The sequence below is a fragment of the Hibiscus syriacus genome, unplaced genomic scaffold (assembly GCF_006381635.1).
Source record: "Hibiscus syriacus cultivar Baekdansim isolate YM2019G1 unplaced genomic scaffold, ASM638163v2 tig00111708_pilon, whole genome shotgun sequence".
Taxonomy (NCBI): domain Eukaryota; kingdom Viridiplantae; phylum Streptophyta; class Magnoliopsida; order Malvales; family Malvaceae; genus Hibiscus; species Hibiscus syriacus.
Genome location: NW_024063159.1, coordinates 3,043,323 through 3,115,411, shown reverse-complemented (window position 1 = coordinate 3,115,411; position 72,089 = coordinate 3,043,323). Strand labels below are relative to the sequence as shown.

Here is a 72,089-nt window from a genome sequence, read left to right as displayed (position 1 = left end):
AACATGTCCAGTCAGAGTAAAGGGACGTTGTTCGTCTTCTCGCTCAGATTAACGCTTGCCATGGAGATCTTGGGGGTCTTGCGTAAGATTCTTTTCGTCCCTGTTGTGGATTCAAATATATAGAGTGAGAGCTTCGTATGTAGATAGTCGTGCTAATACGCGAGAACCTGACTTCGATCTGAGAAATAGTTTTCTGAACCCACCAACTCTACCCAATTCCAGACAGCGCTCTAACAGTGATTCTGATGACGCCTTAGTATCTTATTACTCTCCTCTTTTTGAAGACTGTCGAGCAGTAAAAGTCCATTTCAGGTATAACCCTTATTCCTCCTCTTGTTATTTAAAAGCCAAAAAAAAAAAACTTGATTGTTCTCTATCTTTTTCTTTTCCTTTTTATAGGGTCATAATGGAAGAGTTAGTAGACATTAATCTTCTGGTACTGAAAGTTCGCCTGTTGGGACAATTTCTGGCTAATCATGTAAGCATCTTATTTTCCCTTTCGAGTTTAGGTTGACATTGTCACTTGTTTGAACTATGCTTTACTTCTTTCTTTTAACAGCCTAAACTTCATTCTGCAATTGATTCTATAGCTCTTACGGATAGCTCAAGTCAGTAACATGCCTTTTTTTTTACTTCTATATAGAATTATATTTTGATGTTAATAATACTACCGTGAAGTCATTTCATTGTTTGAAGTTGTCGTGCAATCTTTTTCTGCAAGGAATATTTATGTCTTTTCTTGTCGAGGCAGTGTTCCAAGTATGAAGATTGGCACACTGTTTGTTAAAATCTTTCTGCTTATTCGGTTCGAGTGTTGAATGTTCTTCATATTATCTCTCTTGATTGTCAGTCTGAAAACATAATTACATTTTATTAACCAAAACAATGTAAAAGAAATATTAAAGATTCTGGTGAATTTCCGATAAGAATTCACTTGTTCCTGCCATTTATTTAAAAAATTGCCTTTTGAGTATTAATATTAATCTGACTAGATTTTCTTCCAACTATCATCAGCGTCAAGTTTGTCTGGTAATAGGATGGAGTGTGCTTCACCATTCCTCTAAACAATCAGTTCCTTTTATCCTCTTTGTATTGTTTATTCATGCAGTTCCTAATCTTTGTACTTTCTCTCTGTTCTGAACTTGTACCAGCTTGTTTGAAGAAATCATCTTTCTAAACATTATGGGTTATCATAAATTACATCATACCGTAGCAGAAAGAGTAAATTTTTTGCCTGTTTTCCTTACTGTTATGACAGCTAGTTGAATAAGCTTTCCAGGGTTTTTTCTTTCTTGAGTTCTTGGATGAAAATGTTGATTGAGGGAAAGAGTTCTTCATACCGTAATAGGTAATTATGAGCTAAAGGCCTAAACCCTTATATAACCTAAAGCGTAATGTTTGAAAGCTTAGCACAACGTGACTAGTATAAAGTACCCTAAGATTCTAAAAGCCCAAACCTATATGAAAACTGTGATTATGCTTATAAAATATTACAGGGAGAAAACAAATATCCAAATACTTAACTCTCTCAAAGCAGATGCTTTCCGCTTTGCACCTTCGTAAATGATGTTAAGCCTAAGCTATTTAAACAAAAACTGCATACAATATAAAAAAAAAAAACAGAAGCATAACGACTATTGCTTAACAAATAAGCAAAACAGTAATTATTTTAAAAGTTCAGAAAGAATATAAACGTCTAATTTGTTTACTATCCCATAATGCCTTAATTTGTATATTTCTATCCCAATGGAAACCAAATAAATAAGAATCAAAAGCTTAGAACCTGTCAAATATTTCTTCATTCCTATTGAAGATTGAAAAGGAATTGAATTTTCATGAGTGAACCAAGTTAATTAAATGTTAAAAGAACTAGTTCTTATAAGTTCATACTTTTGCTGCCTTTCTTGTCTTTTTTCTGCATGGATTTGGCAATACAACTTGCAGTATCTACTTCTCTAATGTTTAGTTAATTTTGTTGTCTATTGCTTTGATGATCCTTAACGCTGCCTCTTCATCTACTTGGATCTATAAGCTTTTTAATTTAGTGGTTCATGGCATAGTTCATCAATTGATCTTTCTTTGCTAAGCATAATACATTAATTTGGTTCTTTTTATTTTAAATTGTTGAACATTGCACAACAGTATGTGATGCAGGTTTGCTGTACTAATTATTGTTTACAATATTTTCCTTGCTGCCATTCTACCACTTGTTTGGCGCCTTCTAACCCAAACTCAATAATTGCAGGTGGAGAATGCTGCGAAAGTGCCCGACTCTTTGAATTCAACCACTTCTGTAAAAAATCAGCTTAGTATTACTGATTTTAGTTGTGAAGCTTCTTAAATTTTTCCGGCACGATATTTTGGTGGGAGTTGGAATGGGAATTGTCGACTCCGTCATTCGTTTTTTCCCAAGATGTGGCTCTGCAGCTGTTAGAGTTAGAAAAGACAGATGCTCAGTTTATCTTGTAAGAAATAAACCGAGAAGGGATCATGAGATTTGTTCATTTATAGTTGGCCATTGTTACATAGCCATGGTAACGGCTCTTGAACATGCTTTGCACCGACTTGTTGCTTGGGTTTAACATTGAGATTTTTGATGCCATATGTTGGATTTGTGGGTTTCTTCTTCTTTATTATTTAGGAAACAAAAACATTTGGTCGACTGGTTAAATTATTCATTTTTATTTTCTCATATTATATTAATTATATGTGATTGATTTTAAAATATTATTAATTATATTAATAATATGTTAAAGGACCGAAAGGTAAAACTTAGATAGAAATTTATGAACTTTCCATTTTAATTTTTCTTTGAATTTAATATTGGAAGTTTAAATCATTAAAAATATATTATAAGTTAATAAAATATGCTTCTACTTAAATAAAGAGATATTATATTTTAAAAATAAATACCGAAATTCGAAGATACAATACGTTCCACCTAATAAATAATTTTTATGTTTTTAATTTTTTATGATAATCATATTTCAAAAATTCTTTTATATTCAATAAACCAAATATCCGCAAGTTATTACAACTGTTATAATGTAATGCATATCACAACTTTACATATTTTATTTTAAATTTCTTAATGAATAGATATTTTCAAAAGTTAACATATTTAAATTAATAATCTTTTCAAAAAAAATTTTATCTAAATTGATTTGACCTGCGAAACAAACTTAATAATTTTTTTTATAATAACTAGGTAAAGAAATCCACTCCAGATATTTTAGACAATTACTAATTAATTAAGCAAAAGGGTAATTGGGTAAAAAAAAATTCTGCTTTGGACTCAATCAAACCCCCCCCCCCCCCACATTTCTTCTTGTGCTTGCTTCTTCAACTTTTAGTTTCTTTGCTGTTCTTGCTGTAATTAAAGGTAAGAAGGAAAAAGCTCAAAAACTTCTCTTTTTATGTTTGTGTCTGAAATCTTTTTTTTCTTTTTTTAATTATTGCACTGATTTGCTTTTCCCCCATAATTATTGGAAGAAATTCATGTTTTGGTTTGGAATTTGAAACCTGCTGCTTCCAGAATCGCAGATCCTTCTACTCTGTTGTTTGATTTTGCTGAAAAAAGTAATCTTTGAGAAATTGTTTACTGTTGAAATCTAGTCTTCTTTGGGAAGACTTTGAATTCTGGGATATTTTAGTTTGGGATTCTTTTCTTTTATATGGAAATTTTGTTCAGCAAATTATTAATTTAGATCTGCTAAATCATTCCCAAATAAGTCGATTTTTGATGGCAGATTTGCTTTCCATTTTACCTTACTGTAACTGGTTTTGATGATGCTAATTTGTTGCTCTTGCTTGTGATAGAACCCTAAAGAGATAGTTAAAAGAGGAGAAAGGATTTGTTCTGAGAAAAGGCGTGGAGGATAATGGAGGAAGCAATGGCCGCAACCTACTGGTGCCATCAGTGCTCTCAAGTGGTTACACCGATCATGGAAGTCGAGATTAAATGCTCCTTATGTCATGGAGGTTTTATCGAAGAAATGAGCAGTGGTACAAGAGACGGTGCTCAAGACATGGATTCTGATTTCCAATCCGATCGATCGCTTTCTCTGTGGGCACCCATCTTGTTAGGTATGATGGGTAATCCTCGCCGCAGAAGACTTAGACGTTTCGAGTATGATGAAGAGAATTCTGATGGTGAAGCTCGCCATGGAGGTGATACGGACTTGGACCGTGAACTCGAATCCATCATGAGGAGTAGAAGAAGAAGCTCTGCTACGATTTTGCAGTTGCTTCAAGGTATTAGAGATGGAATGGCATCTGAAACTGAGAATTCTGATAATGATAGGGATAGGAATCGGGACAGGGAACGAGAGCATGTGATTTTGGTCAACCCTTTCAATCAAACTATCGTCCTCCAGGGTGGTCAAAACCAAAACTCCAATCATATAGGGTCTATAGGAGATTATTTCAGTGGTCCTGGCTTAGATTTATTGTTGCAGCATTTGGCGGAAATCGACCCCAACAGATACGGAACTCCTCCAGCACAAAAAGAGGCGATCGAGGCCATGCCAACCGTCAAAATCGAGGAGAATTTGCAATGTTCAGTGTGCTTAGATGATTTCGAGGCTGGTAGTGAAGCGAAGGAAATGCCATGTAAGCATAAGTTCCACAGTGGGTGTATATTGCCATGGCTGGAGCTTCATAGTTCGTGTCCAGTTTGCAGATATCAAATTTCCTCCGATGAATCCAAACTCGACTCCGATAGGCAGAGGAGTAGTAGGAACCGAAGAGAAAGAGAAAGTGAAAGCAATGTTCAGGGACATGGGAGTGTTGGGGAAGAAGAAGGTGAAGGGGACGGGAGAAGTGGGAGAAGGTTCTCATTTCCGTGGCCGTTCAACGGTTTGTTCACATCGGGATCTCCATCCAGCAGAGGGAATTCATCGTCCTCGTCGTCCGGAAATGCTTCTCAAACAGACGAGAACTGAGTTTATATGGTTTGAGCATCATACTTGTTCAATATTCTATTATGCCTTGCGTGATATGTGCAATAGTTGTTTCAATCTTTCAAAAAATGTGTTGTAGATTTTGAGCTTTGGAGCATCTTTTTCACAAAGTTATGAATTCTGAAATATTATGTAATCTTCTTTCTGCTGGCATTTACAGAAAATAATAAATTTTAAAAAAATTATATCAAAATAATAAAGATATACATTTTTATTACCAATAACAGTTTGGGATGGGAAAGGGTAACCTTTGATTGGTACTTTTAAGGAAAATTCTAGAGAGTTCGACGATCAATGAGTATTATTAATTTATTTTTTATCGATTATGTTATTAATTTAATTTATAAAAATTTAAAATTTTAAGGGACTGGAAAGTTTAATTATAAATTTAAAGATAAATTATTTAAAATAAAAAGTAAGTTATATTAGTATCATCTAATTATAGTCTATTTTTATTTTTGCCATCATTTTTGAAATTTTATCAATTAGGTACTCAACTATTTAAATGTATTCAATTAAGTCACTTGTCGTTAATATTTAACGGAGAAGCTGTTGTAGCAGTTAAAATATTCGATATAATTATATATTTGATCACTGCTATTTATATTTTCTATTAATTTGGTGTTAATTTTAATAAATTAAAATAAAATTAACTCTCAAATAAAATGATGCCATGTGTCACTAGTACCAAGTGTAATGACATGTGTCACTATACGATTAAACATTAAATTTTGGGCACTCAAATGATATCCAAGGGAATCAAATATGGGGTTTCGGGATTGAAGAAACAAGGCTCAACCATTGAGCCAAAATAGTTATTTGGTTCAAACTTGACTACATATGTTATTTATGATGTATATTAATGTATAAATTCTTAATATTTTATATATCTCAACTTAAATTCACATATTAAATTTACATTAATATACAACATAAATAACCTATACAGTCAAATTTGAATCAATTAACTACTTTAGCTTAATGGTCGAGCCTTGCTTCTTTAACCCAAGAACCCCATGTTCGATTTCCCCTGGGTATTATTTAAGCACCCAAAGTTTTCTTTCCTCTAAAGAGTGACACATGACACCCTCTGATTGGTGAGAAAAATATATTAAATAAATTATAAATTAAAATAAATTTAATCATCCAATCGGACGGTTACACATGTCATTACGCTTGGCACCAGTGACACATGATACCATTTGATTTGAGGGTTAAATTTATTTCAATATATTAAAATTAGGACCTAATTGATAGAATATATAAGTAACAGTGACCAAATATATAATTATGTCAAATATTTTAACTGCTACATTAGTTTCTACGTTAAATATTAAGGCAGATGGTTTAATTAAATGCATTTAAATAGTCGAGTAACCTGATTATAAAATTTCAAAAATGATGGTCAAAATGAAAAGGAACAATAATTAAGTGGTTTATAATATAATTTATCTTTTATTTTAAATAATTTACCTTTAAAAATTTTAACTAATTTATATTTATATATTAAATAATTTAAAATTAAATTAATAATTCTTATCGTTAATCATTGATACTCGTCGACTGTGAGTGAACTAATTTGTCCGTGGTTATTTGTTGCGCTATGTTGTCCGACATGGATGGTTTTGTTTATTTAGTATATTATTATTCAAAAAATTTGAATTAGTGATTTCAACATTTGATCGGATCTTATAGTAAATGTTTATAATTGAAAAAAATTATATAAAAATTTATTTAATAAATAATTATATCTTCTTTGGTTCAATTTCCTGCCATTGATTCATGACTGTTTCGTTGAATGGGGAACCAGCGGAGTGGAGAAAGCTTTTTGGGGCTTCGGAGGAACAATCCCTAAAGTATTTTCCTCCTCTGGATCGGGCGAACTCGATTTCAGTTAAACCTCCTCATGAGGTTTTTGCTGATGGTATCACAGAATGGAGATATTCTCTGGTTGGACAGTTCGTTGGATTTGCTCCTAACTTTGGTGTGATGCAAAAACTCGTTGATCTCCTTTGGGGAAAACTTCGCCGGTGAAGGTAAGCTTGGTTAGATCCAATCTATTCCTTTTTTTCGTTTGTGAATGCAACCGCTAGAGATTGGATTTTAGAAAGTGAGCCTTGGCATTTCTAGAACAAGCTGATTTTTATTTTAGGAAATGGGAACATAACCTTAAGAAATCAAATTTTAATCTTGCTAGGATGTCGATTTGGGTTCACCTCAATAATGCCCCATTGAAATTGTTTTCCAAGTGTGGTCTCAGTTACATTGCTAGTGCTTTAGGCACTCCTTTGCACATGGATTCTATTACAGCGTGGAGACGGAAGCCTGAATTCGCAAAAATTTGCATAAAATTTCTATAGGTTCAAAGATACCAAGTGAAATTAAAGTCATTTTATGAGATTGCTCCACTGTGTCAATGATGTTCCTTGGTTTTCCCTTTGTTGCTCGAATTGTAACATCTATGGGCACTCTGATAAATATTGCCCAGAGCAGAAGAAGTCCAAATAGGTTACGTTTGGAAGGTAAAGGCTCCGGGTGATAGTGAGACTAGGTCTTCTGGTGGGGATGCTCTTAAAAATAAGGAAATTATGGACTCTGGTGGGAATGTGAATAAGGGAAATGTTGATGTTACTCCCAGGGTTGGTTCCTCTAAAGGCGCTACAAATGTTGCAGTTGAGGTGCCTCCTAGTGGCCCTGTTGGGGAGTTTAGTGCAGGAATTTCTGCAAAGAGGAATAAAGCGAAGGGAAAGGTGAGTTTTGCTAGTTCTAGTAACAAGTTTGTTGTATTGGCCACTGTTGAGGATGATACTGTAGTTCAGGAAGTTCAATCGAAAACTCGTGCTGTTTTTATGGGTGTTGCACAACTATTGAAAGATATGAAAGTGAAAAAGGACGACCACTTGAATAAAGCTAGGAGTAGTGGTGAGATTGTTGGTGGGACAGCTAGAGGTTATTCTCTTAGCAACTTACAACGATTAAATTGCTTTTGGAATATGAGGGGTTTTAACACCCCTCAAAAGCAAGGTAGGGTCTACAGAACCTAAATAAATTGCAGGTGGAAGTAGTCTGCTTGTTGAAACCAGAGTTAAGGAATCTAATTTGTTTAATATTTGCTTATGAGGCTTTGAAAGATTGAAATGTTTGCTCAATTATTGTGCTATTACTAACGGATGAGTCTGAGTCTGAGTCTGTTGGAGAAAGGGGATAGTCTTAACTGCGTGCTTCATTTATAGTTAGGTGATCATTATGAAAGGAAAATTTAGAGATGCTAATTTGTTTGTGTTTGCTACTGTTAGGCTCGATCGATCAACCGAAAATGTGCCAAGAGGGGGTGAATCGGCCAAATAAAAAATTTGGGAGTATGGAGAAAAAGGATAGGAAACTTGCACAACGATTTATAGTAGTTCGACTTTTCAACTAAGTCTACATTCACTATCTTAGCTTCACACTAAGGATTTTTTAACAAATTCACTAATTTGTTATTTCTTTTTCTAGGCTCAAGAGTAACATTTTACAACTCTCTAGTTTTAAATTGCTATATTAGAACCAAACCCCTTTTACAAAAGGATAAAAAGAATGTAAATAAGAAACCTCTCAAGGAATATGTTTACACAATTTAGCTCACTAAAACACTATGTATAAGAGAAAAAGAAAAATAAGATTGAAAGATGTTTTCTCTTGATGTGGATTTCTTGGATAGGTGTTGTAACATTCTCAAGCGTCTTCAATTTTTTTTATATGTTGAAATGAGTTACTCGCTGTTGGAGATGAATTTTGGCCGTTGGAAGATGAAAAAATTGCAATTCTGTATAGGGGTTTCGAAACTTACATTTGAAAATTTTGACCGTTGGGCAAGAGGGTTTCAAAACCTTTAGGGGGTTTCAAAAACCTTATGGCAATTTTTGCTACTGCCTTAGGGGTTTCGAAACCAGACCTAAAATTGCCTGATTTCACCTTTTAAAAACTTGAATTTTTTTTGCAATGTTTGAATGAATTTAATTAAATCCAAAAACATTTTTACCCTTATTTTTTTATATCAAAATATTGGTTCTACAATCTCTTTTTTTTATATGGCAAAACCTTTGAAAATTAGTTTTTGACAAAACCACCCTCTTAATAAAACATTTAATGAAAAAGAGAGATATTTTGGAAAAATTTAAAACTCTCTCTTTTTTCATTTTTGAAATTGAGTTTTTCAAACCTATACTTCTCTCCTTTTTGTTATATAAAAAATAATTCAAACATTCAGGATAAAAAATAACAATGGAGAGTAAAGGTCTGTTTGTTTGGTCCCGTGCTCGTTTCACGTAATTCGTTTTCCGAAAAATGTTTTCCAGGGTTTGGTTGGAGAAAAATTGGTTGGTCAACGTAAAACATTTTCCTACTCAATAGAATTTCCTTTGTATTTTCTAGAAAATGACTTACGGTCTGATTTTCCGTAAGTCATTTTCCGAACTTTTCACTTCAAAGAATAAATACTCAAAATTATTTTATTTTATGAATTTAATATTAATAAAATATTTTAATATCATTTTAATCAAAATATTAATTATTAAAATATTTAAAATATATTTATTAATATTTATAATAATATAATATTATATTTTTATTTTAATAATATATAATAAATTATTAATACAATTTATATTATTTATTAATTTCATAGAAATAATATTATTAAATTATTAATAATGAATAATATTATTTATATATTTAAAATTAATCTAATAATATTTTAAAAAAGATATTTAAAATATACTAATTAATATTTTTAAAATATAATATAACACTATTACTTTAAATATTAATATATTTATCATATTTTTATTTCAATAAAATATACCAATATTAATATTTTTATTAATAGAATTATAAAAATAATATTTAATAATAAATTATTTTAATATTTTAAAATAATAATATTAAGTTTTATAATAAATAATATTATTTATTGTATTTAATATTTGTAATAAATAATTTTTAAAAAACTCATCAACTAGTGGAAAAAAATGTTTAAATAACATCGTAAAACGTTTTCCAGATGTTTTTCAGAAAAATGTAATTCATTTTACGGAAAACATTTTCTGGAAAACGTTTTCCAGAAATATAATTCATTTTCCATAATTCAAATTCTAGTAATTCATTTTCCAGAATTCAATTTCCAGAAAATCAATTACAGCCAATCAAACAAACCCTAAGTAGAAATTTTAACATAAAAGTCATTTGAAAAATCAAAGATCCCCTCAACAAATGCATTCCAAAAACAAATTTTACTTCAAAAACTTGTATCAATAAGATAAATGTTATGTATTTGAAAAATTTATATCAATTGTTAGAGATATATCATTTGCAATAAAATCACATGCATAAACATTCAAATTTAAGGTCAAAAAATAAGAAAATTTTGTTTAAAGCAACATGAGAAAAAATTTGACCAATAATCATTATGATGAAAACATTTATGAAAAATCATTAAAACTTTAAAATGCCCATCATAACATATTTTAAACATTCATGAGATAAATAACAACATGTAATCATTTATGCTTAATACTCATGCATGCATAAAACCAAATAGGCAATCAATTAATTAAATTAAAAACATTTTAGTGTAGAGGTTATTCCTTATAAAGTGTAGCTAAAGCATTTGAATATCTTTTTTTTTTCACCATTGCTCCTACACACCTACAAGAGACATTTATTTGGATTTTGGTATCCAAATTGCTTTGGATCATTGATTGTTAGTGCTAATGTCCCTTGTTCCTTTAGGAACCCAAACTTGTCTAATTTTAAAATGTTTTTTAAGCTTTAATGGAAAAGTAAGTTCCATATGACCATGAAAATGACAAGGTGAACATTTTGTCATTTTTAAACATGATGAATTGTTTTGAGAAATTAATTCCTTTTCTTTTGTTAAGCTTTCAAGCTTAACTTTCAAATCAAAATTCTTTTTCTAAATCAATGATTTTGATTTTTGAAAGCTCATAATCATTCTTCAAAACTTCATTTTGTTTTTCAAAATCAAATCATTTTCAACTTTAAAATTTTGAAATTGATTTATTATATTTGGAATTCATGGTCTTAAATTCTAAGTACAACTCATCATAGGCATCTTGTAACTCTTTGAATGAATAAGAATTTAAATCATAAGAGTTAGAAGTTACCATTGAATCTTCTTTGATGGCCACGAGGCATAGATTGGATACCTCATCATCATCAGAGTTTTCTTCATCACTCTAAGCGCCTCAAATGCCTTCTTTTTGCTTAACCCTTTTTCTTTAAGAGAGGACATTCATACTTAACATGTCTCATCCTTTGGCAATCAAAGCACAGCGGGGGACATTTCTTCTTGCTCGATTCATGCTTCTTATCTTCTTTGGATGTCATTAATTGTTTGAATTTCTTCAAGAGCTTGGTCATCTCATCCTCTTATTCATTTGAGGTGCTTTTATTTTGAGTAGAGGATTTCAAGGCAACATAATTTTCTTTCTTTCTTATTTCTTCTCTTTCTCTTTTTTTGTTCTTTCTCTATTTACATCATCTCATGAGTGAGAAGGGAGCCAATAAGTTCATCAAGCGATAAAGACTTTAAGTTCTTCGCTTCAATGATCGTCGTCTTCTTCGATTGCCAAGATTTTGGAAGAGAATATATCATCTTCCTAACAAGCTTCTCGTTAGGGATGATCTCTCCATATCCCTTGAGACCATTAACAATCACGAAAAATCTATCCATCATAGCTTTGATGTGTTCATCTAATTTCATCTTGAAATTCCCGTAGCTATGGTTGAGAAGATCGATTTTTTGTTTCCCTTAGTTCATCGGTTTCTTCATAAGTGACTTGAAGCTTGTCCCAAATCTCCTTGGCATTTGAACAAGATGATACTCTTCCATATTCATCAAGACCTAATGCACAAAACAAAATATGCATGGCCTTAACATTGGGTTGGAACTCTTTCTTCTATATTTCACTCCATTATGCCATAGATCTAGTTGGAGTAGAATAACCCATTAGGATAAAGTTCCAAGCATCTATATCGGTGGCTTGAATGAAGAGCATCATCTTATTCTTCTAATATGCATAATTTGCTCCATTGAAATAGGGTGGCTTGTTGATCGGTTGAGAATCTTCTATGTAGTAAGCACCAGAGGAAAAAGTCATCTTCTCGGTTGAGTTGGAAATTGATACAGCTCTTTAAGGATCTTCACAAGGTTGTTAAACCGTCTATTGTGACCCAATCTAATACTAATTGTTAGGCTCGATTGATCAACTGAAAATGTGCCAAAAGAGGGTGAATCAGCCAAATAAAAATTCTAAGAGTATAGAGAAAAAGGATAGAAAATTTGCACAATGATTTATAGTAGTTCGACTTTTCAACTAAGTCTATATCTACTATCTTAGCTCTACACTAAGGATTTTCTATCAAATTCACTAATTTGTTCTTTCTTTTTCTAGGATCAAGAGTAACCTTTTACAAATCCTTAGTTTTCAATGTCTAAACTAGAACCAACCCCCTTTTAGAAAAAGATAAAGAGAATGTAACAAAAAACCTCTCAAATGAAGGTGTTTACACAATTTAGCTCACTAAAACACTATGTGTTAGAGAAAAAGAAAAAGAAGTTTGAAAGAAGTTTTCTCTTGATGTGGATTGCTTGGATAGGTGTTGTAACCTTCTGATACATGCACCAGAGTCCATAATACATGCTTCTTTGGACTAATGTTTCTACTCGAACCTATTAGAAGAACAAAGTATCGAAGATTCAAAGCATATCTATTCGGTAAGCATAATGTGAATGAATTATTAAACTATTCTAATTTTGCTCCCTTTAATGTTTCAGATTCGAGGTCGAATCTTTTTTAAGAAAGGGAGGATGATACATGCATCACAAGGCTCACATCAAAGGAAGAAGTAATAACTCTTCTAAATGATCCACTCGTCCAAGCTTTGGAAAAGAAGATAAGAACAGTAGCAGACTTGAGACGACTTTTTGAATGGGATCCTGATCTTATTTGGTCAACATATCTTCTGGAGATTCAACCGTCTGTCTCTTATCTTTCCAACGGTTCTTGAATCGTATCAATCCGATATCGGGAACTCAAGATATGATCATTTTACTGAAGACGGTGCATGCAGAAAATCCTATACGGGATTAATACGGGATTTTGTAAATATTACGAATTTTCAATATTTTTATTGATTATTTGTAATATAACTTAATGTATGATGATGCATTATCTTTTAGGATTAGATTTATTATTTTATTAGGAATTAAGGTTGGGTTAAAATATTATCTTTAGTTATTATTATTTTATTAGGAATTAGAGTTAAGACATGTTTAGTTTATTATTTTTATTCATTAGTTTAGGACCTTTAGAACTCAGCCCCTATATAAAGGAGGCTTCATTCTACTTTGTAAATAAGATTTCTTTGATTAATAATACAACGAGAGTTCGTTTTTGCAAGTGCTGATTGCCTTGTGCCTTCGAAGCTTCTTCTCCTGGAGTTCTTTCAAGTTCTTGTGAGGAAGATTAATCTTCACACTCCAATTTGCCTTTTCATCGCGACTAGGAGGGTTGGTTAGAGCCATTTATCGTGTTTGCCTTTTCATTGCGACTAGGAGGGCTCGATAGGACACTTATCCATCTATTTTTCAACAAATCCATCCGCACCATCAATCATCTTTACCGTTCACCTTCATAAGGGAGATCTTTTGATTTCTTTATTATCTTATTTCATCTTTCATTTATTTATCTTTTGTTTATTTTATTCTAATCATGTTGTCTTGATTCCAGCACATAAAAGAAACCCTAAACAATCCTAGCGACTGCCACCACCTTCCCATATTCATCACCTTTGTTCTTCATCGAGTTTAGAGCTTTCTAGGTTTGATAATTCAACAAGAGCAACGTTCATTAACCCGCCACCGCTTCCCTATCAATTGGTATCAGATTTGGGCCGACTTCTGGAAAGAAGCAAGCAATCTTGCTTGTTCTTGCACACAAAACCGTCAAGGTACCCCAACAGAGCTAGTCAGAAGATTCATCGTTTCAGGTTATTCTATTTTAATTTAGATTCAAATCCTTCTTGTTAGTTTGCTATTTTTTCCAAAAAAAAAACAAAAAAAAAAGGCAAAAAACAAAAAAAACAAAAAAGCCAAAATTTCAAAAAAATTGCAAACGAAGGTATTTAGGTCTGATTTTCTTCAGATATCATACTCATCTTAAGTGTAATCTCCAGTCCAAAATTCACTTCAATCAGAGTTCATTAGAGCCTTCAAATACATCATTCAAGTTTTATCGGCAGATTCGGTCTAGAATATTATCGAATTTATTGAAAATTCTACAGGAGGAATTTTGTGCTGAAAATTTCCATATTGAAACTTCATATATTGGAGATCATTAAAACAAAAAATCAGAAATTTTGGAGATCAAGAACAACTTCGAAAAAAGCGATCAAGAAAAACAGATTGTTTGAGGACTCGCCGTTCAACAGAGTCTACTGGATACTACTGAAGGTATTTGGTTCTGAAATTTTACAGGTGGTTGCTTGACGCATCGAAAGTCATTCAAGAATTTTTCAAAAATTTTTGGACACCGGTAACCTCCTCAAAAACGTTGCTCAAGTTGATCCAGCGTTTTCTAGGTTTTCTGGTTTAGTCCCTTTTTCTTTGACTCTTAGTGCTTTAGGTTCTTTTGTTTTCCCTTGTTATTGTTCTTTTGCATTATCTAACACATTATCTTCCTTGTGTTAGTAGGACTAAAGAGTTTGCATACTTCTTCCTTCTTTGCATTCTCGTTCTCTTTGAGTCTAACCTTTGTTTGGCCTCTTAGAGCTTTTAGGTTTTTCTTATCGCCTTTGCTAGTAATCAAACTCCGATACGAACTGTGAAAGACTACTTGGTAAAGTGAGTTTTAAAGAGTACAAGATTTGGTTACTTGCCTCTCGTTGTGTTACTTTCTTGGAGTGACTTATGAGGTTTCTTGCTTTGTTGAATTTTCTTTATTTTATTTTTATTTTACTTTTAATTTTTTTTTCCGAGTGTTATGATTTCAGGATGGGCGACAATAACAAAAATACACTTACGGCTATCTTAGCCGCACTTGCACGACTCACGACTCAAGTTGAAAGATTTGATGAACTTACCAATACCGTGAGAGAACGACAAGAACCACAACTGGATCTACCAAACCAGAATCCAAGACCAAACAATATTGAACTTTTGGTACCCAGGCGAGAACAACCACGTTTCCAAGCACCCGAACTCTTTGCAAAACCAAAGTTCATGATCCCTTCTTTCAAAGGAGACAATGATCCGGAAAGGTACATCGATTGGGAAGAAAAAGTTGATCTCATCTTCGCATACCATGACTACCCCCAAGCTAAACAAGTTCCCCTCATCACCATGCAATCCGAAGGATATGCTCAAACTTGGTGGATGCAAACAAGGAAAAAGATCCAGAACTTCCAAATTCCAACAATCACTTCTTGGACCGACCTCAAACAAACCATGAGGAAACGATTTCTACCGACACATTATACACGAGAAGTTAAACTACGACTACACCGACTTCGACAAGGTAGAAGTTCAGTTGAAGACTACTACAAGGAGATGCAGTCCTTACTCAATAGTGCTAACATAACCTGAAAAAGAAGAGGTCACCCTGTCAAGATTCGTCGTCGGCTTGAACTCAAACATCACTGATCTTCTTGACCTCCATGGGTACGAAAACCTTGAAGATACACTAAAGAAAGCAATGACAATCGAAGCACAAATCCAGAGGAGATTTCGAGAACATTACCAAGGTACTTCTCCTCTTACCAAGGTAATCATTCAAATCATTCCTCATCTTCTGCTCCATCTTCTCTGAAAAAACCAAGAGATGACAAACCTGACAATGAGAAAGAACGACCAGCAAAGAATGACACACTTCCAGCCCCTAAAGATCAAATTTGTGAGGAGATAGGGAAATCAAAAAAAAAAAAAGTTGAGAAAGAGGTAAAAGAAAAAGAGGTCACTAGTTACAAAAGCCAAAAGCATAATGACCCATGGGAGGTGAGTGAACCTAATTGTGAGAAGAAAAGAGTGACTCAAAATCTACGTGTGAGCACAAAAGAATTGAGAGAGAACCTTCTTTACAAACAGCCTTTCATCCTTGTTCGCTTTAGAGAATCAATTGTTTCGATTTCTAACATTAACAAGGATTTGCCTAGTGTGTTTTCATCTTTGTTACAGGATTTTCGAGAAGTGTTAGGTGATCCACCTGACGGATTACCACTGGAAAAAGGAAAACAACACCAAACCAATCTAATTCAAGGTTCCATCATACCTCGTCAAACATACAATCTCGAAGAAACCAAAGAGTTAGATTTGTTACAAAAAGGATACATCCATGAAAGCCTTAGTCGTAACGTCATCTTAATGACGAAACATGACTTGAACAACTCCACATGCTTTATAGTTCGTGCACAGGGAATCCATGTAAATGATGAGAAAGTAAAAGCAACACGAGACTGGCCCACACCATCTTCCATCGCCAAGAGTTGTCGAATAGTGCTAGGTGACCCTCCTGACGGGTTACCAATTGAAAGTCCTAATCACTATGTCATATTAATGAAGAGTCACGATTTACGAGAGTCCAAATGTAAGTATTTTATTACTCATTTTAATGACATTGTAACGTACTTCTTCTCCTTCTTACAAGGTAAGGCTCGTGAAGTTGTCATCCATACTAAACACAACTCCTTTAAGTGCGTAACATACCGAGGTAAGCAAAACATAGTAGACGATACACTACCACGAAGGTATACTCTTACCTATCAAACTCATATTACTATTCCGAGAATTGAACATATCAAAGATGTATATCACAATAACTCGGATATTTCTGATATTTCTACCCATACTTTTAAAAGTACTTTTAATGAGCTTTATCTTGTATATGAGTTTCCTTGCCAACTAAACAGGTTCTACATTCTACAAATATCCTCCTGGGAATCATTAATTCATGAACCACACTTAGAAGACTTAAGGGATTACTTTAACAAACCTGTTGACATGGTTTTTAAACACTCATTCTCACCACACACGAATAAAACCATGGAGAAATTATCTGAAATAATCATACAGAAAGCCAACAGTGGCCGGCGTCATGTTGAATTTCAACCAAAACATCATATTGCAAGACTTGTATGGAAAAGAGGATTTCAAGACTACAAGAAATCAGTTCCTACAAAGAAGAAACCTCGACTAAAACGCATAAAGACACATCACATAGATCCTGGTAAATGTTTCACAAGTTTTTCTTTCAACACATCTAAATCTCTTTCTTTTGGATTTTCAGATTCGAGGACGAATCCTTTTGAGGAGTGGGGGAATGATACATGCACCAGAGTCCATAATACATGCTTCTTTGGACTAATGTTTCTACTCGAACCTATTAGAAGAACAAAGTCTTGAAGATTCAAAGCATATCTATTCGGTAAGCATAATGTGAATGCATTATTAAACTATTCTAATTTTGCTCCCTTTAATGTTTCAGATTCGAGGTCGAATCTTTTTGAAGAAAGGGAAGATGATACATGCATCACAAGGCTCACATCAAAAGGAAGAAGTAATAACTCTTCCAAATGATCCACTCGTCCAAGCTTTGGAAAAGAAGATCAGAACAGTAGCAGACTTGAGATGACTTTTTTAATGGGATCCTGATCTTATTTGGTCAACATATCTTCTGGAGATACAACTGTCTGTCTCTTATCTTTCCAACGGTTCTTGAATCGTATCAATTCGATATCGGGAACTCAAGATATGGCCATTTTACTGAAGACGGTGCATGCAGAAAATCCTATACGGGATTTTGTAAATATTACGAATTTTCAATATTTTTATTGATTATTTCTAATATAACTTAATGTATGATGATGCATTATCTTTTAAGATTAGATTTATTATTTTATTAGGAATTAAGGTTGGGTTAAAATATTATCTTTAGTTATTATTATTTTATTAGGAATTAGAGTTAAGACATGTTTAATTTATTATTATTTTATTCATTAGTTATTTAGGACCTTTAGAACTCAACCCCTATATAAAGGAGGCTTCATTCTACTTTGTAAATAAGATTTCTTTGATTAATAATACAACGAGAGTTCGTTTTTGTAAGTGCTGATTGCCTTGTGCCTTCGAAGCTTCTTCTCCTGGAGTTCTTTCAAGTTCTTGTGAGGGAGATTAATCTTCACACTCCAATTTGCCTTTTCATCGCGACTAGGAGGGTTGGTTAGAGCCATTTATCGTGTTTGCCTTTTCATTGCGACTAGGAGGGCTCGATAGGACACTTATCCATTTATTTTTCAACAAATCCATCCGCACCATCAATCATCTTTACCGTTCACCTTCATAAGGGAGATCTTTTGATTTCTTTATTATCTTATTTCATCTTTCATTTATTTATCTTTTTTTTATTTTATTCTAATTGTGTTGTCTTGATTCCAGCACATAAAAGAAACCCTAAACAATCCTAGCGACTGCCGCCACTTTCCCATATTCATCACATTTGTTCTTCATCGAGTCTAGAGCTTTCTAGGTTTGATAATTCAACAAGAGCAACGTTCATTAACCCGCCGCCGCTTCCCTATCACCTTCTTTAAGTGTCCTAAACTTATTTTTATATGTTGGATTGAGTTACTAGTAGTTGTTGATTAATTTTAGCCATTGGAAGCTGTAAAATCTGTAATTCTGCATAGAGTTTCGAAACCTGCATTTGAAAATTTTGACTGTTGGGTAAAAGGGTTTTAAAACCTTTAGGGGGTTTCAAAACCTTATGGCAATTTTGGCTACTGCCTTAAGGGTTTTGAAACCAGGCCCAAAATAGTCTAATTTCACCTTTTAAAAACTTGAATTATTTTTCAATGTTTGAACAAATTCAATTAAGTCCTAAAACATTTTTTCCCCTTATTTGTTATATCAAAATATTGGTTCTAAATCTGCATATGGTAGTGATTCAGGGGTGGAACAAAGACTTCTTTGGGACTAGTTGAAAGCTGTGTAAAGTCTTGTTGGAGGCTCTTCATAAGTTATTGGAGGGGACTTCAACATTATAGCCAACCCTATGGAGAGTTTTGATTTCGATGGTTTGTTCCTTATTTTGGGATGGAAAATAGAGAATTTAAGGACTCTTTGGAGGAGTTACACCTATGGACCATCCCTACCATGGTCCTTAATTTATTTGGTCAAATAGGCATAAGGATAATTTTTTGGCAAGGAAATTAGATCGGGTACTTATTCATCCTCATTAGGTTAAGTTTCCTATGTCTTTTGTGGAATTCTTGCTCCGGGGGTTTCAGACCATTTTCCAATTGTGCTCTAGTTATCTAAGGATTTGTCTGTAAATAGGCCAAATCCATTTAAGTTTTTCAATTTTTGGACTCATCATTCGATTTTTTTGTCTACTGTAAGAAGTCATGGGAGGAGCCAATGTTGGGTTTCCCCATGCAAGTCTTGTTCTAAAAACTGAAATGTCTTAAGCCTAGTCTTAAGGGTTTAAATTAGATGTACTTTAGTGATATTTTGAAGAAAGTTGCCATAAAAATGGAGGATTTAGAGAAGTTGCAACTTCATAATCTTTCTTGCAGTGTTGAGTTATTGATACTCATGTTGAGTAGAATCTTTTGGCTGAGTTAATAGCCTTGGAAAAGGCATTATCTCTTTTCTATAAACAAAAGGCCAGGTTCAGTGGTTGGAGGAGGGTGATCAAGGAACCAAATTTTTTCATTCGATGGTTGCTTCCAAGCTAAAGAAGAGTACGATCAGGGTTATTCATGATGAGGATGGTAACAAGTTTGACTCTTTTGATGATATGCCTGGTGAAATTATGATTTTTTTTCTCAAAGTCGATTGGTACTACTTAACGTAAAGTGGAGAAGTGTGATCCTACCTTATTGAGATAGCTGCTTTAGTATGCTATTCCTACTGAAGTTAGGGATTTGTTGGTGTGTGAGATCACGGTGGAAGAGGTTAAGAGTGCCACTTTTTGCCATGGGAGGACAAAGCCCTTGGTCTTAATGTCTTTACTCCCATATTTTTAAGGTTGTTTGGTCAGTTGTGAGCTTTGATTTTTTAGATGTTATTTGTTCTTTGTTCACTTCTTGTTATGTGCTTCCAGCTTTTATTGCCACCTCGATGACCCTTGTTCCAAAAGAGTCGAACCCGTGCTTGGTGAAGATTTCATGTTGATTTCTTGTTATTCGGTTGTCTACAAAACTATAACAAAGATCATTGTAGAGAAAATAGATGTTGTGTTTCCAAATTTGATATTACTAAATCAAACTACCTTTGTCAAAGGTCGAAGTATCATTGATAACACACTTCTTGCTCGGGAGTTGGTGAAGGGTTATGCAATAAGAACTTAGTCCCCGAGGTGTACTTTCAAGGGGGACTTGCAGAAGGCATTTGGCACTTTGAATTGGGATTTTGTCTTAAGTATTCTGGATGCTATTGCTCTACCCTATTTGTTTAAAAAGTGGATCAAAGCTTGCTTCACTACCCCGAGATTCTTTATTTCTTTAAATGCCAGTCTAGTGGGATTCTTCAAGGGTGCAAGAGGAGTCAGGCAAAGGGATCTCCTATCCCCTTACCTTTTTTTGTGTGGCCATGAACGTTCTTTCTAATCTCTTGGACCGGGCTGTTGCATAGGGCTTATTTGGGTTTCATCCTCGGTGTAAGAAAATTGATTGACCCATTTGTGTTTTGGAGCAATTTTATAGTTGGTCTTGTCTTAAGCTCAATACTGGGAAAAGAGAGATGTTTGTTTTTGGGATTGATGATGCTCATAAGAAAGTCATAAAAGCGTTATCTAGTTTCTCGAGAAGCTCCCTGTTCGTTATCTTGGAGCTCCCCTGGTAACTAAAAATTGACTAAGAGTGATTGCTCGTTGCTTATTGAGAAGATTAAGTCTAAATTGGGACAATAGTCTATAAACTGCTTAGTTATGTTGGAAAGTTATAGCTTATTAAAGTTGTCTTGTTTAGTATTACAAATTATTGGTGTCGCCAATTGGTTTTGCCCCATGCTTAGTTATGGATTGAGTCTCTATTTGCATTATGCCATCAAACCAATACTTGAAATCAACGATGGTACAATTAAACATCATTAAAATATAATTTTATCGTATTTCAATTAGTAAGTTAACGTCCAATTCAAACGACTATCAATTGTTCAACGAAAAATAATGATTATGAATAATCGAGTGATTATTTTATAATTTTTAATAGTTGAGGGACTCAACAAATCATCCTCCTTAATTGAAGAATCATTATGTAACTTTTAATAGTGAAGAAACTCGATAACACACCCCTTATGATTGGACCATTTGTGTAATAACGATTCAAATCAACCCCTTGCTACTAAATGAATCAATATGTTGTAAGAGAACCAAATAAAAACCAATTCATGACATGATTCAAATTTACATTTAAAAGAAACATAATTAATATTTCGATTCCGAATATTATATATTGGAGTAATCAAAATCAGAACACCTGTCCTTAAAACTCAGTAGTTTAGCAAATAGAGAAAAACATTCAGCGTTTTTAGGTCCCAAATATCATACCACGACATTGTACTTTGTGAATTTAATCACCCTTTTTAGCATTCAAAATTAAAACAACAAAAACGATGAAGCATAAGAATGGCAGTGTAGGAACCCCTTGTACCAGGGATCCTTCAAAAAATGACATTAGAAATGTTTAACCGGAAATCACCGTGGCGAACTCACTTCACAGTGCGGTCAAGATCTTGATCACGGATGCAGTTCCTATACGATGCAGAGCAACGATCGAATCCCCTTTGCGGCAGAGTCCCTTTGCCTTGGCATGCTGCACGGCAAACTCCAAAGCTTCCTCGGTTGTCTCTTCATGAGAAGCTCTGGCAGATCCGGCATATAAAACCGGGATCAAACCGCGATAGACCAAGCTGTGCCTTGCTGGAGCTTCGTTGCTGCATGACCAATCGAACGAATCAGTCATGATCTCGGGGACTGCCATGGATAAAATGGGCAGTCCGGGTCTGTACTTTGCCACCAGCTTTGCGGTACTTCCTCCCCTGGTTAGGACCAATATAAGAGCTGCTTTTGCTGAATTTGCGGTTCTAACAGCTGAAGAAGCCAGGCTTTCTAACGGACTCATTGGAACAGGCGAGTGTTCCATAATCCTTTTGAAGACATCCCCATAGTCAAGAGTGCTTTCTGCTTCTACGCATATTTTGGCCATGGTCCGGATGGCAAGTTCCGGGTAAGCTCCAGCAGCGGTTTCACCACTTAACATCACGCAGTCTGTGCCATCGAGGACTGCATTGGCAACATAAGTGGCCTCAGCCCTGGTCGGTCTGGGAGACTTTATCATGGACTCGAGCATTTGTGTTGCAGTGACAACAGGTTTTCCTATGGATGTTACACTTATAAATCATCACTTTCTGTGCTAGAAATATCTTTTCAATTGGAATCTCCATTCCAAGGTCGCCTCGTGCCACCATAAATGCATCTGAATTTGCAAGGATGTCATCAAAATTTGCTACCCTTTCTTGATTTTCGACCTGAAACATCGTTTCAAAGGCGGAAAAAGCAAATATCACAACGGCATCATAAAATATTAACCCTGCCCAAATTAGATGTATGTATTTGACAAATCTTCCTCCCCAAGAAATTATATCATTGGATCTCACTAGTACATGGTTTTCTTCTTCAAAAACACCCTGCTAAGTGCTAACAAGATGTAAAACAGAATACAAGTCATATCTGAAATGCTTCAAGCATACCTTCGACATGAGAAGAATATTCTTAGCATGCTTCCCAAGCAGCTTGCGGACCTCTACAATATCCGACCCTTTTCGGACGAAAGAAAGGGCAATCATGTCAATTTGGTTCGGAACTCCCCATTGCAAGATATCTTCCTTGTCCTTTTCCGTCAAGGTGGGAAGGTCAACAACAACCCCTGGAAGATTAACCTTCTTCCTCTCACCAAGCATCGCAGAATTCTCGCAGAGACAGTGAACTAGACCCTTTTCTTTGTCGCAAGATAAGACGGTAAACGAGATTGTACCATCCGCACAAAGTATGACCATCCCTGGTTTGACATCCTCGGCCAACTTCTTGTAACTCATACTTATCAGTTTCTCATCACCCTTTATGGTATAATCCGTGGTAATGGTGATTTCTTGACCCTGTTTGAGCTGAATTTTCCCATCCTTTAAAAAACCAGTGCGGATCTCAGGACCCTGAAAGTTTACATATAAAGAAGCAGCTACAATTAATCAGCCAGAGCTCTTCATATACGGACAGGTGTCGGATTCCGATCGTGGTTAGATTTTTTCTCTGTTTTCAATATAGATCTCATTAAAAATAGTAACGATGGCTAATAAACGAACATCATGTATATGTCACTGAATCATATCATCAAACAGTTTGATTGTTGCTAAGCAAACTATTGAAGCATGAAGATTTAAAAGAAACAAGCAATCGGATCCAAGAAAACAAGCATACAAGAGAGATGAGTTAAAACTAAAAGAAGTTAACCGCAAGCAAAAGCTTTGACTTAGGTTAAAAGAAAAAGGGTTTAAAGAAACACGAGCCTTGGTGTCGAGCATGACGGCGCAGAGGATACCGGTGTTGAGCATGGCGGCCCTGAGATTATCGAGGGTTTCCTGGTGGTATTCGTGAGATCCATGGGAGAAGTTGAAACGGGCGACGTTCATGCCGGCCCTCAGCAGCTTCTCGATCATGGGGACCGACCTCGATGCAGGACCCAACGTGCATACGATCTTCGTCTTGGGTTTCTTCTCCGTTTCAAAAGAAACTCCATCGTGATTGTTATTCATTTCCATTTTCTTCTTTCAGTTGAAATTTTTTCCTTTTTGTTGTTCAACAAAGTAAAGGTAGAAAATTTATATGAGACCCAGAAGAGACATGCGTGTTATGAGACGAGCATTTATTTAGTGAGAAAAATGAATAAAAAAATGATACTACAATTAATAAATTAAATAAAAGAAATTGGCTTTTTGGTTTGGTTTTGGTATTGCTTCACGAGCAAGACGGGAGGGAATCGCTGCTTAATGTGAAGGCAGGAACATGTTCCTTTCACAGTCAAAATTCTGGAACTCGTTATTTATTTTTAGGGTAAACGACTTAAATGGCCACTCAACTATGGTGTTCATATTAAAATGACCACAATTTTTAAATTTATGTCAATATTATTACTGAACTATTTAAGTGATATCATTTAAGCCCTCTGTCATTGAAATCTAATAGAGAGGTGACATGAAAGTTAACACAAATTTGTATAATTACATTTGGTTATCAATACTTATATATTCTATTAATTTAATTTTAATTAAAATTTAATTTATATATTAATCATTCAATCAGAATTAAATTAAAACTAAATTAATAGAATTAAATTAAGACCAAATTAATAGAATATACAAGTATAAAATGCAGATCAAATTAATAGTTTACTCTAAAAGTATAATTACACGGATCAAACTATACTTTTAGAGTAAACTATGAATGACTCCTAAACTTTTAACTCGTTCTTAGTATCTTGTACTTACCCCGATTGATAAAAAAAATATTGTTGTCAACTGTTGTTAAAAAATTGACGTGACATATTCAAATCTTTTTATTTTTAATTTGAAAGTATTTTTCTAAATTGGCAGTCGTTAGTTTTTTTTTACTTTGCACTATCATCGTCCTTCGCTCTTTTGATCATAGTTGTCATTAAATAAGTCACCCATCATATTTAAGAATTTTGTCATTTTTATATGATCGTTGAATTATTCATTATCATTATTTTATCTAAATCTCAAAATAACACCAATATCGTTCGATCACATTCACAACCATAATCATCAATAGTAGCAAACAATAAACAATAGAAATAAGTAATTTTTTTTAAAATAACTCATCACGATCTTGTGAGTTTCTGATGAACACAAATAACTGGTTAATTCTAATAATGAGAAGACTTCATTTAGTAAGAAAACTAGTATAGTTTAACTTTAAGTTACTTCAATGATTAATAGCGGAAGATCAAAAATTAGTTTCGATTGAGATTCAAAGAAATTCATATTTCCTGGCGAATTTAAATTGAAAAAAGAGAAAATAATAAGAAGAATAATTCAATTATCTTTTATCGAAGTAGAAACAGTGAAAGAAGTAACAATAATGATCAAATTCAAGTATGAAGAACTTAAGATGTTTTAGATAAGACGAAGACTTTAACTTGCTACGTTACTTTTTCTTAATGACAACTTGACGAAAATGACTGTAATAAAAATAAATTAAAATATTAAAATATTGTATTACAAGTTTTAAAAGTTAAATAATCAAAATATAAGTTTTTTAAAAGTTTAGGGATCATTTATATAGTTTACTTTTTTTCAAACACAATATTATTTTGAATTGACCATGGACATTGGTCATTGGGACACAGATTTGGGCTTTTGCAGTATTCCGAGGTTATTGTTATTTGACCCATAAGGACAAATGGAGTTTCCAAAAGCCGAAAGGCCAAGGTCGCCGATTAAGTCTAACTCTGATTTTCATCCCTCTATTTTATGAAAATAATAATTTAGTCCCAAGTTTAGTATTTTACGAAAATAAAGATCATGGTCTAACTAGATGATACTATTAAATATTAATGAGTGTTTAGTCCATATATAAAATTACATCTGATATTAAGATTATTAAAATATAATATTATTTAGTATAATTTAATACACTACATTATCTTATTTAATATACTGTAATTTAAGATTTTTATTATTCAATAAGTTATTCGCGTAAAATTTATTTAATTTTGTTTTGAAATTTATAATATTTTATTTTATTAATAAGTGAATGCATATTTTTATTAAATTAGAAAAGATCAATAAGTAACACGCTATTTTCTTTTAATGAAAATGACATGAAAAATAAATAAAAATATAATTATTAAAAAATATTTTTTTGTTGTAATTTAAAAAAAAGATAAACTAGGAAATTTCATTTTTGTATACTTTTGCTCGCAAAATTCGAAATAACATAAGTTTTGGTCACTTATGGTATTATTTTTATCAAGTTTTGATCACTTATATTGTTGTCATTTTATCAAGACGTTGAATTTCGTTAGTTTGATGGTGTGACCCGTTAGTAAAATGATTTAATTATTATTTTAACCCTTAAACTTTAGATAAACTATTGATTATTGGTCTTTTTATAAATTCAAATTAGTTTAGGGACAACATTTCAATTTATCGATTTTTAATATTTTTCTCCACAACCCCCGATATTGCTCATCTTCTCCCCACTTATTCTTCAGACATCTCTGCTCCATTGCAATAGCCTTCTTGTTTCTAATTATTAGTTGTAATTAATTAAAGTCAAATTAAGTGAGTTCTCAGTTGTAAGAAAATGTATAAAAAAGTAATGAAGATCGTGAAAAATGTATAGAATTCATCATTAACTCTAAAAAGATTCACCACCACAGCGACGCCACTGCCTCGAGCTGAGAAAATTAGAGCTTCTTCAATGGTGAAGTTATTGACGACACAATACCAGGTTTCCATCTATGATGCGTTGTTGACCAACGAAATCCTCGTGATGTAAAAGATCGTCGAGAACGTTCATTGTATCTGAACATAGTCGATCTTCACGACGTTTACGAAGATCAAACCGGCGTTCTCTTAGTATTAGAGCTTTACTCTGACGATGAATTGTTCAATCAGGTCATCGCAAAAAAAAGGTACTCGGAGCCTGACGTGGTGGCAGTGGTACGACAGTTCGTGCAGGCCGTAGGGTTAACAGTTATTCATAGGGATCTATAATCAAAAAAATGTTTGTTCTTGAGCAAAACCAAAGATTCAACGTTGAAGGTCATGGATTTTAGATTAAGTTTAGTGGATGAATTCAAGGATCCAATTATCGAGTTGTTTGGATACATTAGTTATGTTTCACATGAATTCAAGGATCCAATTATCGAGTTGTTTGGATACATTAGTTATGTTTCACCGGATGCACTTTCTCAAGGAAAAGTCACTACGAAAAATTATATACGATTATTGGGTTATTTAAATCAATTGATTTATCTTCTTATTCCTTGTTGAATTTAACATTATGCAATCTTAACCTTTAGAAATAACCATGAAAGAAATATAATCTCCTTGGATGAACCATTTAACTTTCATAAAATAAAGGGATGAAATTCATAATTAAACCTAGAACATATATGTGAAACGTCTTAGAGAAAAGAAAAGAGAAAAATAAAAGATTTATCGCTTCTCGATACTATTAGGAATACCGTTTAGCAATTGTAATGCACAAGCAAGGTATCTTCTTCATTGACTTAAGCACGTTTATATACAAGTTACAACACTAACCATTCATAACTGCAAACTAATAGCCTTTAACATAGTAGCTTAACAGCTTAAAAGATTAACTAACTACAACACCATAGCTACTAGGATACTGACACGTGTATCCCTAATCATAATAATCAAACATTCATCCTACTTGTTCCAGCTTTCTTGTTTGGACTGAAAACCAGGTATTACACATATCATGTTGCGAAAATCTTCAAACACAACTCTAGACAATGGTTTAGTGAAGCCATCAACAACCTGATGTGCAACTGGAACATAGTTAACTTGAATTTGTCTGGCAGCCACCTTCTCCCGAAAAAAGTACACGTCCAAATCTATATGTTTTTATTGTGCATGGTAAATTGAATTGGCACTCATTGCCACTGCACCAGTATTGTCACACCACACCACTGGTTATTGAGGCTGCTGTAACCCTATATCAGCAAGTAAGGCACTTAGTCAGGTTACTTCAGCAGCAATATCAGCAATACACTTGTACTCAGCTTCCATCGTTAATCTGGACACTGATTTCTTCTTCTTAGAGCTCCATGTAACAAGACATCGACCAACAAACACTCATAGCCCGAGATGGAACGTCTATCATCAACATTAGCTCCTCAATCCGTATCAGCAAAAGATAAAATTGTCAACCCTACATCAACTGACTAAAACAAAAACCATAATCCATAATTCCAACCAAATAACTCAGTATTCTTTTTACTGCAAGCATATGTATTTCTTGTGGTGTGTGCATATACTATGTCACATTTCCAACACTGTAAGCTAAGTCTGGTCGCGTGTGACACACATAGAGTAAGGAACCGACTATGCTTCGGTATTCACTAGGGTTCATCAACAACTCACCTTCATCTACTGAAAGTTTAGAAGACACCACCATTGGTGTGGTGCACTCAACAACTTCTTTCATTCCAGGCTTTTCAAGAAATTCTAGTACAAACTTTTTTTAACTCAGCATAAACGAACCATGCGACCTATGTACTTCAATTCCCAAGAAAAAACTGAGCATGCCAAGGTCCTTTAATGAAAATCTGTTGTTGAGTAGTTGAACAACTTCTTGAATAGCACTTAATGACTGCCAGTGATGACAATGTCATCAACATACACCAACACGTATAAATCTCCATCATCCCTTTTGCTGAGGAACAACGAAGGATCAGCTCGCGAGGCTGCAATGCCAATCTAAGCTAGATTATCTCAAAGCATGGTATGCCAGTTTCGTGGAGCTTGCCTAAGGCCATAGATAGCCTTTTTAAGTTTGCAAACAATGGGAGTTCCATCCTCATTAGTTTGCTTGAACCCCGGTGGCTGCTACATGAAGACATCTTCATCGAGGTCTCCATTAAGGAATGTATTGTTAATATCTACATGCCTCAACTCCCAACCATTTGCCACCGCTAAAGTCAACACAACATTGAAGGAATAAATCTTCACAACTGGACTGAATGTATCAAAAAATCATATCCATGCACTTGTGAGAAACCTTTTGCAACCAAACGTGCCGTATAATGTTGAATAGAACCATCAGGATTGCGTTTAAGCTTAAACGACCATTTGTAACCAACTGAAATACGTTATGCTGGCAATTTGACCAACACCCACGTGTTATTTTTCTAAAGCGTATCATACTCAGCTTGAACAACCTCTCTCTAACTGGCAGACTGCAATGCTTCCTAACCTGTAAAGGGTACTTCATTATCAAAATAACTTGAGTATGATTTAGGTTTAAACATGCCACATTTGGTACGTGTCAGCATATGATGATGATTTTATGATGAATTGCTTGTAACCTATTCATGCAGCTGTATCTGCACCTCTACCTGATTCAGTATGACCATCTGTACTAGCCATGCTGAGAGGCATAACTAGATTCACAGTATCATTCGCAAAAGTATCTATTGTTGCCTCTGTTATGACTTCGTCAGCAACTCACGGTGTACTATTATGCTGGTCAGGAACATGTAAGTGTGACTGACATATAGCCTTATTATCCCCTTCACCATGTATGCTTCCAATTATCCCATCTGGAGCAACACTGCATGGCCAATTTTTCATATCAGCAATAATAGGGATGTCCTAAGACAGTACCCCTAGTGAATAATGTCTTGAGATAGTCAGTGCTTTATCTGCAAAGGGAAACACCATTTCATTAAACACAACATGGCGATATATATAAACTCGATCATTACTCGCAAGACACTGATATCCTTTGTGTTATAGACTGAAAACAAGGTAAGTGAAAGGTTATGACCGAAATGATAACTTATGATTCTCAAAGGGTCTCAAATGTGGAAAACATTGACACCCGAAGACTTTCAATGAACCATATTCTGGTTTCTTTTGAAATAGTTTATCGAACGATGTTATCCCTTCAAGTATCGTTATAGGTAATCGATTAACAAGGTGGACAACAATCATCACTGCATATGACCAATATCAAATGGGAAAGGATGCCTGAGCCAGTAGAACGAGACCGAGTTCAACTATATGATGATGTTTGCGCTCCACAACACCATTTTGCTCCACTGTGTGTGGGTAGGATAGTTGATGCACTATCCCTGACTTTGTTAGAACCAACGAGAGAGCACGATATTCACCAATCTGACTAGACTGTTTTGATTGTCATTCAAAACTGATTTTCTACAAGTTTATGAAACATCTGAAATGTTGTACAAGCTTGTGCTTTATTTTTGAGGAGATAAATCCATGTATAACATGTACATGCATCAACAAAGGAAATATAGTAATGAAAACTATTGGATGCAACATGAGGATGCCCCCACAAATTAGAGAAAACAAGCTCAAAAAGAGTAGTGTACTAAGTATTCGAGGAAGAAAATGGCAATTTATAACTCTTTCTCATAAAGCAAGCCATACACGTTTTATTAACATCCGAATCAAGTTTTACATAAATTTCTTTAGCTATTTTATTCATATCATAGCTAGTTGGGTGCCCTAGGCGGCGATGCCATAGTTCATACAGTGACAAGCTAGCAGACACAAGATGAGCTGCAGCATCACGACCTTCTAGACGCTTACAGCCAAGTGTAAAGGTATCCAACCCTCCTTTCTCTTCACCTTGCAGAAGAATTTCCTTAGAAGACTCATCATGAACATAACACTTCTCAACATGAAATTCAAGATAAACAACATTGTCCCTAGCAAGCTTAAAGACCAAAAACAAATTCTTGGTTATCCGAGGCACATGTAATAACTCATTTAACAACAAGGTTCTTAAAGAAAAAAAATGACAATGTACTACCAATGTTATGTATATTAAGGGAAACTACATTTCCGACAGTAAGCTTACTGAACCTCTAAACTCAGCTGGATTTGAAACATTTGTTGCATCAGGGGTAATGTGGTGTATTGCTCCTGAGTTGATTTCCCAATGATCAGCAGCTTTGGAGACCACATTAGCTTGTGGTTGATCGGTTCCTTGATAACATCCTTTACAACATTCACATCCTATCTTAGGAGTTTCAGAAACTAAATAATGAGCATTAGCATACTTACCTTTGTGAGATCGTGAGTCAGAGGTGACACACATAAAATCCTCATCATAGCGATGCCAACAACGATAAACTAGGTGGCCAAGTTTTCCACATAGCTGACATTGAATCCTAGCTCTTCCCCGACCTCGACTACCAGATCTGGTCACTGAGGATAGTCGAGTAATCTTGGAATCACGTCGATCACCTTCAACCGAGTTGTGATATTCCTGACGCTGAGCTATGTTATCACTCATGGGAAGCGAGTCTAACTGCTCATTGAAGCCAGCTAACTGAGCTTCAGCATCTAAAAGAACTATATAAAGACTATCCAAGGAGAGTGTTTCCTTCATCATGGTAATAACTGCCATAAATGGTTGGTACTCCCTGGGCAAACCTTTCAAGATACTGACAACATGACCAACATGTGAAACTGCACTGCCACACGAGGCAAGTGCATCGCAGACTTCTTTTACTCTGGTAAGGTAAACATGCATATTGTCATTACCTTTCTTGAGCAATTGTAGTTTACAATGCAAACTCATCGCGACCGTCGTAGATCTGTTGGCAAAGAGTCGTTGCACTATAGTCCACACTGCAGCAGCCGATTCAGCACCAACAAACTGATGAAGAAGATGAGAGCTGATGGTAGAAAGAAGCCACGATGCAAGCACACTATCTTGTGCCACAAAATCCTCAAAAGAATCATTAACACTCATCTCGCCGTTGTCACCAGTAATCGTCTCTGATGGTGGCTTCAAGGCACCAGTCAACAATTGTACTAGACGATGGCTACGAACAGTCAGTAGGATTTGCTGCTTCCATAGCATAAAGTTCGTCTCATAAAGAACAACATTGACTTTCTTATGCGAGAAACGTTTGGATGATTCCAAAACCAACCGAGGACGAGCTGCAGCAGCAGAGCTTAACGAGAAAACCCAAGACCTTTGGCGAAAGATATCATATTAGGAAAACCATTTAGCAATTGTAATGCAGAAGCAAGGTATCTTCTTCATTGACTTAAGCACGCTTATATACAAGTTTCAACACTCACCATTCATAACCGCAAACTAACAGCTCTAACAGACTAGCTTAATAGCTTAACATATTAACTAACTACAACACCATAGCTACTAGGATACTGACATGTGTATCCCTAATTATAATAGTCAAACATATACAAATTTTGAAGCACTAATAAGCGTATTGCCTCCCTTGCCACCTGTGTCTCATACATTGTGTTTGTCTGGTCTAACATCAAATCAATTAGACAAATCAAGCAAAAACCATGGGATATGAACTAGAGGAAAAACAAAGGAGTAAACTATACTATTGAATACTTCATTATTTAGTCATTTTATTTTTTTTATTGATCCTAATGTTAATATTTGACGGAATTATTGACATGTCAGTTAATAAAATTAACATAATTCTATATTTAATCCTCAATAGTGATGTATTCCATCAACTAAATTCTAATTTTTAAATTTAATACTTTAATTAGATTGTCACATATGTCAGTTAATTTTATTTTTCTATGATCGTCACATAGAATGAAAAAACTACTTGAAGGAGAAGAAGTTAATGCACAATAAAAGGGGGCTGTGGGGACAAGACCTTGTGCCCTTTAGGTTAAGTACCAACGCCCAATCCACCCAGCTATTACACTGCTCTTGTACTGTGATGCAACATATAACTTATTATAACAAATGGATTTAAAAAAAAGAAATAATAATTTTAAATTTTTATTAATAATTTATATATATATATATATATATATATATATTAACCCAATTTTTATTAAAAATAAATTATTTTATTAAATAAATTATATATTTAAATCAATTACTTTTATTTAATATATTTATTTAATTATTTACAAAATTAAATTATTTAATAAAGTTAACAATATATATATAATCATGGAATTAAATATTTTAACTTAATAAAGTAATTTAATTTTATTAAATAATTTAATTTTCTATATAATTAAATATATATTTATAAATAATAAACTAAACCTTTTTGACAATAACTTATGAGATATTGTAAGTTGTAACGAATGCCAAACATTTTTTTTAAAATATTTTTATTAATAATTTCATATATATTTTTAACTCAAGTTATTCTTATTAAAAAATAAATTAGTTTTATTAAATATATATATATATATTTAGTTATTTATAGAATTAAATTATTTAATAAAGTAATTTTTTTTGTTTTTTGCATTCAATACAATACATTATAGATCAAATGTTGTATAACAAGCATAGTGGGTTAGCTCGGTGGTTTGGGCGTGGCTACTCAGTCCTATGGACTGTGGTTCAAGTCCACACAGCCTTTCTATTTGTGCATTTGCTCTTCTCCTTCGAGTTTGGATAGAAAATAAAATTAAAATATCTTCTAGTTATGTTGTGAAACATGTTATAATCTAATTAGAGGATTAAATTTAATAAATTAAAATTAAAATTATCTTCTCCTTCGAGTTTGGATAGAAAATAAAATTAAAAAAAATTAAAATATCTTCTAGTTATGTTGTAAAATATATTATAATCTAATTAGAGGATTAAATTTAATAAATTAAATTAAAATTAAAATATAATTAAAAAATATAAAATTATATCAATTTTATTAAATATCAACTTCGTATTTTGGTAAATTTTAATGGCAGATGATCCCATTGCCATAGAATTTTTATTAATGAAGAAATAGAGCTTATGTTCAAAGAAAAAACCTCTTTTATTAATGGACCAAGTGCTATCAAGCACCGAACAGGCCAAAAAAATGGAATTTTTTTAAAGAAAGGTTCAAACTTTGTCTGGTTCAAGAGTTTTTAAATGGCAGATCGAACTGTGAAATCATCACCGGAGTTATTGACGAGGACGACCACCGGACTTCTAACATAATGAAAACCATCTGACCAAACTATTTCACCGAAATCGTATCTTCCTTCAGACTTCTTCATTGGCTTCAATGTGATGTAATAAGAAATTTCCCACTTCGAATGCGAAAAAATCAACACCCTTGGCCAAATCATCACTTCCACTCCATCGGGCTCCTTGGCCACCACGCCGAAATAAACCGCCGTCTTCCGCCCTCCCACGATTCTCACGGTCCTTTTGATGGTGATGGGGGATTGGAGATTTGGGATGCTGATGGATGGATAATTAAGATTTGCGTTTGTTTCGTGCACGTTCCGGCAGCTGGTGTCGACCCCGGGAGAGGGGAGAACGATCATGTTTATTCGTTGTTCGGTGTATCCCATGTTGCAGAGGAAGGGAATGTAATCACTTGTGTTCATGTCGTAAATAAGTCCTGGATCAAGTGCTTTTAGTGGATTTACTTGGCCTGCACCCATCTCGAAAGGCGTCGAACCTGCCGTTGATCCACCGGAGAGAATGCTGTCATCGGTTGTGTCTCTCGTGTTAGCTGGTAAAGAGCAAAACTAAAACATTGTCATTACCATTTACAGCAATGATTTATTCATGACATTGCCACTGGCCTTGTTTATTTTGTACCTGTGGTCATAATAGCAGATCTAATGGCAGCTGGTGACCACTCTGGATGGACAGATTTGAGAAGCGCGACGACTCCAGAAACGTGAGGGCAAGACATCGATGTTCCCGACTGAAAATTCCACCGCACTGAGCGGTTGTCGAACGGCTGCAAGTTGGAGGAGTTTGTGGAGGCCATGCTGCTAATATATTGATTCCTGGAGCAGTGATGTCCGGCTGCAGGTATATAAAAGCCACAACGTTTCAATTCAAATCTATTATTATTACCTGCTGCTATCGAATGTTAGTGCCATACGTACCTTGAGAATGTCCGGTGATATTGTGCTTGGCCCTCTAGAAGAGAAGTACACGACGGTCGGTGCAGGTGACTTTCCGATGACTGTTTTACTCGGTGATATCTGAACTACAGGCAGCCTAAATTCAACACGATAGGAAATCATTTTGAGACATTTACAGTATATATGTAAGAAAAAGGGAGAATAAAGATGCATATAATATCTGTTTTTGGTTGAGATGAATTTTTTACTTGGGGGATTCCGCTAGATAGTTTTTGATTATAGTCCCCTGAAGGATGTCAATGTGCAGCGTAGGGATAATATCGTCAACATCTGCAATCGGCTTGGTAAAGGGTTCTGCAAATATCAAACCCAATCCGTTTGCTCTTTTGACTGCTGCTTGTGCTATTTCGTACACTAGTCCTGGAGTGTAAAAGCATAGGATTATTCTCCCAGAAGCTACTCGTTGTTTCCAGTTCCCCGAGCTGCACAGTCTGAATATACAATACATGTAGTAATACCTTCTAAGAGAACTTCAGCTCGAATAATTTTGTCAAATGATTAACTCTTGTTCTGTTGCATACAACATACTTAATTATCACTCACCCGTCATAAAAGTAACTGATGGCATTCACCAGTTTTCCTTTAATTTCTTTGCTGATTATACTTTGTCCCTAGGAATTCAAGAATATCAGTACAAGTAATACAATATGCATGTAGAAAGGGAAGGCTTGGAACGAGTTGGTGATTTGATTTAATCTCGGTTTTCCTATTGGATGTCTGGTTTGATATTACGATCTTGCTATCCGGTGATTGAGATTGACAAATGTTTTGGTGTTCGGTTTTTTTCTCAAAGGCATCATGGAAGGATTATGGATTATCTTTGAGAACTTTGTCTCTATGTTTGATTTTGGCATTTTTTTGCACTGTTTCTATTTTGTTAAGCATTGAACATTCTTATTGGCTTGTGCTAAATCTGTGTATTCTAATAAAAATCATTTTCATTTGGGAATTATAAGTTTTGGCAAAGATCATATATGTTACCGTTATGGAGAAGTTTCTGTCGAGGACTATTTCAGTTGGAAACCTTCGATCTATTGTTGAAGCTGCTACGCAAAGGGACCATGGTGCTACATTTTGGACTAGAGAGGGCTCCGGACCATCATTTCCTGCAGAGAATACTACGGTAATACCAAGCTGCATTGCATGGAATGAGCCGATATCCGCACTTGATGCAAAAAATGGGGACAAAGGAGGCGTTACACCGAAGGAGGCTGAGATTACATTAACCTTGTCATGCAAAGCATCATCAAAAGCTGCTAAGATATCAGCTTCAGTGCAGATCCCATCAAGATTCATGCCCCAGCATACTTTGTATACTGCCACCCGAGCCCGAGGTGCTCCACCTCTAGCAGTGCCTTGGGCAATGCCAAAGAAGCTTGCATTTTTTACTATAGACCCAGCTGCTGTGGAAGCGGTGTGTGTTCCGTGACCAAGAAAGTCTCTCGCTGATCTATATTCAGTGTTTCCGCTCATGTTCAGAGGCCCGTACTCACGTTCAAACCCTTTAAGATAGTAACGTGCGCCAATTAATTTGCGGTTACATGCTATTGCAGGTTCAAACTCTTCTCCTCTAACACATACTCCTTTCCAAGACGATGGAATTGGTTTCACGCCAGGTTTTTCTTGGAAACTTTCAGATTCTGGCCATATGCCTTAAAGATAGAAAAGACATTATAGGCATGTAAGATAGGATAAAACCGTCTATTTTTCTTTCCTTTATACAATGATAATTTCTATTTACATTTGCATAAAGAATGAAGCTACTAATTAGGGCAGGGAAAGAGATTCTTTGAACTTGATATATATAAATGAAGGGCTTCATATATCCTGATTGAATACCTGTATCAAAGATCCCAACAACTATGTCGTGGCCGTAGGTGAACTGCATGGGAATTACTTGAGTTTCATCCAGAGTAAGGCCAAGAAAATCCCAGCTTCTTGTTGTGTGCAACCTTAGTGTCTTGCTCCGGAAGACTGATACAACTTTGTCCATCCCTGCGTGCAATATTTTTCTTCTATTCATCAAAACATTTCTTACTTATAAATTTACTTCAGAAACTAGCAAGCTTTACACACGCTCGCGCGCGCACACACATATATATATATATATATTAGAAAAGGTAGCTACTTACTAGCTAAGGTGGTTGCTTGAGATGAACTGAGCTTTGCTGAAAAGCCCGAGAAACTATTGCAGTAACTATAGAGGATGGACTTCCTGGCATCATCTTCACTGAAAGAAATTTAAGTTAGGGGGGAAATTGTAGAGTCAAAAGACATGTTTACTATATAAGATATGGTAAAAAAACCTGGAAAACACATCAGAGAGAACTTGAATATGAAACTCGGAAGTAAGGATGGGGTCATGAAATTGGTTGATCCCTAAATAAACTATGTAAACCTGCATGGTTAAAACAATATGACCCAGTTTTCAAATAAAAAACATGAGATTAATCAGGTATCGAGATCATTTGTTAACTGGAAAACAACAAAAGGAAGAAGCACTTTATTGGGTATTGAATTACATGAGATGTGGACATTGTGTGAACGAAAAAAAGTGAAATTGCAAGGGATAGGCCCCAGAAGGATTGAAGATGATAAGTAGCCATTGTCTCCCATTGAAGAACCATATTGTTGGTTCAGGGGTTAAATAGTGTAGTAGAGGTTGTCATAATTTTGAAAAATCGGTGGTCGACCAAAGGATCAATGGTTATAGAACGTGTCCTCAAAGGCTTTCAAGGCTGCAACAACACTGACATGCCTCTTTGAATCCATGATTATATTTTCCCTTCAAAGTTAGATGACAAAGATGAAAATACAGCCCCTACACTCTCCTCTCACCACTCTTGTTTTTCCAACTTGTCTAGTGTTGCACCTATATACATCGATGGTCTTAGGTTAAAATTAAAAGTAAAGACTACCTACATAAAGCTCCATCATATACCATGAATACCATAGAGGGCAATAGGGCAATGCATGTGCCCTTTCATCATTCTAAAGGCATGTGTTTCATTCATGAATTAGCTCAGAAAAACTTTCTGCTTTCCTACTAATGCTACCAGTTCCATGAAACCATGCCTAAACCATGTTGCTATTACATCATTTAAATCAATGTAATTATGAGACTACCATAAATGTTTTGGTCTATGTTTTCTGCATCACCTCAGCCACTGTTTTTTTAGCATGAATAATGGCTTAACCTGGTGATGCTCGGAAATGAGAGTTTCCATAGGTTATATAGCCTGCTTTAGTAAGGTCAAAGAACACATCTGCAAGAAAGGGTATCTTTAGGCATGCACCAAATGCTTCTCTTTGAGTAGAATAAGTAAGGTTCCTTTTTCAATTCATTCTTTTCTTCTAATCCAAATAAACTATAGCTCATCTATAATACATTGTATGTGCTTCAATTATATTACCCTTATGCATGAAGGGGGTAAAGCTTCCAAGATGGAATCAGCCTAACCTAGAAATAGGAGAATTTCAGCTAGCTGGTAATTCACAAACAAAAGAAAAAATCTTAAGCACTCATTGAATTATTGCTTTGATAGATTGTTTGCTAGCACATTGCGTAAATTGTGTTCCAATTGTACTGTGTAATTACAGCTCATATGATCAAAATCCTAAGCTTACGAAGCAAGTCTAATCTTCCTGTATATATTTGCATCATTTGGCCTTCCTCTTCATGAACACTTAGAGCTTCCTTTTTACTTCTATACATCTTTCTTTTTTCTCATGGCAATGCATAATTGCATTTAATCCAACATCATAAGTTGATTCAAGTAAAGTAGCCATTGTTTTCAGTGGCAACACAGATAGGTTTATGATTCCTTGGGGAATTCAATAGTAGCATAGCTTGTGCAGATAAAATTCACTTTTTTATCTTCTTTTTAGCTTTTGTAGATAAAATTTTCACTTTCTTATCTTCTTTTTAGCTTGTGTAGGAAATAATAGGTGTTAGCAAGTAATTCAACTCCTTTAGCCTGATAGATGACTTCTTTTTCTTTTTTCAATTTTGGTTTAAAATGCATACAAGAATTCAATGGTGTTGGCTATTGAACGAAAGCCGGAATAGTTACTATTTTCACCATCCTTCTATGTTCTCATGCAGGGTTTCAAATAACGGGACGCAAACGTAACGGCCGTTATTTCATGGTCGCGCCATCGTTCGAAATTGATATTGAAGAATTTAGCGGTGGGCAGCGGATTCACGTAAATAGTGGTTGGTGGCGTCCGCGATTTAACGGGTAATGATAAAAAACGCCGATAACAAACGCTATTACCGTTTTTAACCGTTACTGCAAAAAAAAAGCTTAAAAGAATTGAAATTCTCACCCAAAAAGCAACTGGGAAAAAAAACTTAGACAACCGAGTTTATTGTAGTACATTGACACCACCGAAGAATATGATCGAGTGGACGCTCGATGAAATTTTATGAAAATGAAAGGTTGAGTATAGAGAGATTTGGACTTGGAGAGAATTCATAGAAAGGTTGAGAATGGGGAGATTTGGAGAATTCACAGAAAGGTTGAGAATGGGAGAGATTTGGACTCAGAGAGAATCAGACAATGGAGAGAATTAGAGAGAACTTCTGGAATTTTCTTTTAACATGTTATGTTTAGGTTTTAACTCAAAAAAACAAAAGGTAATAGTTTGGGTCGTCCACTCCCACTCTTATTTTTTTATTTTATTCTTTCAAATAAATTCTAAAATATAATTTGAAGAGATATGTTAATTTGTTATCCTTATCTTTTAGAATTTATAATTTAATCCTTACTTTAGAATGTAAACTTTTATTTATGTAGTTAATATTTCGAAGTAAACACGAGATATTCGGCACTTCACAAGCACAAAGAGCTTGGAATCAAATAAATCCGAGTAAATAGTTAATTAAATTATTTACTTTATATTATTTAATTATATTATACATCTTATTTATTTTAAATATTAATGTATTCACAATGTCATTGTTAATTAATTATCTTATACTATCATCGGATTTTTAAAGTCTTGTATTTGGTTAAACTATATTATATATATATATATATATATGTCAATTTCACTTAGAAAACAATTTAAAAATCATTAAAAATGATTCCTTATAATTATAATTATTTTTATTATGTTTTAAGATAAATTGTTCAAAATTTAAAAAAATTCACGATCACGACACCAGCAGTGAACGCGATGGCATCCGTTATGTCCGAAACCGCGATAAACGTGACGCGACCGAAAACGTGACCGCGAACGCTATTTGATACCCTGTTCTCATGTACATGTAGTTCAACCTCTAAGCTAAATACAATCCCTCAAACAAAAAATACATGTTTCTTATTTACTAATCGTACATCTCTTGGCTGGATAGATATGAACCATAGCTTTTAGCATGAATATGGTACTTCGGAAATGAAAAACTGGTTATGGTAGAGTTGGTCATCCTGGTCGAAATGTGTATCGGGATATTGATGGAGTTGGTCAATAGATCCAGCAACATCTAATGGTTCTGCTTGTCATGATTTCACAAGCAAAGGAAAGTCGAAAAGAGGGCATATCTATTTGAAATATTGTCTCTTCGAAGAAGTTGGTCTACTAGGAAAAAAAAGCAGCATCGTTTTCTGCTAAAAGAAGTCTAAATAAGTTTACAACAAGAGTTCACTTTCTTTCTTATAAGTCCAGATTCCTAACTACGTTTTATACACTTGTACATTTATCTGGTTTATGTATAGGTCACAAATGGCAAACTTGGTGATGCTCGGAAATGAAATGTTTCTACATTTCGAGAATATCACGTTCTGCCATGTTTCCATATTGTTGACTGCCAAATGGCAAGTGATACATTCTCTGCAAAGTTCTCATTAAGTGTATTCTTATTATCCGAGAGTTTGCATGCCAAAAGTTTGCTGCCTGACATTTTTTCCTATTTTTCAGAAAGATGATCTGAAAGCAGTGGTTGATTATTTGCGGGCAGATGGAAATGTCTCTTTGATTAAACCCTTTTCTCCATTTCTGGTATACTTGAGAACCTTTTTCGCAGAAGAAAGAAAAATATGAGCTTCCATTGAAAAGGTGCTCTACCTTGTTCTGGGTGACCAACATGAGAGAGAGAGAAAGAGAGAGTGCGAGAGAGAACTTGAAACGTCAACCTTCCTTCGGTGAGGAATGGACAGTCTTTGTCAACAATCTGAGCAAGAGAGTATCAAGGAGAGCGTTAAGGGAACTCTTCCTTTTCTATGGTCCTGTCGTTAGGGTCTTTATCTCGAGTGTTGTGAACAAACCTAAGTATAAAACTTCTACTTTCGCTTTTGTTCAGTTTGAGAATGAGAGTGGTACGAGGAATGCTATTGCGAATATTAATGGATCATGGATTGACGAAAAGAGAGTATCAGTGGGGGTTGCCAAATATTAGAAAGCTCAAAAGGGAGTAGGCGCTGCAGGTAAGTACAAGGGGGAACTAAAAGGTTAGCTGGCGGTGAAAAGAGAATATCCAAAGAGGGTGGTGAGTCTACAAGAAGTTTAAGGGATGACATATCCTACAAAGAAGTATTGGTTTCAGATGAGAGGGTGATGAACATACCTGAAACCTTGGAAAACCGAAGGTGTAATCGACAAGTTTCAACATGGTTGAGGAATGTTTGAGAGATGCCCATCCCTCCAAACGAGTCAAGTTGGATGGAGCGATCGTTAAATGGATTATCAAATCGACCTTTGAGATGGAGCTGGTGTAGCAGGCATTATCAGGTATTAGAATAGAAGTGAAGGTCGCCAGTTGGGGTTATGCATGGAACTCGTGTATTATTACCTTCAAGCTGGCAGAAGCGATGTCGAAGGCATAGAATAAAAAGAAAGATGAACTGTTTTTCTGGTTTGATTGGTTGGCTTCATTGTTGAATGAGGTAGGAGTCCCAATGACATACTGTTTGATTGAGCTATTCAGTGTTCCTTTATTATGTTGGCATGAGGAGTTCTTATAGAGGCTTGCCGAAAGATTAGGTTTGTTGGTATGTATTAAGGAGTTGACTAAGAAGGAGGAGGATATGTCGACGACGAGACTGATGGTGAGAGTGGCGAGTCCTTTTGATGTACCGAGAATGATATCTTTAGGTGCATATGGGAGATCATTTAGGGTGCAAATAAAAGTGAGTTCAGTCTTTAAGAAGCCAAATGAGGCCCTAGAGAAGACATCATAAGGTGCTTCAGTAGATGGATGGTTTGAGGATTCATCGACGGAAGACATGGACAGTGCTAGGACGGTGATGTGTGAAGAGGATACTAACAGTCAGTTGAGGAGCGTCCAAATAGGGTGGACACGTTGCTTGAGGATAGAAGAATTGATGGCATCGAAGATAATGTTGCGAGACAACAATCATTACTGTTGGAGAATTAAAAAGATCGTATTAACGTAGGGAAGACAGATATCCTCGGTACAGGGAGAAACATTTATGGTGAATATATGAGTTTGAGTTTGAGGGAGGACGTAAGTGAGCAGGCCTAATCGGCTTCTTCAGAATAACCCATCACTCCTAATTATAGGATTCGTTCCACTGAACAAGTTTTAAACATAGCCCTATGTGGATATGGAATGGAGAACAATAAGATGGATTGTACTCAAAGGGCTGAAAATAAAGTGAAGCCATGAAATTAAGGGTTAATAATTCTAAAAGTAGTGGTGAGAATGGTACTAAACAGAATAGTGTTCTCCCTGAAAATGAATTAAAACCAGAAGGTGGATTGAAGAGTCATCATTCTAGGGATATCATTAGAGAGGGTCTTCATCATCAAAGTCACTTCATATCCATGGAAATAACAGAAATGTAGATTGACTGGAATATATTTTCCTCGATAGGGTATATAATAGGTCAAATAGGAAGAAAAATAGAGTGACAACAAAGAAAGAGGATTCGGTGGGGAAAATTCTTGAAGAAGACGAAGATCAGTCTTCCTATTGCGCTTCCACAAGAAGGTCGGAGGAAAAGAACAAGGTGAATGCTAGTAATTTATTGGGTATCACCTTTCAGGGAGGGAAAAAAGCCTTGGTTAAAAAAGTTATTGCGAGGGGTATTGGGGAAAAGATTTAAGGCCCCGGGTGTGAATGTATTCTTTTATTTAAGTTATAATGTTGAAGTTAGCTATTATATCGTGGAACATAAGGGTCTTGGAATGAAGGAGAAATCAAGAGCGGTGAGGAATTTGATACCAGAAAAAAGCCATATTTCTTATTTATTCAAGAATCAAAATTGGATTCGATGAAGCCAGTTCTTGTTATAAGGCTTGGAGGAAATACGTTTCAGGTTGTGCCTAGGCTCTACAGAAGGAGTAGCTGGAGGATTAATCACATTATAGGACGAGGAGGTTTTTAATATGCACTCTAAATTTTTGCACAGTAGGTATATGGCTATTATTGGCAAACTGAAAGAACATTTGGGTCAGTTATGTCTTATAAATGTGTATGGATCGTTAGTAAATGAAGAAAATGAGGCATATTTCAACGGTCTTCTCTCTTTTGTTGTACAACTAGACTATCCAACCTGTTTGGGGTGATTTTAACACATATCTATCAAAGGAAGAGAAATTGGGTGGCCTCAGAGTGGGCTTTCAGTGAGAGTGTTCAGTGAGTTTATTCATCAAGCTAGTCTAAACGATCTTTTGTTGGCTGGAGTTAATTTTACTTGGAGCAATAATAGGGAGCTTTTGACATATATAAGGTTGGGTAGGTTTCTGGTCAATCCTCGGTTTCTATAAGCCTTTTTGAAAGTTAACCAGTCTTTACTACCGAGATCTATTTCAGATCATAATGTAATTTTCCTGGAGAACAACGGGGTGAATTGGGGACCTAATCCTTTTAGACTATTCAAGTATCTGGTGGATAAAGTCAATTTTAAAAGAAATGATGGAACAAGAATTGAAGAAGCTTTAAAATGGAGGTAAGAAGAAAGGAATTTTCAGTGTGTTGAAGGGGTCTAAAGAAGCTATAAAAAGTGGTCGAGAAATAGACATCTTGAGCTGCTTGGCTTAATTTCTGTTTTGGTACGCTCCATCCATGATATGGAATTGGCTTTACAATAGAGGTCCTCCACACTTACAATCGAAGATATTGCTAATGCTAGAAAAAAGCTTTGGAAGTTGTATAGAAAAGAAGAGCATATTTGGTTTCAAAAGTCCAGAGTCAAGTGGTTTTTTAGGGTGAAAAAATTTATAGATATTTTCATCAATGTGCTGTGAATAGAGGGAAATTGAATTCTATAAAATCTTTGAAGGTTAGTGATGAATGGATTTCATACCATGGGAAAATAAAAGCTTGTGTGGTGGATTTTTTTTAAAAAGACATATAATCTGGATAATACAATTGAGGTGGACGATATGGACTTGAATTTCTCTAAATTATCCAAGGCTCAAAGCTCTTGTTTTGAGAAGTAGTTTTCATAGGAAGAAATTTGGGAAGCTATTGCCTCTACCGACAGCAATAAAGCCCCTGATCCATATGAATTGAATATGAGTTTCTTTAAGAAGTTTTAGCCACAGCTAAAAGATGGCATTGCAAGTTTTTTTAAAGAAATTTTCAGGGGGAAGCGTGGGAAAAGAGGCTGACCATTCCTTTATAACCTTCACCCCAATAAGGCCTTTTCAGCTAGTGTGGAAGACTACAGGTCTATCAGTTTGGTCGAAAGGCTTTACAAGATTTTATCCAAGGTGCTGTCGAGAAGGTTAAGTGTGTGCATCGATTCGTTAATTGGTACTTCTCAGTTTGCTTTTATTCCAGCAAGGTAAATATTGGATTGTTCGTTGATTGCAAACAAATGAATCGACTACTGGAGGAAGAAAGGTCGGAAATGTATTGTTTTTAAGGTTGATGTCAAAAGAGCTTATGATTCGGTAAATTGGAAGTTTTTGTTGAAAACAATGGAATATTAGGATTCGGACAAAAGTGGTGTTCTTGGATAAAAACTTGTATACCTTCGGCATCTATCTTTATTTTAGTGAATGAGTCTCTCTCAGAGTTTTTGATTGTTAGAGGTATTCGTCAAGGTGATTCATTATCCCTGTTATTATTCAATTTGGTTGGAGAGGTGTTGAGTTTAATGTTGATCATTAAGGTGGTAAATGTTGGGATTTTTAAGGGTTTCGAGATTGGTGACTCGAATAATTCCTTGATGCTGTCACATTTACAGTTTGTTGATGAACTTATCATTTTCTATAATGCAGAGGGTGGGAATTAGAGAATATGTTTAGGGTTCTCTTCTTATTTGAGTTGATGTCTGAGATGCAATTAAACTTGTCCAAAAGCAGAATTTTTTGTATTAATGCGGAAGATAATGTTTTGAAAGAGTAGGATGATTCGATTGGTTGTTCAGTGGGTTCTCTTTCGTCAGACTATTTAGGGCTTCCCGTTAGAGCATATAAGAGTTCAGTGGCTTTATGGGAACCAATTATTCAGAGGTTTTATAAGAAGCTGTCGGGTTGGAAAGCATCTTTCATTTTTTTTGTGAGGAGGGTGGTATTGATTAAATCGATTTTATGTTCATTGTCTATTTTTTTTTCTATTTTCATGTTGTCATCTTGTTTCCTATCTAGGCTGAATTCAATTATGATTACTTTTTTATGGGGATATTCGAATGATAAGAGAAAGATCTATTGGGTCAATTGGTCGTCTATTTGTAAGCCTAAGGAGCTAGGCGATTTAGGGATTATTGATCTTAATTTATTGAATAGAGTGCTCTTGGGTAAATGGTCGTGGAGATTTGTAAGCGAATCTAGTTCGTGGTGGAAAAGGGTGATTTGTTGTAAGAATAATGTGGATTCGAGGGATATTTCAATCGAGAGAAGGGTTTTTTTTAAAGCTTCTTGAATTTAGAAAGGGGTGGTCAAAAGTTGACTGGCTAATGATGATTTTGGGGATTGTATAAGAAAACATTTTCGTTTAAAAGTTGGAAAATGAGATGTATACCTTTTTGGCATGATGTTTGGATGGGGAGCGTGCCTTTAAAAGACCAATATCCAGGGATGTATGCTCTTTCGGTTAACAAATAGGGAAGAATTTTTGGTTTCAGAAAACAAAGTCAGACAGGATAGTTTTGGGACATCTAGATGAGGAGGAACCTTGTAGACTGGGAGTTGGAGCTTTAGCTTGAATTAAGTTCTATTCTCTGCAAGTTTTATGTTGATGCTTCGTTGGAAGACACCTCTGTGTGGATAGGAAATGATGAGGGCATATATTCAATTAGATCTTGATTAAAATTACTAAATGAGAAAGAGAAAGTGGAGTTAGATTGGTTAAATCTTGTATGGCTAGGGGTGGCCCCTCATCGGGTGAAAGTTTTTGTCTAGCATGTTTTGCGTATAAAGATAGGATTTAAAGTTGAACTGTTGAAACATGGAGTTAATGGGATCGTAGACAACCTTTTCCCCTTTGCGGTTCGACTGTGGAAACAATTTCTCACTTGTTTGTGGCGCATTCAGTAGTTTGGAATTTTGGTCTATTTTTTTGATGATGTGGGATGTCCTTTTTGCTGTTACAAAAAGTCTGACTGCTCTAGTTTCAATTTGGAGGATGTTGGCGCCTCGTTCGAAAACTTGGGAATTTATTCCAGGAGAAATTTTATGGTCGGTCTGGAAGTATAGGAATAAGATAAATTTTTAAGGTAGAAAGCTAGACAACACACTGATGTTCTTCCTAACAAGGTACAGACTGGTTTCTTGGTTCTTGGCGAAATTTCCTGATGTCCCAATTCTTTTTTATTATCTTGTGGGTAATCCGGCTCTAGCTGATTCATGGGTATGTGACATTAAAACCGACGCTAGCTTGATGTCTTGGTGTCCTCCTATGGGTTTCTTCAAGATAAATGTGGATGAAGCTGTGAATAAGTTTTGGAATAAAGGGGGAATATGTGGATTACTAAGGGATGAAGATGGTTCGGTGTTGGGGACATTTTCTAAGAGTGTTGGTTCGGGCACTCCAATTTTGGCCGAACTGTTGGCTATCATAGCTAGTATATTATTCTTCATGAATTCGAATTGGAGCTCAAGGGGAAGACTTATTTTGGAGAGCGATTGCAGCAAAGCGTTAGACTGGATCAAGATTTCGAGTTCTTGTCCTACGTTATTTAGTTCGTTAATGAAGGAATTGGGTCTTTGGTAGTAGATAGGAATGTTATTGTAAAACATGTCAGTAGAATTTGTGAACTGTAAAGCATGAATTAGCTAAGATAGGAATTGGATGAGCTTGTGTTTTTTTGGTTTTTCTAGGAGGTTACTTCCGATGTTAGGTGTTATTGTAATGGTTATTTTGTATTGTTTTCTTGATTGGTAATAAAATTTTGAGGCACTCTTTTCTTCCTTCCAATTTAACGAGACCTCCCTTTCTTATAAAAAAAATATCAATCTCGATCACTTCAAGGAGTTGTATGTGTTTTCACATTGTTTTGTATGATTATATGGCTATTGATACATTCTACCCAACATATGCTTATTGCTTTATATATTGTATTTTACTATCCACTGTATTTTCCATGTTCAGTGTAGTATTATGCAGCAGAAGCCGGCAGTATAATGATCTTAGATGGAGAAAAAGAAAGGGACAGTGACATGTTTCCTGTTCTTTTGGCTTTTTGGTATTAAAATCCTGTTTTTTTATATATTGAAGGAGAAGGCTCTCTACAAGAAATTTGATTGTTTAACAAAATTATTTATCACTAAATATACAAAATTTGTCACTATATATTTATTTTGACTAATTTTATTTGTTTCCATGTTTGTTAGAACAACCTTGTCATGTAAAGTATATTGTGACAAAATTGTGTTCATTATCATTGTATAGTATTTATTGTAACAATGAAATTTCATTACTTAATTAACTTATCACAATAAAATATTTGTTACAATCAATTAACTATTTCGTCACGAGAAATACATTTTATTATAACTAACTTATATTTAAACATCAAATATAAAGGATTTTTGTGACGAAAATACATAAGGCAACAAAAATTATTTTGACGCAGTTGCTATTTCATCACTAAATGTAACTTATAGAGACAAAATAATTGTTAAAATAAAATCATTATTTTATCACAAAAAATAAATTCCATCACAATTAAGTTAAATTATAACATCAAACAAAAAAAATTCGTGACAAAAAGACATTATAACAAAATTTATTTTCTTACTAATTTTATTTTGTCACTAAATATTTTTTTATAACTTTTTATTGTGACTAAATAATTTTGTTACAGTTTTTTATTGTGAAATAATATTATTTGTCACAATTTTTATAATGAGAAATTAATATTTGTTATAAATTGTTATTTTGATTAAATAAATTTATCACAATTTATTAATTTGACAAAATATTAGGACACAATAAATTTGACATAACTTTTTACTTTGACTAAATTTAACGTGTTATTGCAACTAAATCATTTTGTTACAATTTGTCATTGTGAAAGAATATTACTTGTCACAACACTTATAATTACAAAAATTGTTACTATATGATTTTTTTGCGTAAAAAGTATGGAGAAAAATCTTTATGACAATATATTTTGTTAAAATATAACATTTTTGACACTAAAAATAGGAAGAATTGGTTTTGATAGTATACTTTTTTATAATGATTAAAATATATAAGTACAAAAATAGTTAATTACAAAAAAATTAAATTTTATTATTTGATGTGATAGTTTTTTATATAACAATAACTATAAATTATAATTATAAGAATTTTCAATATAACTTTTGAAACAAAAAAATGAAGAAAAATAGTTATGACAATATATGCTATCACTATAGCTAAAATTTATAATATATATATATAATTTGTCACAAAAACATGAATATCATTACTTTTTGTGGTAATGTTTTTTGTAATAATTATTAACACTTATAATTAAAAATTTTTTCAATATATGACCTTTTTGGTAAAAAAATATGGAGGGAAATCTTTATGACAATATATTTTTTCACTATAATTAAAACATATAATGACAAACACTGTTTTTTACTAAAAACTTGAATCTCATTATTTGTTGTGACAACTTTTTTTTGTAACAATAATTATAGCTTATAGTTACAAATCATGTCATATGATTTTTTTTTTTTGTAAAAAAATTGGAGATAATCATTTATAACTATACATTTTATCACTATAATTAAAATATATAATCACAAACAAAATTTGTCACAACAAATCTAAATCTCATTATTTATTGTGACAATTTTTTCTGTTATAGTTTAGTTATAAAATTTGTCACTATATGCCTTTAATTTGGCGTCAAAAAATTGGAGGGAAACATTTGTGACAAAAATTCGTATAAAATTTATTTTGTCACCATATGTTATTGTTTGCTAATTGTAATAAATTATTATGACGATTTTAGCCATTGTCATAATTTTATATCTTTTTTAATCTAATGTGATGATTATTTATTTTATCATAAAAAAAATTATTAATAGTGATAAAATTAATTTTATAAAATTAAATTTATCACAATAGTATAAATTTCTTGTAGCGGCTCTATTAGTGGGTTCAATGCTGCCACGCCTGCACTGATTTCTGCTTTTACTTTTCTCCCTATGTCACACTCAATCTCAGCTTAATAATGAGTAAACAAATTAGCCTACATAATGCCATGCCACCACCACTTTGATGTAACGAAACATCCAGTATTCATATCCAACAAAATATCATTGTATCATGGGATGGATTAAGTGGTATTAAAGTGTAGTTGTATTCTTGAAAATTTTAAATCTTTGTATAATATATGCAATCTTTTTTTTCTTCTATTCTTTATTGATAATTTTATTTTGCATATTTTAAAATTTTGTAATTTTGCATTCCTTGAATTTCTAATATAGTATTTTGCACACCTGATATAAAAATTTATATATGTTATTTTAGAAATTATCAAAATCTGAACCTATCAATGGTCTCAGTGGTTGAAGAAATTATTTTTCCTTGAAATTTTAGGTTCAAATAGTAGCGTCTGTAAGATGAGTATGCATTGTCAATAATTAAAAAAGATTTTGAACATATATTATTTTATAAACCTCAAATTAATAAAAAAATTTACTAAAATTTCAAACAACAGGACCTTAAGCTTGAGGTAAGTGTGTTGCATTCGCAAGTAATTAACAGAATAGGGAATTGATGGTAAGGTGGTTGCGGATGGAGTAGAGTCGGCTGACGTATGGTAGTGTAATTTAAAGTGCAATAGTTGTTTTGCGGTTGGCCTTTCAATTTATAAATTTGTTAGGCTACTACTATTCAAAATTCCGTTTAATTGTTCAAAATATTTTTTTAGTTTTAGAAATTATTTTCAAAACTTTTAACCAAACTTTCTTTCTCTATCCAAAAGAAAAAAATAAACATGTTTTATATTTGTTTAAAAAACGAATTATGACATTGAGGTGATGTATTATTTATTATTTGAAAATTACAATCTTTCTTTTAATTTTTATTTGATTTTACAAGAATCAACTTATCTGAGTGATTAAAAGAATCATTGTTGTATCTAAAGGTTATGAGTTTGAGCACTAACGATTGCAGCATGGTGATTAAATGTTTGAGAGTATTTATAACATATACTATTTTATAATTACCTTAGCTTAATAAAAAAAATATTTGATTTTATCGATATTTATTGATCATAATAATAGAAAGGATAAAATAATATTTTAATCCCTATATTTGTAATTTATATCAGTTTGACTTTTAATCTTTAGAAATAATATTCTTTAAAGGATAAATTGATAAAATTTATAAACACAAAAATTAGAAGATTATTTTTAGGGATGTGCACGGGGTGGGTCGGGCCGGGTTTTTGACCGTCTCGATCCAAAATTGTATTATTTTAACTCGATCCCGACTTGATTTTTAGATTAAAAAACCAACCCTGGCATGAATATATTAATATTTTAAAATAATATATTTTATAATAATATATTTATAATTATTTATTATAATTTAAATTATTAAAATAATATATTATAATTTTTTTATATTTTTAATAATTAAAGAATATATTTTAATAATATAAAAATCCTTAAAATCTTAAATATATTATATAAATATAAAAAATTAATAATTTAAACCAGGTCTAGTCGGGTTGAGTCGTTTTTTCACCTTAAACTCGACCTCGACCAGCCTCAAAATTATTTATCATATAACCTGTCCCACCTCGACCACAAAATTTTAAAAAAATATCACCCCTATAAGTTCGAGTCAAATCGGGATCCGTCATATTCGGATTTTTTTACCATTCCTAATTATTTTGTATTTTTTATAGCTATTAGGTCAGGAATAAATAGTAAAATTTATTATTTAATAGAAGTGAATGAAGGAACTAATTTTATATTTTAAATAATACATAAACCTTTTAACATATTTAACTTTTTTTTAAAGTGTAAATCTTACAATCAATGTTTAATTTTTTTTATAAACATACAAATAAAACATAATTTAAATTAATTTTTTTGAACGGTAAATTGGTCATTATGGTATAAGTCTAAATAAGGTGAGAGTCTGATACAGATATTGGAGATCTTAGGAGCCAATATTGTATGTTCATGTATGATCTTTTGTGTGTGTTTAATATTTGTATTCATATTAGATAATGGTGTGATGTTTCCACTATTGCCGAGTGGGAACATGAAGAAAAGGGGCATTAGAGTGAGTGATAATGCGTAAAAGAGCAACCGATTGAGTGTGCCAATGGGCATGGAGAATGATTGGTGGGATCATCATTTTTATCAAAAATGCGCACTCTCTCTCAAAAATCTCATCACCCTTTTTGAAAATCTTTGAGCTTAGTCCAATCCAATTCCCCAAACCAACCGGACATCACTCTTCGTGTTCCCATCTCCACCATTTCCATGGCCAAGCACTAGCCCCTCACCACGCTACTTCTCTCTCTTTCTGTTTTCATGATAACATAGTCTTTTTTTTTCATCTGGGTTTTTAGTTTTGTTCTTTGAGGGTTTTTTTCTGTTATGGGGAATTGCTTGTGTAAGTGGGAGCCTTCCATTTACAGAGTTTCATCAAATCCAAAATCAGGTTTGAAATATGGATTCAAGTGTTTTCATGTACTCTGTTTTATTGTTTCATTTTTTTTTGTTTGAAAACGTATGCTTTTTTTCCAGATTCATCGAAAGAGCAACCGAAAGTAAAGAGGGAAGACAGTAAGCTACCGTCGAATCCGGAAGAAGTAGAAGACCTCCGTGGCGGCGATTCGGCGGCGAATCCATTGATAGCATTCACATTCGAAGAGTTGAAGCTCATCACCGCGAATTTCAGGCAAGACCGGCTATTGGGTGGAGGAGGTTTCGGGAACGTTTATAAAGGCTTCATTACGGAGGACTTGAGGGAAGGTCTTCAGATTCAGTCTCTTCCGGTTGCTGTGAAAGTTCATGACGGAGACAATAGTTATCAAGGTCATCGGGAATGGCTGGTAATTTTCCTTTTCCTTTTCCTTTTCCTTTCTTTTTGAGCTTATTACCCGGGAAAATGGTATTGGATGAGAAAAGGGGTTTGTTTTGGTTTGTTGAGGATTAGGCAGAGGTGATATTTCTGGGGCAGCTTTCGCATCCGAATTTGGTGAAATTAATTGGATACTGCTGTGAAGACGATCATCGGGTTCTTATATACGAGTACATGTCTCGTGGTAGCGTCGAAAACAACCTATTCTCAAGTAAGTTCTTTCTTCTTTATTATCGCTCTATTCGTTTATTCATATATCTGAAGTGTCAGATATTTAACTTTTTAGTATCAATATGATTGATCCATCTTCCGATTCTAATTATCTAAACATAATTCTTAATCTCTTGATAATTTTTATTCAAATTACCAGATAATTTGTAAACATCAAAGATTTGATATTTTTTTCAACACCCTAACCACCTAGTACCTACTGTTTAAACATTTTGCTTTTCTTTCAAATAAACACTCCATTAGTTTCTAGGTTTGATCCTACTACGACCTATTACCTACTCTTTTAGAATCCACTAATTTCTTTTTTTAATGGAATTATTTTTAGTGGAATTTAGTAAATGAGTGTGACTACTTTAATATTTTGTGTTTCTAGTTCATAGTTTTATATATTGTAATAAATTGGATGAAAATTTATCATTATAAAATATTGGCGAAAGGGTAACTTTTGCCTCGCAGTAGACTTAATTTATTACTTTTATTCTATGTATTTTCGCATCAATTTAACCATCGAAGTTGTTCAATTGCATCATTCTATAACTTACCCCTAACTTAAAACCCTAAATTATAATCCCTAAATGCTAAACCATAACCATATTATCACTAAACACTAACTTGATATTTATAATTTAGGGTTTTAAGTTAGGGAAATAGCATATAATGATACAATTAAACAACTTTGAAGACTAAATTGATTCGAAAATACGAGAGACGAAATGATAAATTTATTCTACCGCATGAACAAAACTTACCCTTAAGCCTAAAAGATTAATATTACATTCATACTGAACAGTGTATCATTGTTTGTTTCATTAACAATAATTATATATATCATATGTCGTTAATTATTTTATGATTGTGTCTTGTCTAAAAATTCTACCTATGCATACACATTATGCCCTCATGTGCATTTATGGTTATTATTTACGTTAGATTGTGTCAACTATTTTTGGAGCTCTAAGCAAAAATTTTAAAATTAACCTTTTATAGAATAAAAACATGTTCAATTACTTTTAGCAATTAACTTAATATTTTATTAATAAATTATAGAAATATAATTAATTTTTTAAAGCATGATTTAATTTAAAAGTTTAATAATTAGTGAGAGATAAAAAAAAGATGATGAGAAATTGAGAATTTTATAAGATCAAGAGATATCTGACGATATATCGTGATAGTAAAACTGTAATTTGTGAAGATGAAAGGTGGAGTCCTGAGTTAGAGCTCGTGCTATTTCCATGTGGCAGGCCCGTTAATCTTGTATTTAATCTTAAAATATTAATTTCTAATCTTCTTATTTAAAAATTATAACCCCAAATCAAAACATTGTTTAAAGATAATGTTTCACAGAATTTCCCTTGAAGACATTGTTATTCTTATTTCAAATGCGAAGTAATTAAAAAAAAAAAAGAAACCATGGTGACAGGGGTATTACTTCCTCTACCGTGGTCAACTAGAATGAAGATCGCATTGGGTGCTGCAAAAGGACTGGCCTTCCTGCATGAAGCAGACAAGCCCGTCATCTACCGCGATTTCAAGACTTCTAATATTCTACTCGACCAGGTTCATCACTTGCACCTATTGCTGCTGTTAGTCACATCGTTTTGCTTAAATTCATGGATTCCTTCAATGGTTTCGTTTTCAATCAAGCAGGATTACAATGCAAAGCTCTCTGATTTTGGCCTAGCCAAAGATGGACCCGAGGGAGACAAGTCTCACGTTTCCACTCGCATAATGGGCACATATGGCTATGCAGCTCCTGAGTACATCATGACCGGTATCTTCTTCTTACTGCTTACGCATTAATATCGGGAGGAGGCGCAAGATTTTATGTTAAAGATACCGAGTTTATAAAATTTTAAAGAACAAAAATAAATTATCAATAAAAAATATATCTAAATTATATGAGAATTTTGAATTTTCATAGAGACAACCTCCCTCCAGTGCCGTCCATCTCTGGTCTTATATGTTGATTGAATCATAGGTATAGTGGTGAAGGACTAGTTTATATTTCGTTTTTGTGCAGGTCATTTGAGCCCTCGTAGTGATGTGTACAGCTTCGGAGTCGTCCTTCTTGAGCTTCTCACCGGAAGGAAATCGCTTGACAAATCACGGCCGGCTCGCGAACAAAACCTCACGGATTGGGCTCTTCCTCTACTCAAAGAGAAGAAGAAGTTGGACAACATAGTAGACCCCAGGTTACAAGGAGATTTCCCCGTCAAAGCCTTCCATAAAGCAGCCATGCTAGCTTATCACTGCCTTAACCGCAACCCGAAAGCGAGGCCTCTCATGCGAGACATAGTCGATTCCTTGGACCCTCTTCAGCTTTCTCCTCATCCACGTCCGTCAGAAAAAACCGTAATCACCGTCTCCACCGAGGTACCGGATCAGTTGAATGTTAAGACTTTTACAGAATTTGGTGCTCCTCTATAATAACCTTTTTGTTCCAACATACACATACATAATATGTATATGTATATATGTATGCATGTGGAGGCTGGTGATTATTCATTTGTTGCTGACATGGGTGAATGTAGTGAGCATATTGTTTGTGGGAAGCCATCTAATGGATACAATAAGCTATAATTCTTTTTCTTGGTTCTAAATTTCTAATTTGTTGAGTATAGTCCCGTCCTTTTACATGTGTAGGATGTGATATGTCACATACCTCCAAAATTTTAGGGGCCACACACTTTAAAAAATATTTTTTCAAAAAATTTACTCTCATTCTTTATTAATTTCATGATAAGATTTAAAAAAAAATCTTTTAGTTTTCTCCTTTATTATCTCACGGTAAATGAATTATAATTATTTCTTCCTAAAAAAACCCACAATAAATGATTTCTTCCTAAAAAAAACTTCACTAAAATCATATTTCTAACGGAAAAAAATATTGTTTATATTTATTCCAATTTCATTTAGAGTTAATTATTATATATTATTGATTAAGCTATTGTTCCTAATAGGAGGTTTGAACAATACAAAGAATATGAATTTTTATTTACTTCTCATAAGTTGCAGCCACTAAATGATGCGAGTCTAAAGTTTTATTGTGCTTATTTTGAATCTATTCTTAAGGATAAAAGAAAATTTGATGTTGATAGAAATGAATTGTATGTGGAGTTGAGGTTATAAGAGAGTTCTTGCCTATCGAAAAAATGAGACCATCGGAGATTTTAAAGTTTTGGAAGGTAATATTTTTCCTAATACTATTATTGCATATAGAATTTTATTAACTATTCTTATGATAGTTGCATATGTAGAAAGAAGTTTTTCCAAATTGAAATTGTTGAAGACCTATATGTATTCTACTATGTCACAAGAAAGGCTTAATGGGTTAGCATTGATAGCGATTGAGAATGATATTTTGGAGGAAATTGACTATGAAGATTTGGTTGACGATTTTGCTTCTAAGAGCGTTCGGAGGATGACATTTTTTAAATAAAATATCACGATTATAGAGTTGTTTTCTGATATTATCTTAGTTTCAAATGTTTAATTTTATTTTATTTTTATAAGAAACACTAGTAATACGATAAATTTTGATATTTTATAATTTTGTTTTATTATAAAATATTTTAGGGGTTGGATTTTTGGTCGCCCGACCCCAACCTAAAATTGTATTATTTAAACCCGCCACTGCCCCATCCTGATAAATTCTAATATTTCTCCGTCACGACCCTGCCCCGATTTTTGGATTAAAAATTGACCTCGACCCGACCCAACCCAAATATATGAATATTTTATAATTATTTATTATATTTTAAATTATTAAAATAATATATCATATAATAATTTTTATATTTTTAATGATTAAAGAATATATTTTAATAATATAAAAATAAAAATCCCTAAAATCTTAAATATATTATATAAATATAAAAGAAAATTAATAATTTAAAATAGGTCGGGTCAATTTTTTTCACCTTAAACCTGGCCCCAACCTAACACAAAATTATTTATCATATAACCCGTCTCACCCTGAACCCCAAAAATTAAAAAAAAATATCTATCCCTATAGGGTCGGGTCAAGTTGGGACTCGACAGGTTCGAGCTTTTCGACCATCCCTACCGGTTGAGTAGTAAATTGAATCAATGATTAATGTTTAATTTTATCACAACCCCAACACACAAAGAACAGAAGCCTAAGCATTAGGATTGAACAACGAAATCGAGAAAATTAAAAAATTGACCCCAATCGGACTATGCGATTTGGTTTGAATTTTTCAATTTTTGGTTAAATTTTGGTTCAATTTTAAAAATTAAATATACAACTCGGTTTGGTTTCAGTTTTTTCATATGAAAACCGTTTGAACCGAATTAAATTGAATTAAAAAAATAAAAGAAAATGAGTACTCAAAACAATTTCATTTTAAATTTATTATCAGAAAATTTTAAATAAATAAAATACTCAAATCGATAATATTTTTTATGAATTTAAATTTATATATTTTTACTCTATTTATGCTTTAAATTTGTTTTTTTGGAGGTTGAGTTTGAAAATTAGTGAAAAGTTAAAAATCACAAAATCAAACCAAACCGAATCGAATCAAAAATCACGTTTTTTATGCTATTCGGTTTCAGTTGCAGTTTCAATTTTTAAAAACCGTTCAAAGGACTATTCGCTTAATATTTTAATGAAAAACCAAATTGAACTGAATACATCCCTACTAAGCACAAACTCAGGGTCGTATCTGGGACTGGGCAGGAGGGGTACCTGCCTAGGGCCCAGAATTTTGATTATATATTATACTTGTAAAAAATATTTTTATATTGTTGCGGTCGTCTTTCGGGTAGTCTCGGAATTGAGCTTCGACTTGAAATGGGTTAGAGTCGCCATCGATCATTTTAAAAACATTTAGGTGGATCGGACACCATTTTACCTGATCTATATTTTACCATAAATGTGTCGGGTTCGGGAGTCGGTTACTATCAAGGAAGGATTATTACCCTTGTACTGCCCTTTCAACGAAAATTTAAATTTAAATTGAAATTTAAAAATTCAATTCAAAATAATTACCTTTGATCGATTGAAATTACCCCTTAAAGGTAAAAAATGTTAGATTGAACAATAAATATTAAATAAATCGAGGAGAGGGAAAAAATAACAATAAAAAATGTTAAGAAGGAAAAAAATAAAAATGAAGAAAAATGTTCAGTGTGTAAAAAACCAACTATATATATATATAAAGTGTTAAAAGAAATAAAAAATATTAAAAGTAATAAAAACATATATATATATATATATAATAAATAAATAAATAAAATGTAAAGGATCAAAATAGCAAAAATAAAAGGTTAAAGGACTAAAACAAAAAAACATGAATTAAAAGGGCCAAACATTAATTATAAGATAAACTAAAGCTCAAATCGTAAATGTTAAATAATACATACTCCCTAAATGTAAATAACCCATAAATACCAGTAAGGACTAAAATAAAATAAAATAAATAGAAACATAGAAGATTAAATAATAATTAAACCTAATGACAAATAGTTACCAAAATAGAATATTTATAACTATGGTGTCTAAATTTAAATATTAACAAAAATTACAAAATAAGTAAAACTGGACTAAAATAGAAGTATTAAAAAATAAATGCTCAAAACGAAATAAAACAACAGTTCATTTAATGGCTAATATATAAAATTACAAAGCACGAGGGATCTATAATGTTATTATTCCACCGTCTGAAAACACGAAGAAGACCCCAGAATGACATCGTTATGCGCATGATATTTAAGCCCAATCAAAGGCTTATCCACTCCAATTTTCTCATTTTCCAGAATTGAAGACAGAAAGAATGGAGAAAATTCTCTCAACTCTCTCATCGGGGAGTTCATTGGCCGCCAATGATTGGTGACCGCTCACGGCGGTTCACGGCGGCCGAAGAGGGGAAACCACACTCAAAAGACTCATTTTTCCCTCCTCAAACCGAATACCAAATTAATTTCACCTAAAAATCACCCTAGACTCGTAGATCTAGCGCTTTACCTTTCGACGATTCGAAGACCGGTGACTCTTAGGCTTCTCAACGTTCCTCCGACTATGGTATGAAGCAATTTGTCTCTCCCTTCTCTCATCTTTCTTTTCCTTCATTTTATTTTGAATCTTTTTTTATTTTTCTTTTCGAAACTCCCCTGTTTTCCAATGCCCCTTGTGTTTATGTTGCATGCATTTATAGGTTTACAAGCACCTTGTTTTCAATTAGATTAGACTCTTATTTAGGTTGAAAATGTTCATTTTTCGGTTTGTTGAGAGTCTTCTGAAAACTAAATTCTCTTCTGTTTTTGTCGTGATTTTTATCCGTGATGGTTGTCAAAAATTTTGGGAGTGGGGTTGCTAGAGGCGGCTGGAAGGAGGATTATCTCGGAACCCTAGCATGTTCACCATCAGATTTCCATCTGATCTAACAGACAGCAACGTGCGGCGCCAAATAGGGAGTAGACGAACCCTAGCTTGGAACGTGGGCCTGGTAGGGCTGGCCTTCGGGTTGAGCCTAACACAAAGCAAAACATATATGTATATTATACCATATAAATATAATATGTAATACAATAATAATATATGCAAAGGGTCGGACGAAAATAGGTGTCAACAGCTGCCCCTCTTTGTCCTTTTTTCGTGTAACAAAAAATAGGACAAAGATAAAAGGACATAAATTTTCGTTCAATATGAAGGGGTCTCTGAGTCTAATATCCTCCCTTTTGGAGTTGAAAATTGACTATGATATTGCAATTAGGAATAACTCCCTGTTAAATTGAGTTGCGAATGACTCATTCGTCACGAAATTGAGTTCGTCTTGAACCGATATGAAATTGAAGCCGCAGTTCAGAATTTGAATCGGAATGTGGCTTCACATTGCCAAATTGTAGTCAACTTCGGTCTTCTTCTCGATTTAATGACACTGGTTTGAAAATTCGACTAGAAAATAGTTTCTCGACACTACCATGTGGTCAATAGGTCCTCGAGCTGAATGGAGTCGAACTCGAAAGTTTTCGTCGATAAATAGCTTCTCTCGACTTAAGATATGTTGTTGGAATATAGTTTTTTATCACTAAAACGCAGCTAACCTAGATCTCCTTCTTAACTTAAAGACCTCGGTTTAAACTTTGACCGGAAAGTAGTCATTCGCTACTACAATGTGGTTGATACGCCCTTGAGCTGAATGAAATTTAACTCGAAAGTCTTCATTGACAGATAGTTTTTCTCGCCATGAGCTATGATGTAAACTCGTTATGTTTTTTAGCTGAATGAAATCGAACTCAAAGATTTCTTTTGACAGATAACCCTTATTGCCTTGAGTTATGTCGTATTAAGATGAGATATTGCCCCAGATCTTCCTCTTGACTTAAAGACCTTGGTTTAAACTTTAACCGAAAAGTAGTTCCTTGCTGCTACCATGCGGTTGATATGTCATCGAGCTGAATGTAATCGAACTCGAAGGTTTTGGTTGACAGATAACCCTTCTCGCCTTGAGTTATGCTGTAAATTTGATATGTCCTTGAGCTGAGTGTAATCGAACTCGAAGGTTTTTTTTTTGTAGATATATAACCCTTCTCGCCTTGAGCTATGTTGCGAATAGTTCTCTAAGTGAAAAATGGTTCCCCTTCACGGGTCTAAGCCGGTCGTAATTCTTTAAACGACTTCCCTTTAAGGGAAACCAAGTGGTATAGTCTTCAGGTGGTTTCCTTTTGCAGGTCTGAACAAGGTGATATGATCTTTGGATGACTCCCCTTCACGGGAAAGCCATGTGGGATATTCTTCGAGTGACTCCTCTTTGTGAGAAAGACAAGTGAGGTAGTCTGTCAGTTGGATATCAATCGTCTTGGAGTTGAAATCTGGCTTGAAAATTTTAACTGGAAAATAGCCACTTGTCATTAAGTTAAGCTGAACTGGATTGATTCTCGAACCCGTCTAAAGTTGATTCTAAAGTCTGTCGATCTTTCAATATGTCAAATTGGTTGAGGTGTAGCTCCTCGCTACTGAGTTAAGCAACCACCATCAATTTCTGAATGTACTTTTGAATCAAATATCTTTCGTCTTGAAGTTGAAACTTGACTCTAAAAGCTGTAAAAAATGTTGTGTGCTAAAAAATGATAAATGAGATGCTCTTGAGTATGTCTAAGATGCATGCAATATGAATTAGTTTTTTTATCTCCTGGATGGAGTCTCGTTCTTTGTCTGCCGATCTGGTCCTTAGAATCGATCATGCCTCATTTTCTTCTTGGGTTGCTGACAATGCCACAAGGGAGTGTTACAAGTTCTGTCTGATTACTCGGACTGATTGCTTTCAAGAATGTGAAATACTCGAAATTTGGCATTGTTTATTCTTTCTTCAACAGAGGCAAAATGAGCCTCAACAACTTTAAGAACTTTTCACATTCGAGACTGTCCTGTTTAAAAATGTTTTTCTCATTTCTTTTATTTTAGGAGGAAAAAATATATGAGAATATAAGAATTTTGTAAAACATTACTTCTTAAATCAGGCTCACAATCGAATCAAATCATAAACATGAGTTCACAGAAAATCAAAAGAATCAATAGCTCTTTACTGTTTTTAGAGTTATAGCTCTTTGACAAATATCCAAATTGATGAGTTGGCCTCAGGTTGGCTTCCTAATTTCTAAGGTTTCAACCACCAAAATGTCATTTTTTAACATCGCAACATGCCCCTATTTCTCGAACTTGACATTTTAATCTGATGCGGAAAAAATGACGCAACTAGCATAATCAATTACTAGACCTTATATTTCGATTCTCTGAAATCTTCCATTTGTTCAAGCTTCATAGCCTTATCTAACAAAGGCAGTGCAAAAATATCAGTCTAAAGATGAAATTCTTGAGTGCTCGTGTGAAATTGACTATAACAGGTGTTCCATAACTCCCTTAGTCCATCTTTACTGAAACTCCTTATTTAGATAAGTTTGATTTAATTTTCCATTGTCTGGCTAGCTGGATCCATAGAGGTGGGGCATTTAATTGCTCTAGAGGGACAACTCAATATTGTAATCACTTTTATCAGGCTAGCTGAATCTTATCCATAAAGTCGGGGCTTTTAACCAATTGCTTTAGAGGGACAACTCAAGCTTTATTGTATATATATAATATTATAATCTGGGTATACGTATTCAATTTCTTAAGTTTGTCAAGAAGAACCTGTTATAGTCTAGGTGTTGTTGAAATTCAAGGAATCTCATCTTTAGAGTTCAATTTCCAAGCAACTGACCTAAACTAGATTCACCTACTCGACTATTCCGTCTGTGAAGATCATTATCATCATTGAACGTTTTAAAAAAAGTATTGTAATGTCATATGCAAAAGATGCCCCTTGTTATCTGCTCCTATGCATACCTAAATACCAAGCCTCTTGTTCATTTCCTTATGAGAGGAGAAGGTTATATTGGTTCCTGCAAGAAAATGATATGGTGTTCGAGTGTGTATTTTGGGGTAAAATCAAGGGTCACTATTTTACCAATTTTAATCATGTCACTTTGTCAAAGGTCTATAACTCCGGTCATTTACAAAGTTTCTTAACTCAGTTGATATTCAAAGAATTTCTAGTTGTAAATTTGGCTCAATGCTCAGCATAAATTAATTTAAATATCCATATAAAAAGAAAGTTCAAAAAACAAGTTACAAAAAAAATATATGAGAAAGTGAAAAATGGACCTTGATCCCTTTCTCTTCTACCTTGCACCCCTGAATTGCTTATTCTAAAGGATCCTCAAGGTTGCTAGAAAACTTAACTAAATAATTTGGGGTTTTATCCTGATTTATCCAAGGAATCTCCTTATAGGTCCATTTCTCATTCGGGGGCCATTGTGGCTGGACATATCCCGGTGTAACCAATCCAGTTGTGAGTATTTTTTAATGTAGTTTTTCAAGTGAAAAATGGAAGAGAGGGAACTGAAAAATCCTGCACTTTCTTTTTCTTCTCATTTAGTCCCCATGACGAGAGACTACTTGGTAATAGCTTTATAGACATAGCTTGAGTGTGTTGATTTAATGATTATAAAGGGTCAGAACCTCTAATCATGAGAGGTTGATCCTTCATAGCTTTCTTGGTCAACATTTGGTCTTCTTCTATGGCTCTCTTCTTTGAGTGAAGCTTATCTCTCACAAGGGAAATTTTGTCCCTCATTAGCTCTTCCTTCATTGTTGGCCCAATGAAACCTTCTACAATCACATTTGATTTTTGGAGCTGACCTAAAATATCCGGCTCCTTAACAGATTCTCTTGCCACTGACCTTTCAGTTTCAGCACTAGCATTCATAGTCTCATCCGAAATGGGATCCACTAGTGGCTTCTCTCCATGGATCACAACATTTACCATGTTTATTAACTTGGTCATTTGTTCTCTTGATTCATCCTGAAATATTTGTTGAAAATATTTTGATGTTTCGATATAACAAATAATGTACTATTGAATTTTAAGATTTTATATTTGATATAAATTATATATTCGACTAAATTATTCGAATATAAAAAATATTACTCCAAGTTTTCAAATGTCAATTTTAATCCTTACTTAAGTGTAAAATTGTGTTTTAATCTTAAAATATTTTTGAAACTAATTTTACAAAGTATTTCGGACCTTAATCGAGCCAAAATTAATTTTTACAAAGGGATGTACCGATACACTCATGTATGTACCGATACACCCCATATTTTGAATGTAATTTGGGTATCGATACACAAGCTGATGTACCGATACACTCCTAACTCCGAGAAATATCGAATGTAATTATTGTACTGATACACCTGGGATGTACCGATATACTAGGTCAACTAACGGTCGAAATATTTGAATTTTACACTGAGTGTACCGATATATCTTGATAGTGTACCGATACACCTACGCTCCCAACAGATTTTTTAAATGGTATTCACAACATAACGGCTCTATTGACTTCACCAATGATCCCCAACATTCAGAATCAATCCAAGATGTATTTAAACAAGTTCTGAAGCCATTGATAAAAAACAATTAAGAGAAGCTAGAGAATCAAAGAGAAAACATCAAACCTCAAGTTTGAGCATTTCATGCCTATTTTCATTCAATATTCATTTTGCTTTCAAGAACACCATTTGTGCTCAATTGTATTCATTCTTGGGTGTTCTTTCTTTGTTCTAGAATTGTGCAAACATATTACCTTGTGAGGTTTTTCTATAATTTTGCGAAATTTGTATTGTTCTCTTTGGGAGAGAGTGTTCTCAAGAATTTGGGGTATAATTCTTGAGGGAGTTGTAAGGTTACTCTTTGTCCTCAAAAGAAAGACAAATTAGTGAATTTATGGAAAATACTTAGTGTGGATAGCTAAGGTAGTGGACGTAGACTTTGGTTGACAAAGTCGAACCACTCTAAATTGCTGTGCAAATATTTTCTATTTTCTGCAAAACATTGCACCAAAAATTTTTATTGTTAATTCACCCCCTCTTGGCCGATTCATCAATCTATTAACTCAACAATTGATATCATAACCTAACTCGTTAGAAGGTTTAACCACCTTGAGATGATCCTAGAAGATGCTCTACCAATTCGCGACACAACCGAGAAGATGGCTTCCACCTCCGACTCGTTCCACATGGAAGACTCCCTACCAAACGACAAGCCTCCATACTTCAATGGAGACAACTATCATCATTGGAAGAAATTAATGAAGGTATTCATCCAATCCAATGATCTTTATGCATAAGAGATAATAAAAAATGGCTACTCTTCTCCAAAGAAGAATGAGAAGAATTGGAGTAACAAAGAACGGAAGAAAGCTCAATAAAATGCCAAGGCCATGCACATGTTGTTTTGTGCATTTGGTCTAGATATCTATGAAGGAGTTTCTTCTAGTTCTAATGCCAAGGAGCTTTGGAATAAGCTTGAGGAAAGCCATGAAAACAAGAAAGAAGAACTAACAAAGATGGTGTCTTTAATAGCTCGTGAAAAGCCCAAGGTATCTTCTAACTCAAATGAATTCAATTCATATTGTTTTGATGAGTTACAAGATGCTTATAATAAGTTGTATTTGATATTTGAGACCATGAATTCCAAATATAATAAAATGATTTCAAAATATAAACAAGAAAACAATTTTCTTTTGAAAGCAAAAATGAATTTTGAAAACCAAAATGAAATTTTGAAAAAGGATTTAGAGCTTTCAAAAATGAAAATTGAAAGTTTTGAAAAAGAAAATTGTTGAAAACATTTTGATATTTTGATATAAAAAATTAAGTTAAATGAATTTTAAGATTTTCCAAATGATTTTCTAAGTATATTCGATATAATTATTCGAATATCAAAATATTACTCCAAATCTTTCAAAAGTCATTTTTAATCCTTACTCAAGTGTAAAATTAAGTTTTAGTCTTAAAATAATTTCAAAACAATTTTACAAAATATTTCGAACCATTTCAATGCCAAAAAATCCAGATTGCTTAGAGAGAATCGATTCCCCCCCAAGGGGGTACCGATTCCCCCTGAATGGTTTGGCTCCGAGAAAAACAGAATGCTTGAATGGAACCGATTCCCCCCAGGGGGTACCGATTCCCCCTATTTAAAGGTCAAAATATTTGAATTTTACACTTAGAGAACTGATTCCCTATGAGGGGAACCGATTCCCCCCACGCTCCAAGTTGTTTTATTAATTGATTTCACACTAAAACTGCTCTATTATCTCCACTAATCATCTCCAACATTCAGAATTGATTCAAGGAGTATTTAAACAAGCTTAGAAGCCATTGATAAAAAACAAGAAACATCAAACAATTAGAATCAAGAGAGAATCAAAGAGAAAGCATCAAACCTCAAGTTTGAGCATTTCAAGCCCATTTTTCATTCAATATTCATTTTGCTTTCAAGAACACTTATTGTGCTCAATTATATTTATTCTTGAGTGTTCTTTCTTTGTTCTATAACTGTGCAAACATCTTACCTTGTGAGGTTTTTTCTTGTAAGTTTGCGAAATTTGTAATCTTCTCTTTGAGAAAGAGTGTTCTCAAGAATTGGGGTATAATTCTTGAGGGTGTTGTAAGGTTATCTCTTTGGCCTCAAAAGAAAGAACAAATTAGTGAATTTGTTGGAAAATCCTTAGTGTGGATAGCTAAGGTAGTGGACGTAGACTTTGATTGAGAAAGTCGAACCACTCTAAATCGCTGTGCAATTACTTTCAATTTTCTGCAAAAGCTTCCACAAAATTTTAATTGCCAATTCACCCCCCTCTTGGCCAATTACGTCAATCGATTAACTCAACAATTGGCATCAGAGCCTAACTCATTTGAAGGTTTAATTGCCAATTTACCCCCTCTTGCATGCCATTTCTGATGCGGATTATGGAGGATGCAAATTAGATAGGAAAAGCACCTCCGGTACTTGCCAATTCCTTGGAAATATGTTGATTTCTTGGTTTTCAAAGAAACAAAATTGTGTTGCATTATCTACCACTGAAGCGGAATACATTTCAGCTGGTAGTTGTTGTGCACAAGTTTTATGGATGAAACAACAACTTTTTGATTATGGAATTGAAGTAGGTACCATTCCTATCAAGTGTGACAATACTAGTGCTATTTTGTCTCACTAAAAATCCCATCCAACACTCTAGAACTAAGCACATTGAAATAAGACATCACTTCATTAGAGACCATGTCACTAAGGAAGATGTAGTTCTATAATTTGTTGATACTTTGCATCAATTAGCGGATATCTTTACAAAACCTTTAGACAAGGAATGTTTTTGGACACTTAGGAGAGAATTAGGTTTAACTGACCTATCTTCACTAAGTTATTAAAATAATTTTAGCACTTTAAAAAAATAAATGAAAAATACTTATAATAGTAATTTCTGATTACATTCATTGCTATTAGTTAGGGGGAGTTTATGATTCTTGATGAAAATTTAACTTTATGTTCAAATATAGTTTAAGGATTAATTTGATTGATTGAACATAATTAATTTTTGATATATGAGTTGCCAATACCACTAGAGAAGATTAATTTAGCATTTTGAGTGTTTAAAATACAGATTTTTGAATTATAGGGGAGAGGGATCGATACCCCCTGGGAATCGATACCCCCTGGGGTTCTGGTTTTTACGGGCAGAACACCCTATTTTTCTCAAACCCTCTTTATATTCTTCCACCGCCGCCGTGCTCTTCTCCTCTCTCTCCCTATCTCCTCTTTGCTTTATAACATCTATTTCTAGTCGGAATTTCATCATTTTTCAAATCCTAAACCTGCTAGCATCATTAAAATCGTGCAAACAACATCAAAATCCACTCAATCTCATCTTTCAAGGTAAATTTTTCTAAACTCTCTATTTTATTAATTTTGAACATAGGACTAGTTTCAATTAGTTCTAGATAGAAATAGTGATCGAGCATTGATTATTAGTGTTTAGAAACTAAATTTTTATAACTAATTTCATCAAAATCTCACAAATTTTCTAGTAATTTTTGAATTTTCGAAATAAAAAAAATGAAAATCTTTAATTAATTTTAAAATTAATGATTTTTGATTTAGTTATGTTATTTACATGTAAACTATACATACTATGGTTTTTCAAATATTATTTTCAATAGTTTTTCAAAACTTTGCCCATTAGGATTTTTTAGAACCTTGAAATATTGATAACTCAATTGAGTTTTGGGATTGATTGAATTGCATACATGTGTTTTCTAAATTGCAGGTTATCCATTCTATTCCGATTTACTAAACCATGTCCAATCCTAAACCTGCTAGGTCATCATCTAGTCGCTCAAACCGTCAATCCAACCCACCTCCAAATCCTCCACCTATCCCTCCAATTCCTAATCCTAATCCCATTGATCCAAATTTGACTATCCAAAACTCGTGTTTCAATCAACCTGGTCCTAGAAATCATCATTTTTGGTATTATCAATATTTTGAATCTTACAAAATTAGGGAAGAATGTATCCTATCTCTTCAGGCTATGATTGATATCAATTTTAGATATCTCCCTCTCCTACAAGAGTGGAAATTTGATAAACTTTGTAACCTTGAACCTCAAATTTTTCATCAACTTGTTCGTATCTTTTATTCTAATGACGTGTGTATTAAAGAACAAGCTAAAACCAAAACAATAGCAGTTCGTTCTTATCTTCTAGGACAATACTTTCATCTTGATTCGGCTTACATTGATAATGCATTAGGATTAGATAATGATGGTTTATCTAATGAAAAACAAATTTTAGGTTCTCGTTATAAAAGAAGGGATTGTGCGAGTGTTTTAGATCTTCATGACCGTTTTCTTCATCTAATGATCACTTAATGGCTTCGACCATCCGGAGGTCGTTACTCTACTCTTCGTGCTTTAGATCTTTGGTGGTTACATTGTTTCCAAAACAATCTTAAAATAAATCTTCATGAGATTATTTTTGCTAAAATTGTTGAAACCGTAAACCAAGTTCCAAATAAGAAACTTTGTTCTTCTCTAGTTTACGGTTGTATTCTTAGTAATCTCTTTTCTATAGTCGGGCTTAGAGTTGGTCTTGATGCCTCTTTTCCCCTAAAGAAACAAATCAATCTCCTTTCCTTAACGAGATCAGGATGGATTAAGGATAAGCAAACTGGTGAATGGGTTCGAAGCACTGAGCATACTCCGGGAGCTAGTTCTTCACAAGCTCCACCGGCAGCTGATGACGATCCTGATCTTGAACAATTAATGCGAGATATCGATAAAGCTGAAGATGAGCCTGAGCAGCCTGAGGAGCAAGCACAACAAACGGATCAAATGCCTCCATATTTTCAATCTTTTATGGAGACATTCGATTTCCGATATACTACGATAGATTCGCGCTTTACTTCTATAGAGTCCCATTTATCAACAATGGGAGCTCAACAATTGGAAATTCTCCGAGAGATGCGCACAAACAACTCTTCTATGAATGAACGCATTGATGCACTCTCACATGAGATGGCTACTATGCTAGCTCATTTTCCTCCTCCCGATCCTCCTACGGATGCTTGATTCTATGTTTTGCTTTAGTACTTTGAACTTAAAGCTTATTGTTTAAACATTTTGAATGTTTTTGGATTGTTTTACTTATGTTGTTGGATATTTGAACTTATTTGATGGATTATGGATGTTTGAACTTATATTTCTATATATTTGGTTTGGTTAAACTTATTCATTATTGCATCATTTTCATCATGTTAGATATATGACCAATTTTGCCATATCACATTGTTTATGAATATTGATTATGAAATGGCTAACGTTTCTCTTGATTGTGTTCTTAGCAGCTTATGCTATATTTATAATCAATTGGCTAATTACTTTTCAAAACCTTGTTTAAATTCTTTTAAAATGTCTTTTTGATTTAACAAAAAGGGGGAGAAGTGTTAAATGTTTTAAAGGGGAGAAGTGTTAAAGTAAGGGGGAGTAATTTTTCAAAAACGTCGTTTTTGATTTCAAAATCTTAAAATTACTAAAATGTTTTGTTATATCAAAAAGGGGGAGATTGTTGAAAACATTTTGATATTTCGATATAACAAATTAAGTTAAATGAATTTTAAGATTTTCCTAATGATTTTCTAATTATATTTGATATAATTATTCGAATATCAAAATATTACTCCAAATCTTTCAAAAGTCATTTTTAATCCTTAATCAAGTGTAAAATTAAGTTTTAGTCTTAAAATAATTTCAAAACAATTTTACAAAATATTTTGAACCATTTCAAAGCCAAAAATTTCAGATTGCTCAGAGGGAACCGATTCCCCTTGAATGGTTTAGCTCCAAGAAAAACATAATGCTCGAAGGGAATCGATTCCCCCCAGGGGGTACCGATTCCCCCTGTTTAACGGTTGAAATATTTGAATTTTACACTTAGGGCATCGATTCCCTATGAGGGGAACCAATTCCCCCCACGCTCCAAGCTATTTTATTAATTGATTTCATACTAAAACGGCTCTATTATCTCCACTAATCATCCCCAACGTTCATAATTGATTCAAGGAGTATTTAAACAAGCTTAGAAGCTATTGATCAAAAACAAGAAACATCAAACAACTAGAATCAAGAGAGAATCAAAGAGAAAGCATCAAACCTCAAGTTTGAGCATTTCAAGCCTATTTTTCATTCAATATTCATTTTTCTTTCAATAACACTTATTGTGCTCAATTATATTTATTCTTGAGTGTTCTTTCTTTGTTCTAGAATTGTGCAAACATCTTACCTTGTGAGGTTTTTCTTGTAAGTTTGCAAAATTTGTAATATTCTCTTTGAGAAAGAGTGTTCTCAAGAATTGGGGTATAATTCTTGAGGGTGTTGTAAGGTTATCTCTTTGGCCTCAAAAGAAAGAACAAATTAGTGAATTTGTTGGAAAATCCTTAGTGTGGATAGCTAAGGTAGTGGACGTAGACTTTGATTGAGAAAGTCGAACCACTCTAAATCGCTGTGCAATTACTTTCAATTTTCTGCAAAAGCTTCCACAAAATTTTAATTGCCAATTCACCCCCTCTTGGCCTATTCCGTCAATCGATTAACTCAACAAAAATTTTGATTTAAAAGTTAAGGTTGAATGCTTAACAAAAGAAAAAGAAATCATTTTAAATAATTCATCTAGTTCCATAATGACAATATGCTCACATTGTCATTATCATGGTCATAAGGAACATACTTGTCATTTGAAGAAAAAAAAAACGTTTTAAAATTAGACAAGTATGGGTTCCCAATGGAACAAGGGGCATTGAAACTAATATCCAATGATCCAAAGCAATTTGGATACCAAAATCGAAATGAATGTCTCTTGTAGGTGTGTGGGAACAATGGTGATGAAAGTGAAGATATTCAAATGCTCTAGCCACATATGAAAAAGGAATGAGTAACCTCTAAGCTTAATGCTTTTTTGGTTGCTCTTTTGATTTTAAGCATGCATGAGTTTTGGTTTTAAATAATTATGCATTATTTTTTTAATCTCATGTATGTTGAAAAAGATGTTTATGATGAACATTTTAAAATTTTTTAATGATTTTTCATAATTATTTTGTTCATCATAATAAATTTTTGGTCAAAATTGATTCTCATTGCAAATGATATCTCTCTAACAATTGATATCAATTTTTCAAATACTTTGATTTTACATATTTTAAAATTTTTGACCTAAATTAGAATGTTTATGCATGTGGTTTAAACGAAAATGATACCTCTCTAACAATTGATATAAAACAAAATTCAAATGCACAACATTTTTATAAAACTTTATGCATATGTACTTAATTTCAACTATTGGTATTGCATAAAGTATTTTAGACTTGGATATATTGAATTTCATGTGTTACTAACATGTTTGTTATTCTTCGTTGAAATTGAATTTTGTTTAAGTGTCAAGTTTTTAAAGCTAAATTTTGTTTGGAATGCACTTATTGAGGGGGAGCTTTGATTTTTCAAATGATTTTTAAATGTCAAATTTATCACTTACTCTCCAATGTTATTTTAGAACTTTAAAGATTGAATTATTTTTTATATAACAAAAAGGGGGAGAAGTTTGGTTTGAAAAATTCAATTTCTTAATGAAAAGGGGGAGCTTAACATTTTCATATATTTTCCAACAATTGGTATCTTTCTAACAATTGATATCCTTTTGTTAGCAATTGATATCTTTTTTATTAAACATTTTATTAAGGGGGAGTTTTTCCAAAAACAATTTTTCAAATGTTTTGTTATATCAAAAAGGGGGAGATTGTTGAATTATGTTTCGATATAACAAATTTAAGGAAAATGTTTTTGGATTTGAATTGAATTTATTCAACGTTTTAAAAAGGTTTCAAAAATAATTCAAAGTCCATTAAATTCGGATTTGAGCAACAATGCTAAAGTGTATCGATACCCCTATGAGTGTATCCATACACTGGTGTATCGATACCCCCTGCAGGGTGTATCCATACACTCATGACTGCTCAAACACCGAATGCAATTATTGTACTGATACACCTATGAGTGTACCAATACACTGGTGTATCGATACACCCTGCAGTGCATCCATACACCATGGCTGTAACGGCTAGTTTATTTGAATTTAATGAAGGTGTACTGATACCCTATAAAGGGGTACCGATACACCCTATTATGGGCAGCCTATTTGAGCAGAAAAATCATCCCCAAATAGCTCCAAAACATCCCCAACGGCTATATACGACTTCAAACACATTCCAAGCTATAAATACAAGCTAATGACACTTGAAGAAAGAATAGAACAACTATCCAAGCAATCAAACACAAGAGAAGAGTTTTTCATTCTTATTTCATCTTTCTCTTGTAAATATTTTTGTTCTTGTGAGCTTAATTCTCGTAAACACCTACCTTAGAGAGGTTTTCTTGTTTACATTTCTTATCCTTTGTAAATGAGAAAGGTTCTAGCTGAGCCCGTGTAAAAGCTAGGGAAAGGTTCTAGTTTATCCCCTAAAAAACTAGGGAGTTGTAAAGGTTATCTCTTTGTCCTTAAAAAGAAAGAAAAAATTAGTGAATTTGTTAGAAAATCCTTAGTAATGAGCTAAGGTAGTGGATGTAGACTTGGTTGAGAAGTCGAACCACTATAAATCGCTTTGTAATTTTCTATCTTTCAATCTCCTTACTCCCTAAACACAAAAACCGTCCTGACCCCTCTTTGCAAATCGATTCGGTTGTCGATTCAAGCTTCCGCAAATCCCAACAACCTTCTTGCTTGATCTATCATCTC

The 72,089-nt window shown here is 33.7% G+C and overlaps 2 protein-coding genes and 3 pseudogenes across 2 annotated transcripts; 3 read left to right on the top strand and 2 right to left on the bottom strand.

Moving 5' to 3' along the window:
• The window catches only part of LOC120167965, a 3,002-nt pseudogene extending 441 nt beyond the window's left edge, over positions 1 to 2,561 (top strand).
• A 733-nt stretch (positions 2,562 to 3,294) lies between these two features.
• Positions 3,295 to 5,132, top strand: LOC120167908 (E3 ubiquitin-protein ligase SIRP1-like). The gene is made up of 2 exons (XM_039176789.1): positions 3,295 to 3,382; positions 3,820 to 5,132. Exon 2 carries the CDS (start codon positions 3,882 to 3,884, stop codon positions 4,941 to 4,943), a length of 1,062 nt encoding a protein of 353 aa, XP_039032720.1. The 5' UTR covers positions 3,295 to 3,382; positions 3,820 to 3,881; the 3' UTR covers positions 4,944 to 5,132.
• Positions 5,133 to 21,516: 16,384 nt separating this feature from the next.
• On the bottom strand, positions 21,517 to 23,891 carry LOC120167931 (annotated as a pseudogene).
• A 9,796-nt stretch (positions 23,892 to 33,687) lies between these two features.
• LOC120167930 lies at positions 33,688 to 37,399 on the bottom strand (annotated as a pseudogene).
• A 14,099-nt stretch (positions 37,400 to 51,498) lies between these two features.
• LOC120167932 (probable serine/threonine-protein kinase PBL16) lies at positions 51,499 to 54,944 on the top strand. The gene is made up of 6 exons (XM_039176823.1): positions 51,499 to 51,745; positions 51,832 to 52,139; positions 52,244 to 52,379; positions 53,823 to 53,959; positions 54,050 to 54,173; positions 54,423 to 54,944. The coding sequence occupies exons 1-6, from the start codon at positions 51,682 to 51,684 to the stop codon at positions 54,827 to 54,829; spliced, it is 1,176 nt and encodes a 391-aa protein (XP_039032754.1). The 5' UTR covers positions 51,499 to 51,681; the 3' UTR covers positions 54,830 to 54,944.
• Positions 54,945 to 72,089: the final 17,145 nt, after the last annotated feature.

Coding starts and splice junctions, on each gene's coding strand:
- LOC120167908 (XM_039176789.1), top strand. CDS start 3,882: ATGGAGGAAGCAATGGCCGCAACCTACTGGTGCCATCAGTGCTCTCAA.
- LOC120167932 (XM_039176823.1), top strand. CDS start 51,682: ATGGGGAATTGCTTGTGTAAGTGGGAGCCTTCCATTTACAGAGTTTCA. Junction 52,380..53,822: donor CGAAAACAACCTATTCTCAA/GTAAGTTCTTTC, acceptor CCATGGTGACAG/GGGTATTACTTCCTCTACCG. Junction 54,174..54,422: donor TCCTGAGTACATCATGACCG/GTATCTTCTTCT, acceptor GTTTTTGTGCAG/GTCATTTGAGCCCTCGTAGT.